This window comes from Amblyomma maculatum, chromosome 1 (genome assembly GCF_055883805.1).
Source record: "Amblyomma maculatum isolate TAMU_Amacu chromosome 1, ASM5588380v1, whole genome shotgun sequence".
NCBI classification, from domain to species: Eukaryota; Metazoa; Arthropoda; class Arachnida; order Ixodida; family Ixodidae; genus Amblyomma; species Amblyomma maculatum.
This window is the reverse complement of record NC_139344.1, coordinates 41,549,741-41,621,829: the sequence shown is the minus strand read 5'-3', so window position 1 is coordinate 41,621,829 and position 72,089 is coordinate 41,549,741. Positions and strand designations below refer to the sequence as shown.

Below are 72,089 nucleotides of genomic sequence, written 5' to 3'. Positions count from 1 at the left end.
GCATATCTAATGTTGTTGATACGTTTTCCAGCAATCTTCACTCCAGCTGAAGACTCGTCCAGACCGGCCTTCCTCATGATACACTCAGCATATAGGTTAAACAGGCAAGGCGACAGTATGCAGCCTTGTCCCACTCCTTTCTCAATCGGAAACCAATCAGTAAGACCATGCCCAGTTCTGACTGTGGCCTCTTGCCCTTCATACAGGTTCCTGAGGAGACGGATGAGGTGAATTGGAACTCCGATCTCTTGGAGAGCTTGCCACGACCTGCTGTGATCTGCGCAGTCAAACGCTTTCGCATAATCAATAAAGCAGAAGTAGATGGGTTTCTGAAACTCTCTTGCTTTTTCCATGATCCAGCGAAGGTTGGCAATCTGGTCTCTAGTTCCTCTGCCCTTGCGAAGCCCAGCTTGCGCGTCCGGAAGCTCCCGATTCATATACTGCTGCAACTTACCTTGGAAGATTTTCAACATCACCTTGCTAGCATGCGAAATAAGCGCGATCTTGAGGTAATTGGAAACATCTTTGGCACTGCCTTTCTTTGGAATGGCGATGTAAACTGACCTCCTCCAATCCTGTGGCCACTGCAGGGTTGTCCAAATTTGCTGACATAATGTATACAGAACGTTAACAGCGTCATGGTTGAGGTTTTGAAGCAACTAAACTGGAATGCCATCAATTCCGCTAACTCTGTTCTTAGCAAGGCTGGCTAAGGCCCATTCAACTTCACTCTTCAGGATGCCCGGCTCGAGATTAGTAATCACAACCGTCTTATGTTGGGTGTGACACATGCGGGTCCTTCTTGTACAGTTCTGCTGTGTATTCCTGCCACCCCTTCTTTATCCCTGAGGCTTCAGTGAGGTCCCTGCCTCGTTTGTCCTTTATCACGCTCAGCTTAGCACAGAAGCTTTCTTTGATATCTTTGATTGTCCTATACAGAGCTCTTGTGTTCCTCAATTGGCTGTTGTCCTCAACTGCTTGGCATTTTCTGTTCAGGAAGTGGGCCTAAACATCAATATGCCGAAAGGTGATGTTCAACATCCTCTGGAAGGACAAGCAGTTAACAATATGCAGTGAAGCACTGGACGTGGTAGGCAAATATTGTATACTTAGGACAAATAGCCACCGCATATCCATGCTATGAAAGAGAAATAACTAGGAAAATAAGATTTGGGTGGAGCGCATTTGGTAAGCATTCTCAGATTATGATTAGCAGCTTACCGGCATTGCTTACCGGCAAGAAGAAAGTATATAACAGGTGTATTTTACCTGTACTCACCTATGTGGCTGAAACGTGGAGGCCAATGAAATGGGTTGTACTTAAGTTTAGAACAACGCAGAGAGATATGGAACAGATAATGGTAGGTGAAACGTTAGGAGATAGGTAGTGCGCCGAGCCCGTCAGCGGAATAACTCAAGTTAATGACGTTCTAGTGGAAATCAAGAAGAAATGGGCATGGACAGGGCATGTAGTGCGAAGAAAAAAATAACCCATGGTCGAAAAGCCTAACAAATAGGATACCAAGGGAAGGAAAGCGTAGCAGATGGCAACAGAAACTCAGGTTCGAGGATGAGGTTAAGAAGTTCGCAAGGATCAAGTGGATGCGGCTAGCACAGGACCAGGTTAATTGGAGGAATATAGGAGAGTCCTTCGCTCTACAGGGGGTATATTCCGGCTGATGATGATGAATACCCTGTTACACGGGCGTTTCAATGGCAGTCCAGGTGATAGTCAGTTGAACTGAACGGCAGTTAGCGATGTTACACGACAGCGCCCAACTCCAGTAAGATCTCAACGACAGTTTACTTCAACTGAGGTCGGAGGTCGCAATTAATTGGTAAAGTGACAAGATGGCTGTCTGCGTACGCGCTGCATCGGCCGAGTCGGCGGCGTATTGAATGGCCATGTGTTTTCAAATCATATGGAAGGTTGCTGTCCTGCGTAGTCTAAGTACCAGCTTTTACATTTAACTGATGAAATGAGTGTTAACTGAAACGCGCGAAGCGGCACCGCGCCCCCCCCCCCCCAAAAAAAAAAAAAAGAGAGAATTTTGGCTATACGGTGAAGCGAGACGTGCCTCAAATGGTTTGTATTAGCTCTGTGAAGGGTTCAACTGTGGCGTACTCGAAAGAGAAAACGTGCGCAGAAATTGCAGTTCAAATGTACACTGCGTGCAACTGTTGTTTAAACTTCATTGTAATAAAAAAAAAGCATGTTTTATTCATGAACTGTTCGCACTTGTCGGAAATCAAGTGATGTGGAGTTCGAACTGAGTTTCGCGAGCAGTTCCGCGTTACAGCAGCCGGCTGCCGTTCAGTTCAACGCAAGTTGAGAAGCTGAACTAGCTCCCCTGCAACTGAACGGTAGTGTGTAACACTGGTATTAGCCGTGCGACGTGCCCGCGACTGTCACCCTCCTGGAGTTATTTCTGCTCAGCTCTGCAACATATGCACACCGTATTTTAAGAAGCTCAGGTACAATTGCAGTGACGCCCTTTACTAGGCGTAATAAGTGGTTACGGGACGCCGTGGTTAAATAAAAAGGCGACGTCATGGCTCTTTAATATAAAATTTGCAAATGCAATCAAGACTCGCCTTTAAAGGAAGGAGGGGGAAAAGGAGAAAGAGAAGAAGGAGGCGGAGGAGGAGAATAAAAAAGGAGGACAGGAAAGAAGAAGAAGGAGAAGAACAAGAAGAAGAAAGACGAAGAAAAAAGAAGAAGGAGAAGAAAGACGAAGAAAGAAGAAGAAGAAGGAAGAAGCTTAAAGGAAGAAGAAGAAGAAAGAAGAGGAAGGAAGAAGAAGAAAGACGAAGAAGAAGAAGGAGAAGAAAGACGAAGAAAGAAGAAGAAGGAAGAAGCTTAAAGAAATAAGAAGAAGAAAGAAGAGGAAGGAAGAAGAAGAAAGAAGGAGACAGCACCTCTTTTGCAAAACAGAGCTCTGTTAAAAAAAAGAGTGAGAATAGAAACGCAGATGTCGTCGTCAAAGCCCATTCTTGCTAGTAGAAAGAAGCGCGATGACAAGCTAGAGATCCCAGAGGCTGTCTAAGGTGGATTACGGTTACGTGTTGGAATTCCGAAGTACGCTTTCTTCCAAAATTCCATGCGTAGCTTTATTGTGCTAAAAAGACGGCAAAACGAACCTAAATGTTGTAAAAAAAAGAAAACTTGGAAACTTGCGCTTAGAGGCTGCACAGGTAGCCAGTTTCTTTTCGGTATGTTGCGGTTTTGGTGCTTCGCAACGGTAAGCACTTAGCATGCCCGCGAGGTTTTTGTTTTTCGTACGCCTCGGTGCACAAGCGCAGAGTAGCAAGGGAAGTCCAAGTCCACGGACGAAGTTCATGCATCGGCAAGAAGTGATCTATCGCAAAATCTGGTATCAAATTTAGACAAGGTTCGATATATCGGTTACTTGGGTAAGACAACCGTGCACGAAACTGGGTGGAGCTGCCGTAGTAGCTGGCTCTCCATTACTCGCTGGTCCTGGTTGGTAAAAGAAAAAATGAAGGCTGCAAAAAGATCTATAATTACTAATATTGTCACCAACACACGTAGCAAGCACCTGAACAACCGAGCTGGCCCTTTTAATCAAGCGAAGCTCGATAGAGAAGAAGACGACGCTCAGCCACGTGCCAAGACATTCGGCCACTTGCTGGTGCCAAAGGATGGACCTCTCCTACACGAGATGTTCATTCTTTATACCAGTTATTGCAAGCCTACTTGAATGCCCTTGAAGTTTAGCTAGGTAAAGTAAAATTAATTCTTAACGTGAAGAAATCCTCAGTACTCGTTTTCCCACCGGCACACCCTCTCTATATCTCCCTTGCGTATTGCGGTTCACAAATCCCACAGGTTGAATCCTTAAAGAACTTGGGTGTATTGTACCACTCCCAATTAGACTGGCGGCCTCATATCAAAAGTAATTGCCTGAAAGTTGAGCGACCCCTTGGTCGCCTGATTCGAATTAGCCATAAGAAATTCGGTACGCGTACAGATACTCTTTCGTTTCTCTGTAAAACTTATGTGAGACCAATTCTGGAGTTCGGCTGTGTTCTTTTCTAGGGCAGTCCTAAATACAAACTACGACCTTTGTTGCTACTGGAGAGGCGCGCTGTACGACTATGTTTGGGGTTGCCAAAATCAGTTTCAAATACAATCCTCTACTTAGAGGCCCGTGTACGTGACTTGAACTCTCGATTTGAGCTCCTCACTGTGCGAACCTTTTTACGAGCACTGGAATCTCCGTTTGGAGTGGCTTCTCCCATTTTTATTACACACCAAGTTCAGTTTCTAGATTATCATTGGCGCAATATAAGCAACCACAATTTGTATTTACTTAGTCCTTGCTGTCCAAAATTGCAGTTTCGCTTATGTCAGTAAGACGTGTTGGCAATGTTCAAGCTACTTCCGCACTGTGCTTTGACCAGTCGTTGCCATCTAATGCAAAACACTTGACTACCACTGTAATAAATGGGCACCTTGAAGATTATCTATTACAGTATTCACGCACGTAGCTATTATCACAAATGCCTCACAACGGAATGAAAAAGCAGCAATAGGTATTTATTTCCAGGCACTTCAGCGGGAGTTTTTCTGTACGGATCCCTGATTACACACCAATATTTACTGCTGAATGGCTTGCAATTGGTTTGGCCCTTCAAAAAGTTCCCGGTAACATTGCTCACGTAATCATACCCTCTGACTGCCTGTCAGTCTTAGCAGCATTAGAAAGCCCGAAAATGCTTCTTTTGAAACAAAGCCTGACGTTTTTCCTTTCGTTACATTTACAGGAAGTACGTTTTCAGTTGGTTTCAGGACACTGCGGCATCGCTTCTAATACAATGGCGGATTATTTAGCAAATTCAGCTCTCAATAGGCCTGTTGCCGATGTTGTACCCAATATTATCTTGCTAATCATATCCCGTTTTGAACGGTTTCAAACGTTTAAACTCCTTGAACCATGAGCCACTCCTTGCGACTACGGATTTTAACCATTAAATTTCCATTGGAATGTCCGATATTGTAACTCGAGGCAATGTGAGGTCACCATGCCCTTACAAAAATGCATGTTGGGTGTCTATAGAAATTCGGATCAGATGTGTCAACATACGTTGTTGAAACTCTATCGATAATCATCGACATCTTTGAATAACAACTGCGTTCTGTGCGACGACATTCTGGGAACTATTGAGGGGCCGGTCGCGTTTAGAACACTGCAAAAGAAGCTGTTTTGGGTCTTTATTTTCTCGTATTCCTCAAGTGTACGGTTACAGAAAGTACTGGATGTAGAGCGGACACTCCCATAGGGCCCAGCGGCCCAATTGAAATTGCGTGTCAAGCGGCCGAAGCTTGATACATCGGCTTTTGGTTTCAAGCGCGCGGTATGAATGAGATTGCACCATATGGCGCGCAGTTTGAATGATATAAAGCGCTGCCGTCCTGCCACGTCCTGTGGGCGCATTATTCGTATTCTGGACTGTCTGCTATTGTCTTTCTATTTATTTTCAGCATTCGAAAATAAAATTAGGTTAGCATTTTCTGGGACTGGCCATCAAAGCAGCTTCGTCACAGCCTTTGCCAAAAGCAGTGTTGCAGAAAAGATGCCGGGTACTTCGTGAAATGAACTTTTATTTCGCTTCATACAAGATCAAAACCGACACAATTTTGTCATCACTTGATGCATAAAAACAGCCTGGAATACAGACAAAACGTAGGATATATCAGCGGACATACACATTACAAAAAAATGACAGAAATATTACACAAGGTAGTAGGTTACGTTTACAAAGTATGCAAATGATTCGAAAGAAAACAGATATTATACGTTATTCATGCGTTGCAGAATTCCTTCCCTCAATCTTTATTTATATCGCTTTGGATTCACCCCGTCGAATCTTTGTGCGTCATGTGATGACGTGTAAACAATTGAACATTACATTCTCTCCTGCCGCAGGTATGCTAATCAGAGCAGAACTTATTTAGAAATACCTCTTTCTCGCCTAGGATTGCAATTTTCAGTTCCTGTCCTTCTCTCCTTTGGTGAAAACGTCAAAGGGTATGCCCTAAAACCGGTGCGTGACTTACTTCATAATTATAATGCTACTGGAAGATTTGTGTGTTAGCGCTGATCTGTCTGAACTGTACTCTTTTTTCCTTTTTATTATCATTTTTATTATGTTACCATTTTAATCCTTTTTTCATTGTTTTCTATTACTATCGCTTCAAATTTCAAATTATTTCAGCAACACCAACTCCTTATTATTAGATTACCTATCATACAGTCAAATCGACATTATCAATTATATTACGTCACCTACAACGAATTCTGGCCAATCCCCCACTTGTGGGTATGTGCCATTATAACGAAGAAGAAGAAGAAGAAGAAGAAGAAGAAGAAGAAGAAGAAGAGAAGAAGAAGAAGAAGAAGAAGAAGAAGAAGAAGAAGAAGAAGAAGAAGAAGAAGAAGAAGAAGAAGAAGAAGAAGAAGAAGAAGAAGAAGAAGAAGAAGAAGAAGAAGAAGAAGAAGAAGAGAAGAAGAAGAAGAAGAAGAAGAAGAAGAAGAAGAAGAAGAAGAAGAAGAAGAAGAAGAAGAGAAGAAGAAGAAGAAGAAGAAGAAGAAGAAGAAGAAGAAGAAGAAGAAGAAGAAGAAGAAGAGAAGAAGAAGAAGAAGAAGAAGAAGAAGAAGAAGAAGAAGAAGAAGAAGAAGAAGAAGAGAAGAGAAGAAGAAGAAGAAGAAGAAGAAGAAGATGGACAGCGGTGTGGCAATATGCTTTAAAAGCCACCAATTTTTAATGCATGCAGTTATGTGTGATTGCGCTGCCTGTGTAGCCTACTGCTTTTCGTTTTCTTCTCCCACAGATTATATTTCGCTTTTTAGGGCTCCCAGCCGCTCTCAAGCAGCTTAACTATAGCATTTCGTCTCAGTTTCATCCCTGCAGTGCGTATCTGAACGGTATATAAAACTAAAAACACTAATATACGTGTACATGTACATGTTTAACATAGCAAAAAAGAAATTGCTGCCTTCAGAAGTTTACATGGGTACTTTAAGCACTGAGCCACGCCGAAAACCGAAACGATACGCGTTGCTATTACTTGTATGAGCATAACTGCGCGTTTTTTACAAATATTTTTTTCCCATGTTTAAGTTGCCATCGCCGGTTTGCCACCTGAATGTGCTGAACCTTCTGGCTGGCTTTTAGGAGGTGTCAGCGATGTACCGCATCCTTAACATGCATCGGAGTTTGCCGAGGCATCTCAGGATATTCTAATTTCTTCATGTTCGATGTTCTGTTGTTTCAGAACAAACGCAACCCCTGCAACACACTTAGCTATTTAGAGCATCAAGTTTTGGCGTAACGCGCACTTACGCTTCACATGCACCCTGCGGAGCAGTGACGCTGACAACTGATAGTGACGCTGGTAAAGGAAGCTTAGAACGAAGGACAGCTCGGGAGTTTTACATCAAGAGATACACAGAGAATCAAATGGAAGAAGCTACGCAAAACCGGCCTTGTGTTCTACATTTTTAGGTCGAAATAAATTTCATCCCTTGACATTATTGAAAAACGCCTGTACGAAGGATGTACTCGACAATCGCTGCGGTGGCTCGGCGATGTCAGCGGCCGCATCCGTAGCATCGCTTGTTGCTTAAACTTGTGCCTCGTAGGCACTCGGATATAATATTTGTCCTGATAGTCGCGCTTGTCGAGTTTAAAATGCGTCCCGTACTCTAGGGTCGAGGTTGCTGAAGTGCACGCTGAGGTTCGCCGCGATAACTACGTTGTCGATCTCGGGAACGAGATCTGTAGCTGATGTAAAAATTTATTGACCCCAGTCCAGGTCGTTGCTTCAAATCGACGAATTGGGGCCTTTATTGCCTGGCACAGATGAACAGAGTTCGTAAGAAGAAATGGCCCAGCTCCCTCAGGAATAGGACATGATAGGGGCCTGTATCGCAGGTAGTGTGGTAACTGCGCGAAACGTGGGCAAATCCAATACGTGTGCGTGTGTTTTCAGGGCAGCAGGCACACACCAGAAAGCTAGGATGACCGCAGCGTTTGAGTAGCATAACGAAATAACTCATTTTACGAGTGCTGCGATAATAACGCATTGGAATGCTGGGCATTGGTAATGCAACTTTATTACCAAGAACGTTGCTTGCAGGCAGTATGCTCTAAACAGAGCACTTTATCCAATGAAGCGCAACTTCGTCCTGCGGAATAGTGCAAAATACGACCGGTGAAATGCGTGCACGCAAACGCCGAACATGTACAAAATTATTAGTGGGTCGATAAGCCATCTCGCACAGAAGCAAATATTGAAGCAAGAAGCACTTCTTTCGTTGAAGAGAGATGCCACTGGTACACATGATTCCTCTTACTTAAAGCTTATGAAAAACACTAGCAACCATCCGCAGCAAAGGGAACAGAATTGTGAACAACCAAGAGCGTGCTTCAATGAATGTTGGTAGTCCATTTCCATTAACGTTCTTTTGATGACAATTTCTCTTAAAGGGCACCTCCGGTGGTTATTTCATCATTTTGTGTTTTTAGTTGAATTGCATTCCTCGGCATGTCCTGACTCCAACATAAAAAACCGTTTTTCGAAATTCTAATTAGAAGCATTTTTAAAAAAGAAAAACAGCAAATCGAAACCGAAACTGCTTTCGCGGCCAGAAACGACGTCCCAGTTGAAGAAATCGTGACGTAACACTCAGTATTAGAAAAACACTCGTACGTGCGTTGGATGGTGAAATTAAAGTATGGAAATCATGACGCATTGCAAAAAGTGTCTGAGGTAGTTCAATAAAGGCTCACTATTTCCTAATCACGCGAGAAGGGGACAGTAACGCCGGTATACTGTTTGTGACGTCAGCAGCTCAGTGTTGCCCGCAGAAATAATCAATTTAAGCCATGAAAACGGCATATTTTAAAGCCGTGTTGCGCGTGAACGGACTATCGTACGGCGCCCACATTTTGTAGAATGCGTCAGGACAGAAAGAAGAACTTATGAAAAACGTTTACTAGAATATTCGAATTTCAAAAAACTTCTGGAGTTGCCTTAATGTAGTCCTTACGATTCTGAGAGCTTAAGTGAAGGTGGACGTGCGAAATGAAGGCTCTAAATATTAACGGGGACGCTGTGTAGCAGCACGAACAGTCTTTGTCGTCGTCCAATATTTCCGTACTCGGCTCGCGCTGCTATGAAAGGTACCGAAAACCAACTATATAGCCCAACAAGCAACCAATCACGGGAATTTTGTAACCACTCCATCAGCCACTTGTTGTTTGACGACGAAAGCTAGGGAAACCGAATATGCCGTGTTTTGTCTGCCATTTGGAATGGCAAGATCAGAAATTGTGAATCAAGCCAATTAATTTACAATTAAACATTTCGAACGGCAAGTAACACTGTTCACTCTTAATTTAAGCTACGGATGCTGTACCGCTGCCTGCGCTCGTTTGCGACGCACTTCACAGCTGGCAGCGGGTTCCTTTAGAGTCATTATTTGCACAACTAAAGCTACAATACTTTACAAAAATCAGACGGCGCGGAAGTGCACGTGGTATGAATAAATAGTCTTTCAGATCATCTAGTCGTCAGGCGTTGCACCAGCAAAAATGAAGTGAAAGGGCTCTTGCTCTCCTGAGGATAGCTCTTCCTTTAACTTACCTGATTCACGAGTTAAACCGTTAGACCTGCAGCAAGTTGTTGTTTTTTTTTCTAGCGGCTGCTTGAATCAATGAACAGTGGAGTCAAAAAAGCTAGCTTTATGGCACCAACTGCTTATAACAGTTTCTTTTCTTTGTTTTTTTTTTTACACAAACGACAAATATTTCGTACAGAGAACTTCGTCCAAGAACGGACCGTATATGCGTGACCCGTTATTGGGTCCACTGCCAAGTAAAACACTAGTGCTATTTCGCAAAAAGCAGTTTTATACAAAAAAAAAATTACTTTGTCATTAAAAATTTTGCTGTGGTTTAGCTTGTGGCTAAACCTGGAGTTACGCGATAGCTATCTGCATGGCTACGCTTAGGTTCGGCTTGAAAGTAAATACGTGGATTTTGTACATATTAGTTTACTCGATGGTTTCAGCTTTATTTATGCCATAGGGGTCAGTTTTGACCACTCAAGTGCAATGAGGCGAAAGCCTCTATCGCGCGGTGGTCTCTCCACTACGGCACCTTTTTCTCTGTTTTCACTCCTATACCTCCGCCGTGACGCCATAGCGTAAGCTACCAGCCGACATATAAAGCCCCGCTTTAACCGAGGCGTATGAACGTGCCTGCGTGGCTTAGGTATGACATGAATGGAATTGTTGTGGAAGGCTGATTGTGATATCGCCCTCCTATATGAAAGGAGAGGCCCAAGTTGGCCGCTCCTGCCAAAGGCAATAACAGGAAGCGCTAGGTGCAGTTAGTGCTGGGCCATGTCAACTGTCAGCTACAGCCCTCCCACAACTTCATCTTTTTTCACACTACGGACGGGCACGAACCAACGTTCTTAGATCTAAAAAGATTGGCACGGACAGCACCGGACAGGCACGGCGAAATGGCGAGACTGGCCAATGTAACATCGTAACATCTCGGGATAAAAACAAGTTATAACAAACAGCTAAATTATGAAATTTGGGGGAATCGAGTTCAAGCACACAAGTAAATGAAAGAACCCCACAATAAATAAACAGAATGCTAAAATATAAGCGCATTTTTTGCCAAATCACATTGAACTCGAGACACAAAAAAAGCACAACTAGCTAAAACATTCACAAGATAAATCCAGCTCTGAAGACTGGCCTAAAATCCAAATGGCCACTATTAAGTTCAGTCAGTCGCTCTACCAGGTCAAATCAAGCAGCTCGCTATGCGAGTGTGCCTCGTGAACTCTATGCGAGTGTGCCTCGTTAGAGGGCGAAGGCCTCTCCCATATTTCTCCAATTAACCCGGCTCTGTGCTAGCTGCATCCACTTGACCCCTGCGAGCTTCTTAACCTCATCTGCCCACCGAACTTTCTGCCACCTCCTGCTACGCTTTCCTTCCCTTGGAATCCAGTTTGTTACTCTAAGCAACCATCGGTTATCCTCTCTTCGCACTACATGTCCTGCCCATGCCCATTTCCTCTTCTTGATTTCCACTAGAATGTCTCTAACTTGAGTTATTTCTCTGACCCACTCTGCACGCTCAATATCTCTTAATGTTACCCTTAGCATTTATCGTTCCATAGCCCTCTGCGTTATCCACAGCTTAAGTTGAACCCTATTGGTTAGCCTCCACGTTTCAGCCCCATAGGTGCGTACAGGTAAGATACAACTATTGTACACTTTCATCTTGAGCGACACCGGTAAGCTGCTAGTCATAATCTGCGAGTGCTTGCCAAATGCTCTCCATCCCAATCTTATTCTCCTTGTTATTTCCTTTTCATGGCTCAGATCTGCGGTTACTACCTGTCCTAAGTAGACATATTCGCCTACTACTTCCAGTGCTTCGCTACCTAACGTAAACTACTGTTCCTAACAGAGGCTGTTGAACATTACCTTAGTTTTCTGCATATTGATTTTCAATCCTACCTTTCTACTTTTCCTGTCTAGGTCACCAATCATTCTTTGCAGTTCATCTCCTGAGTTACTTAGCAAGGCAATGTCATCAGCAAATCGCAGATTAGTGAGGTATTCTCCATCTACCCTTATCCCTAAATGCTCCCATTCCAACTCTGAATACTTGCTCTAAGCAAGCTGTGAATAGTACCGGGGAGATCGTGTCTCCTAGCCTAACACCTTTCTTTATAGGATTATCGGTACTTTCTTTATGCAGAACTATGGTTGCTGTGCAGCCACTATATATATATATATATATATATATATATATATATATATATATATATATATATATATATATATATATATATATATATATATATGTTCCAATACTTTCACGTACGGCTCATCTACCCTCTGATTTCGCAATGCCGGCATCACCACCGAGGTTTCTACTGAGTCAAATGCTTTTTCGTAATCAATGAATGCTATGTCAAAGACCTGGTTATATTCCGAACATTTTTCTATCACCTGGTTGATGGTAGGGATATCGATAGTAGAGTACCGTTTCCGAAAACCTGCTTGATCCTTTGCTTGATCGCAGCGTAAGGTTGTCCTGATTCTATTAGCGATTACCTTAGTAATTACCTTATACGTAACGACTTACGTCCCCCGCCGCTGATAGCTTAAACCTGAAAACATCCTTCATCGTCACACTTCTTTGCACAAGAATTTACAAATGTGTTTGTTCAAAACGGCGGGTATAACGTTCTCATAGTCATTGTTATAACAAAAACGGCATAACGAATGCTTGTAGCTCCTCGTAGAGTATATATTAGGCTGATTTGTTATGTATTGTGGGCCGTTTTATTGCAGCAAAAGAGCTTGGCCAGTTAATACTTGTTGCCTTCTCGGTGGGATTTTCTTTTGTTCAACCCTTGATACCTTTCACATTTTATTTGTCTTTTGAGCGAGAAAAAATGATCGAGGTAAGCCGCACCGTATAAACCAGATTCTAAGCAGGCCATTGCGAAGTGGAACAGTCGTGTGGCTAATACTGGTCTACTGAACAGCAAAGCGTGTTTTGCAGGTATGAGCTGAAGTGTTAATAGGGATTTTCGCTGCCTGCTAAATTAAGAAGGCGCAAAATTAAAGGCAGTTAAACAATGCGCGGGCACGATCCGGTGTACAAGAAGTACAGCATTCTCATGTGCGTTAGAGGAAAATATACTTTAGTAGTTTTTAAGCTCACTGACCCATTATGTACTGGTTTGGTTTGGTTTGGTTAATCACTATATGCGCGTTACGTCCCAAAGCGACTCGGGCTACTAGAGACGCCGTAATAGAGAGCTCTGTAAATTTCGGCCACGTGGGGTTCTTTTAAGCGCACTGACATCGCACAGCACACGGGCATTAATTTCTTTTCGCCTCGATCGAAAAGCGGCCGCCGCATCAGAGATTCAATGCCGCGTTCTTGCGTTCAGCAGTCAAGCGCCCTAACCACCGACTGCAGAGGGGTAATTAATTACAAGTAATCAATTACGTAAAATTTCAAGTGATCGCTTTTTGCACAGTAACAATTTGGCTGCTCAAAAATCTTTTTCGGTAATTGATTGCAAGTTATGAATTCCTCTGCAGAAAAGGTTACAGAGGCGAGGCGTCTGCGACGATGTGATTGCATGAAATGGTTAGGCCGCTCAGCGGCGTACATGGCTGTCTGGCATGTTGAGATTTCCGCGATCTTCATTCTTGCGCCAGCTTCGGATGGCATCTGTTGCAGTTCCGCGATTTAAAGCCAAATGAGTGTCTAGTGAAGAATGACGTCACGAGCTCCACTAGCTTTTGGGTGAACAATTCAACCAGTATGCGCTTCCACACTAGAAGCCGATTTTCACGGCAGACACAATTTTTTTTTTCACCTTTTTCAGCGACCTAGCTACAAAGCGCAGATATTCATAGAGGATGGGGAAACAGGCATGGAAGAAATGCGCAATTACGAGCGGGTGAGCAGGGCGTACCCCAGCTGCGCTTTGCTAGACCATACATACGTTGCATGGAGCAAAACAATCAAACTGCCGCGGCTACATCGGCCAATGACAGCTTTTAGAAAACGACCTAACTGATCGGTAGAGTAATTTGACCTGCAACAATGTTTTGCGTGCCGACGCCGGTATATTGTAAGCGGCGGAAGGAAGATTATATCCGGAAACTGGCGCTTAGGAGTAATATCTATAGGAAAGTTGTTGTGGGGTGGTTTGAAAAAGACTGGTTTTTAGACCTTCATTTAAATCGCAGTACAGTGGCTTCCTGCTCTCCGGCTGAATCGAAATTCAGCCGCCAAGGATGAGACATCTGCCATTTATTGCTTAGCAGCGAGCTTCCACGACGACAAAACCTTTCTGCAGGTCAAGATGTCGCAAACGGATAGCAGTTGCCATCGGTGATCAATGTTGCCTTTGTGAATAACTTAACGACTCGCGTGAATTAACGAGTGCTATGAAATTCGCGTCAGCATTGCCAGCAGTTATACGATCCTTAAATGAAAAACTCGAAGAAGCTGAATTTGTAACCGTGTTGCTCGGCAACTCCGGCGCAAACAACATTGGCCGAGGCACAGATGAGAGTCCCGTTTCCTGAAGAGGAAATTAATAATCAGACTTGCATTGGAATGCAGTACATAAGAGGGTCAGGAGTACGCGATTTAAAAGCTGCTTAAAACTTGCTTCCCTTTAGGACATCTGCATACCTGAGCAGCTGCCCAAGTACTTAGCACAGATCAAATTAACCGATGTGTTCCGCCCATATTCTATGGACCATGGGGTGTGGCACTCCATACGAGAAAAAAGTGGAATGTTATTTTGATATGCTGCCAACCTTTATCGCACTGAGTAATGTACCCATGGACTGGTTTATTGCGGTAGTAACTAACACATATCACAGGACCACTGACAAGGTGCTGTCGGGGTGCAGAAGTAGCTGAGCGATCCCTGAAAGCTCCCGAAGTTTGGTTCGCAATACGGCGTCATCTTTGTAGCAAAGTTTGGTACCAGTTTACTAACTCCAAGGCCAATGACGCCACGTGGCATGCGACAGCCACACAAGCAGCCACTTGTTGCAATGGGTGTTGATACCAAATACCGTAGCAATTAAATAATAAATCTTCGTCCTCGGAGTACCCGCGTAAGGTCTCAAAAAGAGCGCAAGATTTGAAAGTTTTCCCAAATACTCCAGCTAGACTCTGCGTTTTGATACTTGTAGAAATAAACGGTGTTTATCCGACTTGACTGTGCCTGAATAAAGTGTATGCATGAGCTCGTGTGAAGTTAAAGTCGGCACCGACGATGCATGCAAGCCTCAATTAGAGAGCTGCCCACAGCCGCGGACAGTTTGGTCTCAAGGGCAGCCATGTGTATGTATTACTACCTGCACTGCCGAAGAGCTTTTTTATTTGTGCGTAAATTCACCTTCATCGACCGACCGAACGCAATCTCTAGGCAAAGGCCTCCCGGTAAGTAAAACTCACCTCCCAAGCAGGCTCCGAAGTAAACTAAAGGTCCAAGCTTGAGGCCCAAGTCGCTTTCACCAAGGCCGCTCACAACCTTGATCTGGAAATGCAAGGTAAAAACGACGCATTTCTTTCACCTAAGAGGAAAGAAAAGCATATTTTAAAAATGTGCCTAAAACTTTAAATGCTCCCATGACGTGATTTCATCGCTGGAAAAAAAAAATTCCACATAACCATTATGGACTATTAAGCAGCTCGAAACGAACGAGGCTGGCAATGAAGAAACAGACTACGGGGAGGGCGATGAAAGATGAGAGGACAGTGGACGAATTCATGCCGTGTCGTCTGTTTCATCGTAGTCATCCCATCTTTCCACGATGCCTAATATTCCCCGATAATCGACCGGTTAGCCCACATTAAATGAGAAGCTTTTTGCCGAATAGCATCTTGAACAGCACGAAAAGAAAAGAGAAATTGAAAACACTATCTATTCAGCTACCGAATACTTTGAAACCCTTTTAAGTAATATTTCCTCTGCATACAACTTCACTGTGTGTACATATTATCGAATGACTTTAGCAAATAGTTCCTGCCGAAACAATCGTGCTGTGAGACCTTGCGCGGACGAATGAAGAACGCGCGCAAAGGTGTTCGCACCAAGAATCCAGGTAGGACGAATGCTTCCTTTCCCACAACATAATGGGTGCTTTTATTGTTTTATTTTTACAGATTAGTAGTTCGAAAATTTACCTACCTGAGTTTGGTTTTTCCAAGCGAGTTGTACGGGAAGGCAGACATTAGTACAGTCTTTGTGAAGAATATACAGCACAGGGGGTTCTCTTCAAAGCCCTGTGACCAGCCTTCTGTAATCATTACTGGAATATTATACGTAAGCTAGAGAAGAGTGAACGCGAGATTTGTCATTACGAGACTTCAAACACTGGCGATGCTCAACGAGTGCAGCTTAGAAGCAAAACCATCGGTCTATTTTTGATAAAAGCTGTACGGTAGCGATTCATGAATCGATCGGTATCGATCGGTATCGATTCATGATTCATGATTTCATGAACTAATATTCATGATTCATGAATCAACTAATACCCCTTTGCCACGGGCAGGAGCTGCCCGTGGGAGAAAGGAGTAACGTGAATTCAAATGTAATGGTAGGTTTATTTTTTTACGAGGATACCGTAGTTACGCCTCTTCACGGCGTTGCTGCGGCCACCCGAGGTCTCACTTTGGCTGTCGGAGTATTTATTTCACAATAAAAACTTGCCTACGTTGGCACAGAAAAGTAGTGGGCTTTGTTTAGGGAAAAAATGCATAAAGGAACTTCTAATCGAGGATAGTGTGCAACAGACGCTTCGCACAAAATCTGTGGCAGAATGGCAGGCCGAGTTTCAAGTTGTGGCCGCTTCAAGCCACACACAGCGGGGCAGGAAGATTTTTGAAATCCGAGTTGTCACATACCATCACCACGGACGAAGAAACAATGCCTGAGCGCTTTCACCATGACGGTGGTGAAGGGAATGTTGTCCACGAACGAGGACGCTAGCGCTGAGACCCAGGTAATGATGATAATGGAAACAATGAGTCGCGAGTCTTTTTGCACGCTACGGATCCAGTTCTGAGTCAGGTGGCCCACGTACAGGAGCAGCTTGAGTTCGACCAACGCCTGCAAACCCACAAGCAAAGCTGCAGCCCTAGCGTCTATAGGATGAAGAGTTCTCATCAACGCGCAATGATTCTCACATTAACATCTCATACTGAGTGAGAACGCTCGGACACATCGGTGATTACTGGCCGTCTTGAATACCTTACAGAGCTGGGCTACATCGAAGGAGAATGAAAGTGAGCACGCGCACGAGGGTGGGTTGACGGTGTAAGTCTTTGCACGCATTACAATCATATCGTATGTACCGATATTAATCGGTGCCATATGAAGTGAGCCTCCCCGCTCCAACCACGTGACAGCCTTTTAATCACTTGCTTGAAAATACGAGACTGCACGGAGGATAAACAGAGCATAACATATGCAGTTTATTCATGCAAACAATCTGAGCAGCTTGCATACCAAGTAGACTTCTCTAGTTTGAGAAAACATGTTTAAGTGAATAAAAGGAGAAGGAACGGTAATAAAGTCGTGAACATATTTAGTGCTTCTGCATACAGAGCGATATAACCACAAAATTATGAACAGAAAAACAAGAATACAATACAAGTGCAAGGTAGTAAATGTTTGTCGTTATTTGGGGCTTGTTTTTCAGAAAGAACAAAAAAAAAAACCTGGAAAAAGTACACATGCAGCTTATACAATGACAGATGCAATACAGTCTTGCAAATTGGTCTAGCTGTAGATGACTGATGATAACTGTTGTTGCATGATGAAATGATTAACTAGTAGCTCAGTACATGAGAAAGAAGACTGATGTTATACGGAACGATCTTAAGTGATCCCAATTTATGTTAGCTGCGGAGTACTGTATACTCTCTCACATCCATGACGACAGACAGCGCACCGAAGAATATAAGCGTCGTCCATTCCACACGAGCGATGACCGCATCCAGTTCGCGGGTGTCTGCCAGTACCATTAGCATCACGGCGCCGAGAATTGCAATCCAGCCTGCGGGTGCGGAAGACAAAACGTGAGCATATTTTTAGAGAAATATCCACAGTCCTGCAGTTGATGCCCAACAAGTCTTTTCATAGTGCCTAATGTGCTTGCAACCATTTTAAGACCGCAGTCCGCTGATAATTAGATTGAAAAGGTTTGATTCTTACTTATTTCCATAGGCAAAGTTGCAAAGTTGCAAAGTGAGCACTCGTAGTCTACTTCATATATGGGTATAGTTTTCAATAAAATCTGCTAGAACACTGGTTACTGTTTATGAAGGTGCCGAACATCAATGCGATTACCCGAGGACTTGAAAATCTGCAGAAGAACTATTACTTCACATTATGCTTTTTTTTTTTTTTTTGTACGCAAACTTGCCATAAGGCATATTATATAAACTCATGTAAATGGTTTTCCGTGAGGAACCGGAGCAGGCTCCCGCTCTTAGCGTTGTCGGTGAGCCATTTAGAAAAGTCATCTTCCCTTGTTGTGGTTAGACCCACTTCGCGCAGAATCTTTGTCCTTGATTCCCTTGTCCCTGCACAAGTCCATAGCAGGTGGCGAACATCCACTTCTGCAGCTGGTGTGGAACACTTTGGGCATGTGGTTGGTCCGATTTCAGCTTGCGATTCCCATCGGCATTTTACCGAAGGGGTAAGGGCCGCCCCAGCTCTTATCCTTCTAAGGGAAACCTCCTCCAATCTCGTTAAGTTACGAGGGAGTGGGAATGTACACGGGGGAATGAGGGCACGTGTACTTTTCCTTAAAGAGGATGCTAAAATGGAAACAGCGGAACGGGCATCGAAAGGGAGCCTGGTGGGGGGCGCATTAGTGTGTGGAACTTCGTGTGTGAGGTGGTCAACTTTTCTCTGCTCAGCGTTCTCAGCATTGTCTTGTGTCCAATGTATCTGGATGCTTATCTTTGTTTTTTTTATTGAGTGCGTGGATTTCCTGGGTAACAAATAGCGTCTTCGTCACTTTCTTTAGTTGTTTTATGGCGGCTAAGGAGTCTGTATAGATGTGGGCTTCTGTTATCGAATCTATTTTATTTATGGCCTCCATAGCATCGCGGATTGCATAGAGTTCCATCACAAGCGGGTCCGGGTATTCTAAAAGATATTCTTTATGTACCTTTAGTTCGCTGTGTGTTGGACTAGTAGCTGCTGTTCTACCGCCATTTTCTATAATTGATGCGTCCGTATATGCAATTAAGGTACCTGGAAGTGCATCAACCAGAGGTCGAGATGCCAGCTTTTCTTTGCGACGAAGCCGAGTGGTCTTGTTTGTCGTGATAGTAGTGAATTCCCAAGGAGGGGGGTCAGCCATTGCTGGTGTTCGAACTGCCACTTCGTTGTACAAGGATGCTATGGGCGTAACGTACTTTCGCTTCATATCCCTTGTTGCCTCTCGTTGTTCAATTAATTCTGTCAACGTATTTATCTGTGCAAACTCTTGGAGAATAGGGATAGGGGTAAGTTTTGGTAAGGCCGTGATAGTGCGCATTGCGTTTCTATTTATTGTTTCCAATTTTGCCCATTGCCGCCTCGTGAGTCTTTGGAATTGGGCCTGGTATAGTATCCTCGGCTGTAACACTGATTGTACAAGACGTCTTGCCATGTCCGCTCGAGCTCCTCCTCCCCTAGACGAAATGCGTTTTATCAAGTTTAAGGAAGTCGCAGCTACTTTTTTCACCTTATGAAGCCATTGTGTTCCTTTGCCGGATTTGTGAATTTCTAGGCCAAGAACTCTCAACTCGTCCACCTCTTCCAGTGCCTGATTTCCAATCTTTAGGGAGACTCTTTGCGTTGCCAATTGTTTTCTTCCATTCTTGTGGGCAACATGAATGTAACTGGACATTTCAGGTGATAATTCCAGGCCTGCACTTTACACGTACTCATCTATGGTATTTAAAGCCTCTTGCAGATGCCGATTCTGTCTGTCAATTTGTTTATGAACAGACCAAATCGTGACATCATCTGCGTATATCATGAACCCCACTTCTGGTATTTTAGCTAATTTCCACGCCAATGGGATCAGTGCGATATTAAATAATAAAGGTGCTAACACTGACCCTTGTGGCACGCCTCTGTTCGAGGTGTAATTGCCAATTTGTTTTCCGTTCATCCGGATAGAAAACGTCCTGTCCTTAAGCAGATTATGTACTGCTTTTATGACCTGCAAGGGAATGCCCATACATTCCATGTTGCTAAGAATCTTGGCATGTAACACGTTGTCGTATGCCTTCGCCATGTCGGTAGCCACTACAGTGCGCACTAGGTGGCTATAAGGCGACACGTGTATGACCTCTTCAGCGAGCACAGCCAGTCCATTTTCTGTCCCAAGGTTTGTTCGGAACCCAATTTGTCGAGCATGGTATTTTTTATTACTTTCCAACCACCATGACAGGCGGGTGGCTATCATCTTTTCATAGATTTTGCAAATTGTGGGTGTTAGCGAGATAGGCCGCAAAGATTCTAGACTTGTGGGAGGTTTCCCAGCCTTTGGTATTGTTACCACCACCGAGTGTTTCCAGCCGAGTGGAATGTCTCCTCCTTGCCATACCTCATTTACCACATCCAACAAGCCGTCAACTGCGGCTCCTTCTAAATTCTTGAATACTTCATAAGGAATATCGTCATGTCCAGGCGCAGTTTTACCATTCGCTTCTTCTATAGCAGCCAATAACTCCAATTTGGTAAATGGTAATGTTATTCCTGTTTTATCAACCGCATCCACTGTCGGTGAAGGCGCCGGATAATGTGCGCGGTTCGGGAAGAAAAGGGCAGCAGCCTGATCTGCAAACTCTTCTGGTGTAAGCTGTAATGCGAGTCTAATACTTTCTGCATGATCTTTAACCTGCCGCCTCTTTTCCATGCCATGGAAAGTCCTCCAGAGGGCCTTGTTAGTCGTTCCTGAGCCCAAACGACTGCACCACTCATCCCATCTCCTATGAGCCAGCTGTTTTTCATATCGGCGTGCCTGTGCCGTCACTCTGTTTACCTCAATTCTTCTTTGCACGTCTTCAGGATGGCGACCAGCCTGTATCTCGGCCCGCTTTCGGCGTGCCCAAAGTTTTAGTAGGTGCAAGTCGGGAGTTGGCTGATCTTCGTTCACTGTAGTTGTAATGGTGTGATCCTTGAGTACCGTTTGAAGGGTGGTAACGAGAGTATTCGGGCTAACTGAATGCGTTCGAGTATCCTGCCGTACACCATCCCAATGTGTAACAGACGCTTTCTTTCGAATTTTCTTCATATGTCCCAAATTAAGACCAATACCAATGGGGACATGATCACTACCCCACGCATCTAATTCCGCCTGCCATTGCGGTGCACCAGGGCCCTTCCACCACGTCAAGTCTGGTGAGCGTGTTTGTGTTGCAGGTAGTGTTACGACTCCTGGATGATTTAGCAGTGTAAATTCCATTTCTGTGAAGGCAGTATGAACTTGATCACCCCTTTTAGAATCATAATCATATCCCCATACGGTGTGCGGAGCGTTAAAATCTCCACCGATTAGTATCGCAATTCCAGGGTATGAATGGCGAATATGCTTAACCCATCCAAGATTAAGCACTGTGTTTCTTGGCCGAGCGTACATGGACACTAATATAAGGGGCGTTTTGTTCGGACGCGTGAGTACAGCAACTACTTCCTGCTGAGTGTTGCACCACTTGCTCAAGTCAAGTGGCGTTTGGGGAATGTTGGCCCTAATGTAAACGGCAGCTTTTCCTGGTGTTTCGGCCTCTGCTCTTGCTCGTTTATCAGGGATAGAAGGACAATGGTACCCTATATATCCTGTTATTGAATATAACCTATTGTGCTCCTGTATCAAGAACGCCCATGAATGTAGCTTGCCGTACAATAATTTTGTATTTATTTCCCCAACATTATGCTTACTCGGAGCAAAAGTGTACACAATGCAGTGGCCAACACAGTCAGGTTAAAATTAGGCAAACAACGCCATCAGTCCATCTCTCGGCAGCGTCTAGAATCTTGACTGCACCTAAGAAACCTTTTTCTATCTGTGGTAGTGTTACTCCCCTAGTTCCGATGAGTTGCGCTTCTGTCCTGCCAAATGCGAAACAGCTGCGCAGCAGGAATGCTGGAGCCCTCTTCTAATCTAAAAATCATTCTGTACCATTAAAAGCCTTCCTTGCCTAGCTCATCTAGATGGGATAGCAGCATGACTGGTTGGTGAGCTGGTGCACATGCTATGAATAGCTTCAGAACATGGTTTGGTTTGTTTGTGGGGTTTAACGTCCCAAAGCGACTCAGGTTATGAGAGACGCCGTAGTGGACGACTCCGGAAATTTTGACCACCTGGGGTTCTTTAACGTGCACTGACATCGCACAGCACACTGGCGCCTTGCTTTTCGCCCCAAGGGAAAAGCGGCCGCCGAGGCCGGGATTCGATCCCGCGTCCTTGGGAACAGTAGTCGAGCGCCGTAACCACTGCGCCACCCCAAGGCTTCAGAGCATGATACTCATGATAAATATGCTCAGATACGTAGCGTAGAAAATACCAACACAAGGCTCAAAAAGCGCTTGCTCCTTTCGGTAGGCCTAGTTGCAGGTTGCCTATCGCGCCGCGTCGAGCGCTAGCTCTACCCTTAACTCGACCTCATAAACATAACAGCAAAGAAAAGAGACCCCAGATATGCTGCAGCCACGGCTCCATTCGGAATATGAATTAGCAGGTATGCGACGAGTCGAAACGAGATAAATGCCATGGCTATTGATACCCCCCCCCCCCCTCTCCACTAGCTGTGTCAATCGCAGGCATCACCAGGAGATTGTGTCTGCCGGACGCCTTCCTTCGTAAAGCTAATTCTTTTATTACGCTTCACTCCAATATTAGTGATGTGCACGCTTCGGAAGCACATCGCACAATAAGTCACTTTCCTGCAGGACCAAGAACATCGCAATACTTAATTCCGCGTAGTGAGTGGTAATCAGCGGCTACGGTGAAAATAATATATTATGCTTGTACAGTGGTGTCCCGAAAACACTCTATGCGAAAATCCATACAATTAGATTCTTCAATAAGTTCCGGCCGCTCAGCGTTGGATTATGCTGCTATTGGCTCGTTGCGAGCGCGCCACGTACGATAACACTTCATGCATGCAGACTTCGGCTAGGGTTCCGCCGACGCCAATGACACTGACACCACAGAACCAATAAATGCACACTTAACAGTCTTTGCTGTTCAACTCGCCCGCTGAATTGTGTACATAGAGTACGCCAGAATTATTTTAACGAGCGGCTAGACCCACCGCAATGCCTCGGATGCATCTGCATATGTCCATGGACGCCACTGGCCGATTGGAACAACGATTTGGTAGTAAAATGGGACTATAAGGTCATAAGACCTGGGGAGGGCCTCATTTCCCAGAAAACCCGGCATAAGAGTTATTATTGGAAAATAATGGCCATGGATCTCGAAGGTCGTAGCTGGCAACCGACATGGCCGAGCCCCGATTCTTCGATTATCTGTGCGATCTAACGAGACCACATGCTATCATGACGTTTGGAGCAGCTACCAACTCTGTTTACTGATTTGAGGTGGGAACATGGAATAAGAATCAACCTTAGTACTCTAGCTATGATGTCGAGCAGGACACATTAACCCTACGCCACGCAGGCACGTCCATAGGACTTCATATGTCGGATGTTCGCCCCTACGCTATAGCGTCACACTCTTAAAGGCGGTGACTAAGTGTCCTCCATAATTGTTTTTCACGCAAGAGACTACTTCACTTGTCTAGTAGCGGCAAGCGCGCTGAATCTTTACGCATACCTAAGGAGGAAGGCACGTGGTTTCACCCAAAAGACACTCACCAAGGGTAAGATGAATCTCGGGAATACTCTACAGAAAGAAGCGAAGGATGACCGCTGAAAAGACCACGGTCGTCTTGACCAGCAGAGCTGGTTCGTGGATCCTGTACTTCTCGCTCAGAGCCCGTAGATTCTCGTGGAAGTCTGCTTCGGCCTCCCTGCATTGCACGCACACACAGAGGATTGCGTTCTCCGCTTTTCGGCCCCTGATGCGCCTTTGTCGAAAAGTCACATGTTGGGCGTACTTGCGCCAGCATCTGGTGTCTACAACACGTTGCCAGCGTTCGGCGAAATTGTGTTTAACAATAAAATACAGCGAGAGTGCGATAACGACACGAGGATTGTACAGTCCGTAGCCCTAAAACAAAATTACCTGCAGACAGCTGGTACTCAAAAACAACTTACAACCCTTGATATCATTACTAATCAGTACCATGTGGGCAGCTTTGGTGTAGCCGCTCTTTGCCACATGTTGAACAACGCTGATGACAATGTCGTTTGGAGTTTACTATTCCATCCCTCAAGAGAGCAGCAAATCGTCAGGACTACGCACATGTAAGAGGCTGTCTTGCCGTCCTTGGAGGCGGGCGTTCTTCCGGCCGTCGCTGCGGTGAACGTGGTCGAGCCGGCGTGGTGGCTTCGCTTGCTCTGCTGGCGTACCAGCTTGCGCCTCTTCTTGCGCAACACGTGACGTACGTGCGTCTTGTCGCGGGAGTACTCGGCCAGAGAGAACACGGCCTTCTTCCACACCTGGATCTCGTGGGCCATTTTTGCATGGCGAGGGAGGACACCAGCGTAGAGTGTAGCACAGGAAAGTATTTTGTTGCCGTCAGACAAGGTTCTACAACTGCTCCTTCAAAAGCGTTATTCATTTTTTTTCCCAACTTAGAGATCATATAAATCTCAATTATTGCACGACAACGAAATTAGCCCCGTTAGCGTGCTTTTGTGTGTCCGAATAATAACCTCATACACCAAGGGTTGACACATTCAAATTTTCATGTCTTATTCGAACCATGGTTGATTGAAACAGACTCTATTGCAGTGTGTTTACAAGGTGTCGCTTCTCTTAAATGTTTCAACAGCAGCTGTAAATGCTTTTTTTTTTGTAAGTGTATTTCAAAGGTTGTTCCCCCTAACCGCCCGCAAGGGCTTAACAGTATTGGAAATAAGTAAAATAGAAAGCACGAAATGAACAACGCGGGAAAGAAACGACTCCGTCGGTTGGCGATATAGCACACCGTGATCCGCCACCGCGCGTTCCATTGCGCATGCTTAAATCACTGATGCCGATAGATGGCGCCACATACTAGACTTGCCGCATCGGAACCAATCAGCTTGTCCGCCCCGCGCACGAGCGGTAGAGGGTCACGGTGGCGGATCGCAGATCACGGTATGCTAGATCTCTATTATCTGTAATGGAGAACGTTTCTTCTACAGGGTCTGTACATAATAGACAGACTGAAGCTTCCTTATTAACCCGTGCTTGCTTTATGTCGCCTGAGAATCCCACCTTCATTTCTCTACAGTAGTGCGGCTAATAATGAACACTAAAATCATATCTGTATTTGCTGCCCTCTCCATCGATGAGTATTTAAAACAAACAATACACAAGTAGACAGCAGTTGCCTTTGGCAAGTAAGGAAAAAATAAGCACCGAGGTAATCTTAGCATTGCGCCAAGCGGAGCTTGTTCACATCCCGGCAGAAGATTCGCAGGTAGATGTAGGCGCCCACTGCGCAGATCACCACCACAGGAACCATGTGCGCTGTGATCGTGGTGAAGGACACTCCCTGTGGATGGTGCAGAACATATGTAGGATGGTTATCCCTGAAACGTCGGTGCGTTTTCATTTATGCTATTACCAAGTTTAAAAAAAAAAATAGGGCAACGCAGCAACCGTCTAATGTTTAGGCCGTGGGTAACTCGGCAGCGCATTCAGTTTCTGACGTGACTCCACTCGTACTAGAAATTCCACTTACCCCATACAGCGAAGCCTCTTTCGCTCAAGAACAGTTGATCTACTCCTGGTAGTAGTTGTAGCCAGATCTTTTTTATACCTCTTCAGAAGTGTTTTGGTTTGGTTGGGTTGGGTTTAACGTCCCGAAGCAACTCAGGCTACGAGAGACGCCGTAGTGGAGGACTCCGGATATGTCGACCACCTGGGGCTCTTTAACGTGCACTGACATCGCACAGCGCACGGGCACATTACTTTTCGCCCCATCGAAAAGCGGCCGCCGAGGCCGGGATTCAGTCCCTCATTCCTGGGAACAGACGAGCTCCATGACCATTGCGCCACCCTGGCGGGTCTTCAGACATGGTGTCAAAACTATTCAGTAGACTAAAACGTTGCAAATTACCAAATGGATGTTTACCAATTCCCCAACGGGGACAAAAATAAGCTAGTAACTATTCATCGGCATCCAAAGAAGCGCATCTCTACACATTCGTAAATGCTAGTGAGTTGTTACTAACCTGATACGATGTGAAATGCTGTTAGCAGCCGCATGGCTGCATAGAAATCCATGGTCAAAGGCAAAGGCTTCATTGATCATGCAACTTAATCAGCCTATCTATAAGATGGCAGCGATATTGAAGGAGGGGATGAGGTGGGAGGAGACGTGTGATAACAGCGGACAATACAAACACTCGTTTGGAAGCATCAAAGCCTCGCACATCTTCAATTAAAGCAGACATTCTTTTCTCACCCAGATGTAGTTGTCATTGCTCAACGTATGCAAATGGGCAGGTGAATGTTTTACCATAGCTGACAGGCCAAGATCGACTACTGCGGGACAAAGACGCACATATAGCTGCCGCCCTACAACATCTCTAAAGATACACCGGTTGCTATGACTCCATATTTAGAATTTCACGAGTACGTACAGTACAGCTTCGTGGCAATACGTAGACACTGCCTCTTTGTCCGCTCCGTAGATAGTGGGAGCTCAGAATGAGGTGTGCCGATAGTAGTGGGGCAACGTATTTTGTCACAAAGCGTCATACGAAGTGCACTGAGGGGCGCAGAAAGAAGATCATGATATGTGCAGATATGCTCTTATGAAATGTGAACCTCAGAGCACAAGAAATAGGCTTCTTAAATCTAAGCCCAAAGAATTGGCGTCATATTGATCGTCAGAAGCTATGAGGTACTTCCTTACACTCGTTTGAAAGAGCGAACAGTTTGATGAATATATTAATTTCCTCATTGCTCGGAGAGGTCTGAGTTTAAACAAGCCAACAGTGCGAAGTATAGTGTTAAGGAAATGTATTATTTGAAGATGCAAGCGGGATTAGAGATTCGTGCTTAACCGGGTTCTAAATTTTGAGTGCTTGCGCATGGCACGCAGTGTTACTTGCATTTCATATGCACCAAAATGAGCCACCGCAAAACGGGCTGATATACCAAGATTTCGATTTGTTTGGCTTAATACCAGAACCACTGACTTATCACGAAGAGTTGTCCATCAACGTGTAATGCTCGTAACAAAACAGAAGAGGTTCGCTCAGAAGATTAAGCACTTACCAGAGAACGGACGCTTAGATTGGATATGATGATCACATTGGGAGGATCCCCTACGGGTGTGGCAGCTCCGCCAATGTTGGAGAATATCTCAAAGATGATAAGCATATGCTCCGGGTCAAGATCCATTACTTCACATAGCCTATGCCACAGGAACACGAAAGGAGGAGTAATCCGGCCCTGCGCAGCAGACAAGTCTGCCTAGACGTGATCAGTCTAATTATTGCGAAGTTGTGATTTATGAAGCAAATATGAACTTAATTATTAAGCAATCAATTATGAAGCAAATATCTAAAATTATTTATGAAATAATGAAATAATTACAACTCGACCGAGCCCCATCGTCTGCGTACGCATTAACCTGTATCAAAAATAAGGATCTCGTTGTTTCAGTTCTGTTTACGCGCTGCCCGAAGTTGGAGTAGCTTCCAATAAACGGTTATCAATTGCCTCACTGAAACATTTCACCAGGGAGGCTGCTCCTAAATGCCTATTTAGGTACTTCTTATTCCATAACGATTATTCTGACAATGAACTGCTATCTGGTAGCCGACCTGACTAACTTGGTAGTACAGCTGTGCCAGAGAAATGCAACCCTGAGTTCACACAGCGCTAAATGACGACGGTTTCTTCAAGAATGAAGATTACAGTCCAGTGCTATGGCGCACGCGTACGCCGAGTTGAATATAAAGCCTAGATATATGCCTTGAGTTTCAGTGAAGGTTGTGGGGCTCCGCAGCCCCTTTAAGTGTTTTAAACCGCGTGCGCGTCTTTCTATTTGTATTGTGTTTGCACGGGCAGCGCGAGTGCGCATGAGCAAGCAGATAATCTTGGGGGCGTGATGTTAGCGGCGACAGACGACGGTAGATAAGCGCGTCGGAAGCAAGGCGCGGGGCCTTTTTTGCCCCGGCGGAGAGGGCGGCGCGGGGCAGCCGGCGAGCGTCATGAACCAGCAGGGTGTGCACGGACGACTGGAAGATCGCCGACACGAAGATGGAAGCAGTGCCTGCAGGAACGCCTAGGCGTACTCCTGTGAGTTGCTGTCCCGCGAGGAGCAATGTTTCTTGTGCTGCCGTTAGCGCTTTGGCCCTATTGCTCGTTTTATTCGCTCCGCAGTGTGTCTTGTTTCGCCGCGGTAAGGCCCTAAAATTCTTCCCGCTTTCCGTTGGTGTTCTATTGTCGAGAGCATGAACAGCCTGTTCTCAGCGCAGTAGCACCTTATGTTTCTTTGTTTTGCTTTTTTTGTTTATCCGGAATAAACCAGTGTTTTTAAGAGACTGGATTTGTCACTCGTAGGGCGAGAACATGGCTCGCGGACCGCTTTTTTTTCGAAGGCGAGGCCTTCATCTGGCGCCCAACGTGATTTTAGCTTGAGCTTTGGTTTGCTCCGCGAGTGTCGCAACTTTAGTGAGAACATTCCATGTTTTCATGCCTAGCTATGACGGATAATCTCAACTTACCTGGCGCAAGCGCCCAGTTGAAAGCTGAATCTCCACCTCCCACTCATGCGGGTTCTATGCATGAGCACGTAGTAGACCGGAAAAGCGAACCGTCGGATTTTCAAAGCGGAATTATTGGCCTACTGTGCCAGCTACTTGCATCAAAAACACAATTCAGAGAAATGATGGGAAGCGAGCCAGTTTCGTTAACGCCCACTCCCTTGTATCGCAATAACAATCTGCAGCTAAATTTGCCCGTGCCGAGGTTTGAAGGATACGCTGACAAGAAATCGGTTTGCGATTTTCTTCATGAACGCGATGACTATCAGATGGCGATGGCAATTTCGGACAGTGCTCTGGTCACATGTGTGATCCCTGTAGCTTTAGTAGGTTCCGCAGCAATCTGGAGGCGTAGACAGCGGCCATTCACAACAAAACAGGACTTTGTACAGCGTTTTCGGGAAGAGTTTTTGCCGCCTGTCTACGTCATCCGCATAAAAGATGAGCTTTGTGCTAGGACGCAAGGTGAACACGAGGGTTTGCTCGAGTTTTTGCGCAGTTTTCAAGAGCTGCATGAGCGGGCAGATCCTGGGGCTCCGGAACCAAAGAAGGTGGCTCATGCCATATATCGGTGCCATCCGAGGTACCAGCCATACCTCCGGCGCCGCCAGTTCATGGACTTCGAGGACATGGCCAGGGAGGCCTCCCGCATTGAGGCATCTTTTCTGGCGGAGCTCGACTACAAGCCACCTCCCCCAGCGGAGACCTGCCTCGAGCCGTCTTGTGCATGGCTCAGATCATTGGCAGGCCAGACCGGGCCTCCTCCGGTGACTGGCCGAGAGCAAGGAGTGGCAGGCGTGACCGGGCTTCCTCCGGTGACTAGCCGAGAGCAAGGGGTGGCAGGCCGGACCGGGCCTCCTCCGGTGACTGGCCGAGGGCAAGGGGTGGCAGGCCGGACCGGGCCTCCTCCGGTGTCTGGCCGAGAGCAAGGGGTGGCAGGCCGGACCGGGCCTCCTCCGGTGACTGGCCGAGAGCAAGGAGTGGCAGGCCGGATCGGGCCTCCTCCGGTGACTGGCCGAGAGAAAGGGGTGGCAGGCCGGACCGGGCCTCCTCCGGTGACTGGCCGAGTGCAAGGGGTGGCAGGCCGGACCGGGCCTCCTCCGGTGACTGACCGAGTGCAAGGGGTGGCAGGCCGGACCGGGCCTCCTCCGGTGATGGGCTGAGTGCAAGGGGTGGCAGGCAGGACCGGGCCTCCTCCGGTTGCCGCCGGCTACAATGCGGGCGTAGGAACATGGCCAGCACGGAGCCTGGTGTTTTGGTCGTCTCATCACCCGGCATCCAGGGTATGGGGCTGCTGCAGACGTCAGCCTAAGCGACGTAAGGGACGTGGAGAGAAGCCGTCTCCTCTAACCCAGACAGCCCCGGCACCAGAGGTGATTGGCGGGCCCTTAGAGCATGAAACACGGTCCCAGGACATCAAGGACCAGACGGTAAGCGATTTGCCGTCCACGTTCCGCCTCCAGGATGCCCGCCCTGATAAGGCACCGTTGGTGACTGTCAAAATAGCGGGGATAGAAGTTCCCGCTCTACTAGACACAGGTTCCACTGTTTGTTTTTGGCGATAAGGTCAAGCGAGCACGCGATTCAAGACATTTGCAGTTGCGAGAACTGACTACAAAGCTTCGGATGGCGTCGCCACAGATAGCATCAGCAACCTCTGCAGCACATCTAACAGTTACCGTGAATGGTCGCAAAATAAGGCAGAGCTTTCTGCATCTTTGCAGACTCTCTGGTCCGGTAATTTTGGGCCGTAACTATATTTCGAAGGCAGGAATCATTGTCGACCAACATTCAGGCAGCTACCGATACGGCATTAATGCAGAACTACTGAAGTTCATTAGAAAGATAACAGAGCGTCACTCAAATCTTCTGGTCGCGGATCCCCCCTCAGTCGGAGTAGCAGAAAGTGGTGTTCTCACTGTCCTGCAGTCTTTCACAGGGTCTCAAACGAAAAGATCCAGAATCCAGGCGACACTTGAGCCTTTCGCTACCATGTTCACGGAGGCTCCTGGAAAAGCTAACGTGCTGATGCATAGGATTGACACCGGCAACTCCCGCCCGATCCGTTTCAACCCCAGGCCGTTGAGCGTCCACAAGCGAGGACTCCTGGATGCCGCTTTGGATGAAATGGTGGCTACCGGTGCAGTAAGACCCTCAAAGAGCCCTTGGGCTTTTCCCGTTGTTCTCGCGCCTAAGAAAGACGGCACAGCACGCTTATGTGTCGACTGTCGGCTGCTGAATGCTGTAACAGTGAGAGATTCATACCCTTTTCCATCAGACGACTCTGTTATGTATACGCTTGGATCAGCAACATTCTTCACTACTCTAGACTGTAGCAGGGGTTTTCTACAGATACCGATTCACCAGAGCGACATCGAAAAAACTGCATTCACTTGCCATCGGGGATTATTCGAGTTTGTTCGATTGCCTTTTGGTTTATGCAATTCACCTGCTACCTTTCAGCGCGTGATGGATATAGTGCTCGGAGACGCGAAATTCAACTATGCAATGGCATACATGGACGACGTCGTGGTGTTTTCAGAAAGCCTAGATGAGCATCTGATCCATTTAACCACTGTTTTGCAACGAATGAAGGACGCAGGCATCACCATTAACCCCCGCAAGGTGCAGTTGGTTTCACGTACAATCAACCTGCTTGGTTTCACTGTTGAACAGGGCACAGTCCGGCCTGACGAGGAGAAACTGCACGCCATCTTGCAGCTTCCACCACCAACAAACGTCAAGAGCCTGCAACGATTCTTGGGTATGGTGGGTTTTTACCGCCACTTCATCCCAAACTGCGCGAGCTTGGCAAGACCCCTTCATCAGCGTCTCCGGAATGGTGCCCGTTGGTCCTGGACAGACACGGAGCAGGAATCGTTTCGGGCGCTGTCAACAGCTATCGCCGATACTGCTCGTCTGCGGCTCCCGGACCTAAACCGGCCCTTAACAGTGCAGACTGATGCGAGTGAGTATGGAATAGGTACTGTTTTGCTTCAGGATCACAAAGGGAAGCTTTGCCCCTTGGCATTTGCAAGTCGCACTCTCTCATCGCCGGAACGAAACTACACGGTAACAGAGAAAGAGTGCTTGACAATTGTATTTGCGCTAAAAACGTTTTACATGTATTTGGATGAGGCTGAGTTTACAATTCAGACCGATCATCTGGCACTGTCTTGGTTGTCAAAGCTGCAAAACCCAGCCGGCCGTCTAGCCCGCTGGGCGCTCGCTCTTCAGAAATATAATTACAGGGTGGAGTACAAAAAAGGCCCCGCGCCTTGCTTCCGACGCGCTTAATTACCGTCGTCTGTCGCCGCTAACATCACGCCCCCCAAGATTATCTGCTTGCTCATGCGCACTTGTGCTGCCCGGGCAAACACAATACAAATAGAAAGACGCGCGCGCGGTTTAAAACACTTAAAGGGGCTGCGGAGCCCCACAAGGTATGACATCATACAACTAAGATTGTAGTTAACCATGCAATACAGGCAAAAGCACTCCGGGAGTGAAGCTGCTTAGGCACTCCTTGAAACAATCCACTGCCTAAAAGGTATTAGGAGATTAAGCAAACCCTGATCCGCGATCCGCTACCGTGATCCGCCACCGCGCGTTCCACTGCGCATGCCCAGATCAATTTGATGCCGATAGATGGCGCCACACACTGGAAGCAGGTCAGGCGGATCCGAACCGTCAGAGTTATTTAGAAGCAGCTACTAAGAAGCCGGAAAAAAAGGAAGAAGTAAGGAAGAATGAAAATCCCAGAGATAAGGACACAGATAACCGAAAGCAGGAGCCAACAGTTGGAAGAGGGAGAGAGAAGGCCCAGGTACTTATCGCCGGAGATTCTAGCATGAACAGGTGCAAGTGAGATATTTTAGAACGTGTAAAGGGTGATAAGAGAGTGTTAGTTGGAGCCTTCCCAGGGAGCACAATGAGGGCAGTGCTGAAAGAGTAAAAATAGGCTGTTGAAGAATTCCGCAGAGCGCAGTGTGGTAATAGTAGCCGCGGGGCTAAACGATGTCCTAAATGGTGACGCTGCAGGAGTGGTGGAAAGTTTAGCTAAGGGAGTTGACGAGATCAGGGAGATTGCACAGCAAACGCAGATAGTTGTATGCACAGTACCAGAGGTGCTAGGATTGAACGGAAAGCTGGAAAAGGACGTGGTGACAGTTAATCAGGACATAAGAAAGTTAAGCCTGGAGAAGCGTTTCGAAGGGGTTGAGGTAAGCAGGGAAGTGCATAAAGCAGGTTTTATTAGGGCTTTTCAGCGAGATGGCATTCATTTTACCAGAAGGATGGGAGCAGCGATCGGCTGGCATCTGGCAGGCAGGGCTGTAGCTTTTTTAGGGGGTCCGCGAGGACTCCGTACACAGAGGTAGTTAGAAGTGAAGCAGAAGAAAGTGTAACAACGGAGGCTGAGCCCCCAAAAATGGCAAAGAGTAGGCCGAGAAGAAAAAGTACAAAAAAGAAATTTAACACTAGGATCAGCTACATAAACATGCAAGAATGTAGAAAAAGAGCGAAATTGCTAGAGATAGAACAGCAGTTGAAGGATGAAAAAATAGGTGTGTACGCTCTTTGCGAGACTCATCTAAGGGATCTAGAAGATCCGCCGTTTATAGAAGGCTACGTCTGGGAAGGGTGCAACAGAACGAGAACGGAAAAAAGGGTGGAGGGGTAGGTATGTTGACACACCAGGGAACAAATTGGCAAAAAATTAAATCATCTTGTAAATAACATATCTGGGTTTCAGGAACAATTGTCGGCATAAGGACATGGCTAGGGGTAGTTTATTTAGGAACAGGACATCAATACAGGCAAGAAAACAAGAATCTTGTTGAAAGTCTCAGTGACGATATAAGCCAGTTTGGAAATGGGGCCAATATTATTCTACTGGGGGACATGAACGGCCACATCGACGATCTGGATGGATACACGGATTGTAACGGGAAGCTAATGCTAGATTTCTGTCAGCGACACGATCTAGTTATAGTAAATTGAGAAACAAAATGGGTGAAGTCCAAATCACGTGGGAATTCCGCAACAGGCAGACGACCATTGACTGTTGTCTAATGTCGCAGGAAATTTATAGCAAGGTCAGAAAAATGGAAATAGACGAAGAAGGGGAGTGTAGTCTGGGAAGTGATCATAAACGTATTAGTCTGCAGATGGGGCCCTTAATGAAAAGAGAAATGAAACTTCGACAAAACGTAAACGCAAAATTAAACGACGATCAAATAGCGCAGATAGCAACAGACATAGAGGAATCAATTGAGAAAAGCCCCATGGAAGACTGGGATTATAAATAATAATAATAATAATAATAATTTATTCACTTCAATGAAACAATACAGGACGCGGACGCGCCAAAGCCGCAATTGGGCTTGTAGGGCGCCGTCCGGCAGCAGCAACAACCTCTGTTACCAAATCACAGTTATTATTTTTTTTTTTTGTGGACGAAAACAGCATGAACTAGAGCTGCTCAAGCTCGGCAATAGCACCCCGCAACTGCCTGCGAGTGTTCAAGTTGAAAACGTCATCAGGCAGCTCATTGAATATACATGGGATATAAAATGACCTCACAGACATACCAAAATGAGTTCGCACTGTAGGCACGAAATATCTAGGAATGTTCCGTAGTGGAATAGGTTTAACATTAGGCAACCTAAATTCGGTGTTCCAGAAATATCTAAGTACAGTGATTTGTTTGAAAACAGTGTCAAAGGATGGCAGACCTGAAGAAAGGAATACACTTTGCAGTTTATGGGGTGTTGAATAGATTACACTCTTAGCCATATTCTTGAGAATACGGTTTATCCTATTTTTCCATGTTTCAGAACAGTTAAAGAAACAGCACATGCCATATCTCAGCAAAAAATATCCCAAGGATTGTGCAATTAAACGTCTTATGGCAAACGGCAGGTAGGCCCTTAGAGCATAGAGCAAGCATGCGACGCCTCTAAGCTTCCTACTGAGGTGCGCAATGAGTGTGTTCCAGGATAAATCGCTGTCCATGTAAATGCCAAGATATTTCACGGTCGGAACACACGTAATGGGGCAGCAAGAACATGCAGTGCACCTGGAGCTGTGCAAAACAACCGCTGCGTTTTTCGGGATTGGTTTGTGTGCATTGCGAAAGCACACTAGTTGAGTTTTTTGCGGATTTATTTTAATCAAGTTACATTGAAACCAATCATATAGCTTGGTGGCATCCTCTTGAAGTTGTCGGAGTGTGCACGAAAAATCTGCATTAGCTGAGATGAGGAGGGTGTCATCAGCATATTGATAAGTCTGTGATGAAGTTATAACACTGGGAAGGTTATTAACATAGAGATTAAATAAGAGAGGTGATAAGATGCATCCCTGAGGCACACCACTATGTAAGTCTATAATACTGCTTTGCACAGGTCCAAGTTCCACCATTTGGGATCGCTGAGACAAATAATTTCTTAGTAACATTTGAAAAGGACCACGAAACCCATAGCAATACAACTTTTCACATAGGATGTCGTGGTGTACAGAATTAAACGCCTTCTTAACATCAAGAAAAAGACCAAATGCCACTTCATTTCTATCAAAATTAGAATGAATAGAATCCGACATGTTTTCTAATAATGTTTGGGTACCAGAACCAGCAACAAATCCGTATTGATGCGGGCTGAGCAAATTATGCCTCAGCAAAAATGCTGACATAGTAGATGAGATATGTTTTTCTAAGATTTGTGATATACATGACACGATAGAAATTGGGCGATAGTTCGAAATATCATTCGTTTTGCCACCCTTGTAAAGTGGAATAACACGTGCTTGTTTGAGAGAGTGTGGTAGGCAGCCACTTTCAATGATACTATTTAGCATAAAGAGGAGGACACACTTTAAGCTTTGAAATTTTCTGGAAAGGTCGCTGATAAATATCCCATCAATTCCAGCCGATTTGTTGTGCTGTAGGCTGGAAATTATACCGAAAAGATCTGGCTCTGTTATGGGTGGAAGAAATGCCGAGTCAGCCACAGAAGAAGGAAGTAACGGCGGACGTGATGTGGCAAGGGTAATGCGCTGTTCCTTAGAAAAAAAGTTATTAAAATCATTTGCCAAAGATGACGTCAAGTGACCAAAACAATGCTCTATTGCGTCCTTGACAGGCCTACGCTGACGCCCACGTAGTTCGTTCACGATAGCCCACGTTTTGGCCGCGTCATGGTGGCAACTGTGAAACTGGCTAGCGTAGTAACGTCTTTTAGCGGATCGAAGAAGAGCGGTTACTTTGTTCCTAGCAACCCGAAATTCAATTCTTAAGGTTGTATTTTTCGGTGAAGCGCGGCATTTCGACCAAAGGGCTTCTTTCTCTTTGATGGCTGCGAGAATGTCAGGTGTAAGCCAGTAACATTTATTATTTCGTTTTTTGGTAATTATACTTCTTTTGCAGGATTCCTTTAAATTTTTAAAAACCAAAATGAAGTTATCATACGCCGTATCTTTGTTATTTCCTGATAGAAATGAGTTCCAGTCGAAGGATGACACCTTTCTGTCAAACAGTTTTCGGTCTAGGAGAGTAATGACACATTTGCTATCATCGGGTTTCTGTGCAGAATCAACCTTAGCAACGTGGCATAATGTAAAGTAATGATCTGCTGATTTCTGTTGAATGACAGCTGCCATAGGTAGAACAGGTAGAACTACTCATAAGGAGTAAAATTAAGGAGGTTAAAGTAGCGAACCGCTGGAATGGAAAGAGGAAGCCACGGAGCTGGTGGAAAAAGGAAATCAGGGAAGCTATTGAACAACGACGGGCTGCTTCAAGGGAACACCGAATGGCAAAGAAAGCACAGGTATCTCAGGAGGAAATCGACCAAAAATGGGAATCATATCGACAAAAGAAACTTCAAGTGCACGCCCTCGTCCAAAGTAAAATAAGGCAGTCCACCGATCGCTGGATGGCTGGCATACACGATGCCTCTAGAGGCGGAGCAAGAAAATTCTGGAACCATATAAGCTGGCTAGGGAAGAAGAATCAAAGAAAGCAGGATCGAATTCAAGATAACGGGGGAAATTGTTTAAAGGGAGACAACGCATTGAACTACATCAGTTATAGCCGAGTCATTTAAGAGCGACGATAGGGTAATCTCCGCAAATCAGGAAGCAACACAAGGTAGCAAAATACAAAGCAGCTTAGAACTGACTAATCTAAACTGGAAAAAAGGCAGAAAAAAATTTTTCCTAAAAACACATCTACAGGAATAGATGGAATTCCGATCAAGCTGATTATTGAACTCGGTCCAAAAAGTAAGGAAACGTTGTTAAAAGCTCTGGAAACAGTCATAACGAATAAGCAAATTCTGGACAGCTGGCGGCAGAGTAAAATGAATTTGATTTATAAAGGGAAAGGAGACAGGATGCACATAAAATCCTACAGGCCGATTACCATAATATCTGTTATGTACAGGTTAGCCATGCAGGCGGTGAAATTAAAGGTGCAAGCATGGGTAGAAAGTAACAAGATACTCGGAGAACTTCAGAACGGCTTTAGAAATGGTAGGCGCTTAGATGATAGCCTGTTCGTGCTTACCCAATGCATCGAAATATCTAGAGTGGAAAATAGACCTTTGTATTTGGCCTTCCTGGACATAAACGGGACGTACGACAACGTAAGCAGGGAACTCCTGTGGAACATATTAAAAGAAGAAGGTATCGGTTATGAGATAATAGAGTTCCTACAGGAAATACACCGGGATAACGAAGTAGAAATTACGTGGGAAGGAATAAGAACTACGGAAGATGTCAAAGTATGCAAAGGATTAAGACAAGGCTGTCCTCTATCACCGGTGCTGTTCATGCTTTATATGATAACAATGGAACGGAGGATACAAGAGAGTAACCTAGGTTTTAACCTGTCATATAGATTAGGTGGAAAGGCGGTAGAGCAGCGCCTCCCCGGTTTGATGTATGCAGACGATATTGTGCTGCTAGCTGAGAGTCTGGAAGAATTGCAAACTCTAGTTAAGTATTGCGGAGACGAAGGGGACGCTCTAGGGTTCCGTTTCAGTGCAGTTAAGTCAGGTCTGATGATTTTCAACGGTTCAACTGATCAGGGTCTTAAAATACAAGGCCATGAAGTACCTAGAGTAGCAGAATATAAATATCTGGTGGTATGGGTAAACGAAGGATTGGCATACATTGGAAAGCATGAGCAATCACTTAAAGCCAAAGGGCGAAGGAATGCCGGGATAATGAAGCATAAGGCATTGTGGGGTACAATAGGTATGATGCGTTGAGGGGTATTTGGAAAGGAATTATGGTGCCCGGACTTACTTTTGGAAATGCGGTTTTGTGCCTAAAATCAGAGGTACAGTCGACATGAAAAATAAATCAGAGATCCGTTGGACGATTAGCACTAGGTGCCCACGGCAAAACTACAAATGAGGCTGTACAGGGAGATATGGGCTGGGCATCGTTCGAAGTACGGGAAGCTCAGAGTAAAATATTATATGAGGAACGCCTGAGGAAATTGGACAGTAACAGATGGGCAGCTAAAGTATTTAAATACCTGTACTTAAAAAGCGTTGACTCACAATGAAGGAAAATAACTAGGAAACTAACTAGTAAGTATGCTAGTCACAAGGATGGAGAAATAAAGAGCATTAAGCAACAGGTGAAAAACACAGAAGGTAAAAATTGGATAAATTCGATGGAAAAGAAACAGAATGTGGAATTATACCGAAAGTGGAAAATGCAGATCAGGAAGGAAGATTTCTTTGATAACTCAAGAGGCAGTGCCCTACTTTTTGAAGCTAGATCAGGGTGCCTTAGAATACGCAGCTACAAAAAGAAATTTAACAATGGAGATGACGCATGGTGCTGTATGTGGTAACTCCAGTGAAACAATTGAGCATATTATACTCGAATGTAATGGTATCCATCCGGAAGCTGATGCAGGCGCAATCACTATTCCTGAAGCTCTGGGGTTTAGAGATAACAATGGCCGGGTGAATAAACCGGCGGTGGAAACTCCGAATCCGCCAATCGAGAGTGGGAAACTGGCAGTAAATGAACCGCCTAACAACTCAGAAGCAGATGTTGTAAAGCATGGCGGAGATGTAGTCAGGTTAGTAGACAACAAATTGGCGATATCCGAGATCAGCGTTGTCGTAGATCATCACTCGGGGAAAAACGAAGTAGCGCTCATGGAAACTGCGCAGCCCACGAGTGTTGAACAGCGAAAGCAGACCCATGACGCGGACGCTGTCGAGAACCACACCTGTGAAGTTTACAGGAGCCATGAATTTTCGTGTCCTGACACGCTCAGTTGTATTGGCGAAATCAACAACCCTAGTGCGAACATGGACCTCACGCGATCCGAAGCGTCCCAGCTGTCAGACGACCTTGATCGTGCGCCGGTTAGCGCTGACCGATGCGGCACACCGGCGGATCAGTTTAACTTGAGTGGCGAGCCTGCAAAGGATATGCCTAGCTCGGGGGCTGGCGTGAGCGAGCCTTAGACGCGACTGCCAGTGAGTCATGCGCTGCTGGCCACGATGCAGGCGCGGCGCCGCACTCCGACGATGTCGGCGCCATACTAGCTCCGGTTACCGGCAGCTTGAAAGAGCTGGCACCAAAACAATAAAAGCAAAAATGCAAGGGCTGCCGCCGAAAAGAGCGGAAAGGCAGGTGCATGAAAGAGTGCTGTCATCTAAAGGTAAGAAAACGCAAACTATCACGAAAGGAAAAGAAGCGGCGATCCCAGCGGCACAAATGCACCCGTGCTCAGAAAATGCGCGATTGGTGCGCAAAGCGTAAGGAACGAGACACATCGTTCCACAAAGCGAGTTACTTGTCTGTTCTTTCACACACAAAGTAGAAAGAAAGGCCTCGTAGAGAAATGGGCAGCTGAGGCTGTAGCGGAGGGAGGAGAGCCAAACCGCCAGAATAGTGCTACGCGTACGTTCTGCCGCTTGCGGAAGGGAGCAGCACAGTGCGAACTAGCATGCTTTGAGTCATGCATTCGAGACATAGCTACCTTCGACGAGCGTTTCGTCGCCTACGGTAGTGTAGGCAGATCGGGGCAAAGTTGAATGACCTCCTTGCTTCCTCAGTTATGGTCTACGGTCCAAGTGATTTCAAGGAGACTCTTTTCCATTACTGATTATTACTTTCCTTGCTATTTAATGTGTCATTAATGTGCAAAATTGTTGTTTGAACCTTGTGTACTGCATCCTATACACTTGTCTCTTGTTGTAGTGGGAGCAAAAATGGGACAACAATTTAGCTAACTGAATTTGAAATTTTGACTCTGTCTGGTGGTTGACGGGTGACCGAGGGTACTTGCTTGTGTTGGGTGTTGCCTGTTGGTCGGTTTTGCAAGCCGCAGAAAAGTCTACCGTTACCAGTGGCGATTGGCAAGGGCATCGGAGCGACCCGAGCGAAGTTGATCGGCGTGCCCCGGCAACAAGGTTGTCGGTAGAGATCCTGACCTGGCGAGTGGAACCCGAGGCACGTGAGGCTACCTGGCGCCCGGACACTGGACGTGAGCTTGGAGGAACCTGGCGAAAGAGCGCGCCCGGCATCCGAGTCGCATGGGAGGAGCTCGTCTTCCCGGCGCATTGTCTGATGGCGGGGGGGCTGTTGTGTCTGGCCAAAGCCGCCCTGAAATTAAGCCGGACGCCAAACTTCTTCGGCGAATGCCTCCTTCACAAAATCCGGATACTTCTCTGCAAAGCATCAGTGCACTGGAGGCGAGCCGTGCCAAAGGGAGAGAAGCGACGTGTTTCAACATGAGCTGAGCGACCAAACAGCATGGCGCCGTAGCTCTCACGGTGAACCCTTTCTCGCCCCGCGGCATATTTGAAGCAGTCCATCGGGAGCAGTTCGCTCCCTGAGAGAGCGAACGCGGCGGAATCTCCCCGGCCGTCGCTGCGCGAGAACAGTCGCCGCCGACTCGGATTCATCGCTACCGGCCAGCGAGCTGACAGCCCTCGTTCACGAAACGGGTGACGAGCGCTACGCAACCAACTCCTTGGCACAACCCTGTTGACGGTGGGTTAGTGTGTGATAACCCCGCCGGCACAACATGGCACAGCGTCTCCACGTCTAGCCACGATACAATCTGCGTAAGGCTCGGCCGCTGCATGCAGCCAGGCCATGCAGCAAAGGGGAAAATTAATAATTCAGCTAAAATTCTCTTCCCGATCATTTCCGGCCTGTGACAGAGGGCAAAATAATGTTTGCTGTACTGTTTTGTAACACTGAGGGATTATGTCTGAAAAATCGAGGAGTCATGTTTTCAACCGCAACCGGGACGAGCATGTATACAAAGAAAATATCCCAACGCCCGTACTGCAGATTTGCTTTTCGATATGCATTTTCGGCATATTGGGCTCCGAGAAATTTCTCAAACTTCGTTCAAGGTTATAAGAAGCTTCGAGTGCGGACAGACAACGTGCCAGTGCTATGCCAGTGGATTTCAGCAAACGTTTACAGTACGATTTTCTGTATCTTGAAATATTCAGCCGTGCACTGAGATTAATCCCGTGATTGATGTTTCGCAAAAGGCCTAGATATGGCTTTGCCGGATGCCAGTATTCATTCAGCACGATTTTCGGCCATTGTCACTTCATTTTCATCTATGTGTGCTCGTACTAAAGTAGAGTGTCATTTGTTGCACTCAGCTTGCATTCAATGCGTCAAAGCACGCTAGATCCAGGTCCAGAACGTTCGCCACTGAGCAGCGCAAAATTCTAGTTTTTGAGACCACCTCATCATCATCACCATCTTCATCAGGGCGAAGGCCTCTCCCATATTCCTCCAATTAACCCGGTCCTGTGCTAGCTGTATATATCCACATGACCCTTGCGAATTTGTTTTATTGCGAACTCATCCACCCACCTTATTTTCTGCGGCCCCCTGCTAGGCTTTCTTTCTATTGGAATTCAATCGGTTACTCTTAAACTTAGACCATCGGTTATGCTCTCTGCACATTACATGTCCTGCCCATGCCCATTTCTTTTTGATTCCCACTAGAATGTCAGTAATCCCAGTTATTGGTGCGTAGTACTACTAGCCGCAGTCATAGATTTCACCGATATCTGTCCGAAGCCGCTCACTTTCTTTTCGGGAACTAAGGAAGAGAAGGTAGCGACGCGCGCGTCGCGCGGCTCAACATTGCGGAGGCGGAGCGGTCATACAGCTGCAGCAGAAGCTGGACTTTAGCAGAAGCTGCTCTCTCTCTCTCTGTCCATCCGTCTCTCCGTGGACTTGAAGAGGAGGAGGAAGGGAAAGTGGCGACGCCCGCATCACGCGACTTGACACTGAGGGGGCGTAACTGCCGCATAGCAACCAGTGAGGAAGTGAGAGAGAGGCGTGTCTGTTGCGGGCGTGGCGGCCGTCACTGGCTGCGTTGGAAAAGCCTGTGTTACTCCGGAGTGAGCAGTCGCGCATCGCTCGCGCGTCCTCAACTTCCGCATCTCACTTTTCAGATTTCACGGACAGCAGATGTGCATGCACGATGCTTCCTGGACCTCGGCTCCGAGCCGCTCGCTGCATCGTGAAGCTGATTGTGCTTACCTCCGCGCCTTAACTGGCGCTCGCCTTTAAGCGCGTTTCCCCCTCTCTTCTCTCTCCCCTTATAATCATACCTCTGACCTTTCGGCCGGATAGCAGTGCATTGTAGAAAGGTACATTGCGCCAGTTTTCGTTCATTTGTGAAGGTGCTGTGAGGAAAGCTGAGGACGCGGCTGTGCCGCGCGTTTGCTTTACGTCGCAATAGATAAATCCGGACCGTTTGGCACTGCGACGCAGGTTCGCCGCGCTCGACGTGCTGAAATACAACGCTTACGAAGACTGCGGGATTGTGAGTCTACTGATTTTGATATTGCAGCTAAACGGTGTAGTAATCTAGCACGAAGAATGAGGAAACGTGCCGAGCGTGCTCAAGAATCTGCTCAAGACACTGAGCATAGTCGCGAAATGGATGTCGAAGAGAAGAGGATAAACCTACTGTAGAAACTCCAGGGCAATGGGCTGTGCGATTGCAAGCGATAGAAAGGTATAGCAGCGATAAGCAGTGCTACGCACCTACCATTTGCTTAACCTTGCAAATCAACCGTAATTTTTTTCTCTGGCCCACTATACTATTTTCCGTTCCACAGCCCTCTGCGTCGCCCTCAACTTAAAGGGACACTGCAGCGGTTTTCAAATGTACCAATACTATAGGCTTTTGAAGTAGATTATTTGTTGATCATGCCTGTGACGTTATTTTTTCGATTGTAGAGGGTGGTCCACTCTAAGTGCGAACACGGCTCCGCATGGCCGCGCTCCGCGGAGCGCCAGCGGATCCGGCGCGTTCGCGCATCGAAGCAAAGCCGCGCAGGCGCACAGGGGCCCGGGGGAGGACCTTCGTGTCGTCTGCTACAGCGCTGGCGCGCATCTCGCTTGCATTGCTGGCATTGCATTGCATCGCTTGCGCCAGCGCGGTAGCAGATGACACGAAACTCCTCCCCCGGGCCCCTGTGCGCCTGCGCGGCTTTGCACTTCAAATTTCCCGCGCCCCGCGCAACAACTACAGAGGAGGAAAGGGGAGGGAGAAACCTTGCTTCTCCGTCCATCGTGACGTCACCGTGAGGAGCCGGATGCATTGTTCCTCATTTTGCGTGCGTTGCGGACGTACAAAACACGTCAACTTAGTGTTGTGCACCTGATACAACACAGCTCTGCATTTTTTCGGATACACGAACAGCTGCGGACGCGACGATGTAATCTTACATTGTATTAAAAGCTCGTGGCACAATGCGGCGTTGCTGAGAAGAAAGATAAATTCAAGCCGACCAAAGGAAACATTCTACTCGAAGCATTTTCGTAACTGTGACTACATGCAGTTTGTTTCTAATGAGATTTTTATAGGGCTTTGACAAAAAGGCTTGGCTGAACAATGACGCGGTTCCTTCTGTTTCCTTGTACAAAACAGTCGGTACAGTCATCTGCGATCCGTTCATTGACTGCAATCTCATGATGGGACGGTCAGACAGCATCGGCGCATTGTTGTGTTCCTGTGTCTCGTTCCTTTTTTTCTTTTTTTTTTGCGCAAAAGCTTCCAGCAACGGCTTCTGTGCTAAACGTGGACAACTCATCAGTAGCACGCGCTGATGATTTTTGCGAACTAGCAGATAATTAAGAAGAGTTCACTGCTGTGTCGAAGCTAGGTTGTGAAGACTGCGAGATATTTTCCAGCATGGCACGTGCCTTATATGTTCGGTGAACCTTTACGGGAGCATTATTAGAAGATAAGGAGTGTACCGCTCAGCTGGGTATAGGAGCATTAAGGTAAGAAGCGCAAAGAGCGAGATTTTCTTCGGTGCGTCCAAGCAATCAATCATCGAAGTTCTTCATACATGTCCTTGCGATTTTGCACCTGTTGCTGCCTCGTCATTTTACATAGTCCTGTCTTGTTTGGGGATACACATTAAGTTGGAAATGAAAACGACGAAGCTCTTGTAGTCACATTCATATCGGAACACTGTTTTCTCATGAAGGTATGGGTGCGGAAGAGCTGCAGCTTGGCTTTCAACATACGTGAGCCGTCAATTCACTGAACGTCTAGTGTGATAGTAGGATAAAAAGAAAAGGCTTTCAACGTCTGCTAAATATCGTATGACTCAAGCAGCATTCTGCGCGCATTTACTTGGATTCCAGCACAATGGCCTCGTCAATGCCTTGTATGCATTGTAGAGCTCCGCAACCGCGCTTCGCTTATTGTTCATTTGTTTGGTGGTAGCCTTGTACTGCTTCACCCTTTCTATAACATTCTTTGTTCCCCAAGGTACCAGGACTGGCATTCAAAGCAGGATTTGGTACACAAAGCTTTGGGTTCATTTTTCACAACAATCACCTTTCGGGCGGGGCGAGAGGCCTGAGACGGAGGTAGTCAGCTAGGGCATTGTTCGCTGCCCTCCCATCCCAGGAAAATGCGAGCCGAGGATTCGCTAAGGGCCATGTAGTTTCTGCTAATAATGACACACACTACTTTTCAAAATGCCTCACTGTAACCAAAGCAAGTTTTCATGCCAAATCTATGCTCCCCACAACGGAAGTGCCGCATCGTTTGTGGGCGTATCTGGTACGGATACATGCGGTAAAAATCCCGATGGTCATTCCTGTGGAAATGGCATGTCATAATGACATTCACAAAGCCGCAGAGAGCTGCTATCAACCAAGCGCAACGAAGGAGCCGCATCGGCAGCTTCCCCGGTCCTCAGAATGTCGTCACGCGACGTCTTGGCCAATCACTGGTGGCAGCGCTACCCGCAGTGAGCCCCGTCGAGTGGGCTGCGTATTTCTGCTGAAAAAAGACTATTTCTGCTTTCTTTTGACTAATTTTAGTCTGATATTCGAGTTCGCAACATGAAAAATTATGGTTTTCTGCTGAAAGCCCAACTTTTGCAAAAAGTGCTGCAGTGTCCCTTTAAGGCACTCCTAACCTGTTCAGTTATGCTTCAGCCATGACCTAGGCAGATATCGGGGTCCTATGAATCTGCTTGCGGCAACCTTCCTCAGCTTTTTGGCGATTCATGGCGCTCAATTGATCTGTTCATCTGTTATGATAAGACGCCAAGGTGTCTTGAGACAGAAGCTCCACTAAGACATGTTTGGCCAAGCTCATCAGGCAGCATAATTTGACCTCATGTGCAGCACAAGGAGCCGGCGCCACCCGCTGCTTCTTTGCAACGAATACTTTAGTTGGTGTTCCCGTATTCCATCAGTTGTGCACCAGCTCTGATATGCCCCTCCTTCTAACAGTGAAAACATGTATTCGCATGTTGGCATTGAGACGTTAAGTTACTTCTGTTTTCACAACGGTAACACACCCTTGTGGTTGCGTGATGGAGGATGTAAGCCGGTTGAAGGTTTTGGTTCAAGAAGACTGGTCGGAATTGCTGTATGGTTGAGACAACACACAATACTCTCCCAAATCATTCTGTCTAGCCCTTACATATGTAAGCAATACTCTGAAAAACTTGTCAGCGCTGCCATGTAATCATTCATAAACTAGAGATCACAATACACCTCACTTAAATCGGAAACTCTGGGAGGGCAGGCAATTTCGGAGCGTAGTATTTGCCAAGGATGGAGGGGGGGGGGGAAGAATTTTTTTCAGCAACGTCTTCAAGCACCTTGGGCTTGGTAAGTTTCTACAACAACGCGTAGGTCCTTGAGCCTCAGTAATTGAGGAATATGGCCCTTGTCGGCGCAAACATTGTTGGTAATGAATTTTCACATGCCCCACATAAGCGAGCCACTGTTCGCCTTCCGCTACGAACCCTTCTATTCATCTGTGTCTGTGTCACATCTGTGTATGTCTTCTTTCTTCATCCTTGCCTTGGTGCACTATATTTTGTTCCCTTCTATCCCTATGTTCACATTTCTTCGTCCTCGTCACAAGAGGTGGGCAACCTCATGAGGTCAACCTCAACCTCACGGAGTGAGGTGAGGTTGAGGTGAGGTCGGCAACACCTGAAATATTTTTGAGTGAGGTCAGCAAATGAGACCTCAACCTCATGCGTGAGTTTGAGTTTGAGTGAGGTCGTAACTTAGTGAGGTCGGCTTGTGAGGTCGAAATTATTGTTTCCCACAGCGATAAAATAGCCGGCAAAACACATTTCATAATGCCTGTCGTGTACACTCTTTTGGCTACCAACGCGCACGTAACGAACAGTTTGCGTCTATGCGTTTGCGTTCGACACGAAAAAAAAAAGGAGAGGGGAGGGGGGCGTAAAGTGCAGCGCGGCAAACAAGTGGGGTCGGACGACGGCTGCAGACTCGAAAGAAAGTGAAACAAGATCCCGCCACCATTCCGAGCGAGTTTGGGAAGTAAAGAAAGTCTGCGCAAACTCGAAGGGTTTCCAGACCTACGTGGGTGTGTCGGATATTCTCGGGGGAAAAAAAAAGCTAGAATAGTAGAAAAGAGGGAAGTGTAAGATCCAGCAACCAAGGAATTGCTTGGGGAGGATGGAACAAGAGAAGAGGTTCCAGAGAGGCATATGGAAAGAACAAGGATGCAGAAGAGACGAGAGATAAATGGCTTGACGAGAAGTTACTCCACGAAGACTATTTTAGTAAATAAAATCTGCTTTTGCTATTGTATATGGTACGAGTTAAAACGAAAGAAAGCAATAGGATGGTAGTTCGTAGTTGTATCAGTGCAATCCACCCTTTTATTATTATTATTATAATTATTATTATTGTTATTATTCTTATTATTATTATTAGTCGCTAGACATTCAATTAATCCTTACATAAAAACATAAATTTAATGTGCCCTTCTCGAAGAATCATTGAAGAACAGACAGGTGACTGACGACTGCTTGCAGTCATTCCTTTCTCATACCCTACATGAGCTTGCGCCTTTTTCATTTACATGTTTGTTTATCGAGGGCCTCCCCTCCGTTTTACAGCTTGCAGCCAAAGTGGCGGGCGCGTCTTTTGTTCGTAAGCTGGCTTCTGCTCTTTCGGCTCCGCAGCCGGTGTCCGATTTCAACTAGCGGACAAAGCGCGGACCCGGGAACCCCTCGGCATTTCTTGGAAAGTAAGCCTCTGCACATATGCGCGCCTCTGGGAGTTTGTGAGTTTTAGGTATTTTTAAGTGAGTTTCTGTCAACGGGGCCGAGAGTTACAATTACAGTGGCAGTGTGGGCGAGAGAGCGAGATGTGTGCGCGGTGCTCGAGCGTGTGAATGCGCGAGTGAAGATCTGCGTGTCCTCTTCTCTTTAGTTTTTCAGTACACTTGCACCACTCCTATTTTAACTCACTTCTTATTTTCGTTTTGTGTGGTGGTCACTTACCAGTGCCCCCTCTCGTGTTTGTGCACCCGCGTTTGCTGACAACCGGCCGCTTTTCTGCGGTCACCCCCCCCCCCCCCCCTCCGCCTAAGAAAAAAAAGACAAAGAAATCAGAAGATACAATTCTCAGATTCTTCCTCTCGCAAAATTCTTTTTTTTTTTGCTTCTTTAGCTTTTGGTTGTGCGCTATATACCTCCGACTGGCGTATTCCTGTTGGTCTAAAGAATATAAAGACAGGCCCTTCTCGCTTCTCGGAACACCGCGGCGGCTGCGCGGACTTCTGTCGCTTGTCGACCATGTAGGCATCTCATCGTTTCGCAGGAGGGACACGCTAGTCAGTGTTCAAACTCTGGTCTTCCTCCGTGTAGACGCGTTGCCACCCTGCTCACCACCCGCTAGTCTTCCTCTCTTACGGATATTGTGCAGTCGAAGAAAAACTAAACAACTCCCGTAGCATGGGTTAAGTGTTCGCGCTTCATTCTCCCAGTGGGCGTGGCTCTCGTCGCGACTAGAAGCTGGTGTCTCAGCCCCACGTTCTCATCGACACCAATCGTTACTGGAACGTCTGCTTGGAAGTCGCCCTTAAACGGCATCGGTGAGCCGCCCGAAATCAACAAAAAAAAAAGGCAGCATCTAAACAACATACTGTGTTCTTCGCCATTTACCGTGGCCGTCTTTTTGAAGCGAAGACGCGCAGCCATGCCGTGGTCGGCGACTTGCTGTAATTTAAGACGGAAGTTTCCGCCCTTTCCAGCTGAGGTCTGCCCTTCTTCTTCGAGCTAGGTCTATCGCATTGTTGCGTTCGGCTTCGAGGGTGCATGAAATGGTTGCGGTTATGGCAGATATAGCGAAAAAAATCTAAATTTACCAACGATGATGTGCGCGCGCGCAGTTGTCGAATTAACAAAGACATCGAAGGCCATTTCCGTTACAATAGCCACGCAAAAGAAACGAAAAGCATTGTAAACTTGGAATGCATTCACTGCGACAAGAAACTGTGTGAGAAGGAAACCAGCTTTTGAGCTTCTCTCGGCATCTCAAGGTAATGTGCGAATTATCCTTAATCCAATGTATTATTTCTTTAACTTACATCAATGATAAAAGGAATGTTTTGGGGCTGCAAATTCACCGTTAGTTATAAGCAGAAGGGAGGGTAATCTTGCCAATAATTTGTCACGGCGATTGTTCTATACAGCACAACCCACTCGTCAGGATTATCGAAAGTAGCACAATGTTAAAAGTCAAGCACGCTTTACCTTTTTGTAACTAAGCGTCTCTGCATATCGCAACATTTTGTTCTGTCCACATCTTGTGATAAGTCCCACGTCAGAAGTCAATTTAATAAAAGAATGTTATGGTACTACAACTTCTATATATACAAGTGGTCGATCTACTTTTTTTTTTTTTGTAACAGAGACGTAACACTGAAGAAACATTAGATTGCTTGTGATTTTCTCATCCGATTCGATTTCAAATCGCAGGAAAATGTCTTCACAAAGAAATTTTGACTTGCTTGTCATGAGGAAACACTATTTGACGGTCACAGATATGTGCGACGTTTCACTGCAGACCTTCGGGGGTTCGCATCCAGCAGTGCCAAGGACACACAAGCATTACAGCGGGAATTAGGTCAAAAGTCACCATATAAAAACAACTAAAAATAAAATTTGAAGAGTTGAAACTGACCAATTTGAACTGCCGTCATTAGGTCAGCTTGCTATGAATCAGTAGCCCCGCTGGCAAATGTTTATTTCAATTTTTTTACTTTACAAGTAAGCCTCATCATATTTAATGTTGTTTAAAATTTATGTCATCATTCTGGCGTGTCACCGCACAGGACTTGTGCCATGACGTTTTATAGTTAGTGCTCTCAAGTGAAAAACCTTTCCTTTTTTTTCTGAGGTCGAGCGACCGACCTCAAACTCACAGTTTGAGTTTGAGGTGAGGTTGAGTGAGGTCGGTGGTGGCATCAGAAAAATTGAGGTGAGGTCACCTGGTCAAACCTCAACCTCAAAGTGTGAGGTTGAGGTTGAGGTGAGGTTGCACTTTTTGAGGTCAAATGCCCACCTCTGCTCGTCCCCAATTCCTTAGTTGTAGGTAAGACAAAGCAGATATGCAACTATATGGAAAGGCTGCTCACAACCAACTGCGTTTATTTCTTCCATCAAAATATTCTGGCATTATAATCAAAACCAAGGTACTCCTACAGGCTGTTCACTCACAGACATACAAGTTTGCTTGTATGGGTGCTAGAGAGTTGTTAACACGTACATGGGTCTAACAGGCTGCGGCTTCAGGCTTTCTCGAATCGGCATGGAGACTAACCACGCAGATCATTTGCGATGTCTGGCACAAAGTATCGCCAAGCTCAGCGAGGACTTGACACAAAGGGCACACTAGTGCGAAACTTGACACCTGCGTGGTGTCAAGTTTCACCTACGAACGCCAGCGACAACTTGACCGAAGACAGGCAAGAATTCGTGTGAAGCATTCCATAGTGCTGCTTCACGATGTTGCTCGCTTAGCTATTCTAAACCACTTAACCATTTTTTATATTAAAATTTCATTATCCTTCATGTTTCAGCTCACATGTGAGTAGTGTTTGGCATGCTCTGTGCTTAAACAGGTGATATGATTTTCTTTTTAATTTTCGAACAATTCTTAATCCAAACTGGCAGGTTTTACCTGTTCGAAGTGGCAGAAAGACTTCGGAAAACAAAGCGTTCAATTAGAGGACCTTTATCCTATTCTCCAATACGTTCTCGGCATGATTTACACCCCTCCTCTAAGGGCTGCAGGCTGTCTTATAGGATATATGCGAGTATCACACGGAAGGTTTAGTGTATTTACATTGTCGATAAATATTGATCATTTTGGGAAACAGAGGCAACTGCCACATCACAGGGATATTATGCCATGCATGTGCTTGGGTAACTGTTTGCTAAGGGCTGATACGTCAACACAGCTGAAAGTGTGTAATAAGGCATGCACTTTAATATCTTCATCACAAGTCATGGCAGTGTAAAGCGAGACACTAAAGTCAAACAACACAACACATCAAAAGTTTAGCAAAACCACTACAACGGCTACACAGAAGTGAAAGAAAACAAGCACACAAATACAAGGCTTCTGTTCCGACAAAATGTAAAATCTAGAGATTTTAACCAAAGACCAAGTTCCGGTGTTTCTGCGTCTCTGCATGTCTGCATACTCCAATCGTCACAACATCCGCAGAAGCTTTTCAAGTTCTTGTAGCCCGTTCCACGAACATTCGCACTTCACAAAAGCCCTAAAAACTTTGTGTGTCTCAGCAGAACTGTCCTCCCTTGTATTGAATCCTGTACGTCCTTTACATAGTACAGCGAAAGAGTTCAGTTTTTCACATCTTAAGTCGTCATGAAAGTCAATGCCAGAACTGCTGTTCTAACAGTACTAACACTATCTTTGGTCTCCCCTGACTGCGGTTCTGGGACAGGTGGTTGCCAGTGGTGAAATTTTGTTCCTTGCGACGCTTCTAGCAGCAGAAAAAAATTATGAAGTACTAGCCAGTGTCTCGGCACGACAGTAATTTTGGCAGATTCCGCAGCCTGTATAAAAGCTATAATTTAGTACAGTGGTGTCTTCCTCATCACTTTCAGGTGACGTCAACTTGATGGACTCCGTTTCTTTGTACCAATCTGAGTATGGAGTCAAACATGCAACAATCCAGTAGTCACCATCCTCGGACATGAAAGCCTAATCTTATTCAGAGATGCCATCTTCCTGATTACATTTTTTGGTGCATGTAGTCAAGTGGGCAGATTTTACAACCACCATGAGACATCAGTTCCATATTAGGCATAGTTACTTGTCACAGCTTAACTTCGACCCTTGAGAGCTCTAACACACGTTGAATCACGCAGCCTTGGTAGTGGTGTCTGATGCTTCTCTACTCAATGAATGCTCTGTAGATTCCTCCTCATCTGACTTGAAATGGCAAAGGTAGTTCAGGGGTTTCATTGCAAGGAATCATTTAATTTTGCCAAGTCCAGCTAGCTTCACCTGATTTCAGTCTTATTTATAGTGAACTTTGATTCTAGTGCCCTAGCTGGATGCCTGATTTTGCTGATGTGGTACCAGATTATTTTTTCTTTGACCACTACTTGATGCATATCTTCAACTGGCCGTCCTTGCGGGTTCTTGTGGCTCACGCTCGCTGTCCTGATATGAAGCCAGCTTTCTCCAGGACTTCACTGCCGCGTCGATGGCTGCATACACTGCCTCGTCTCTCTTCTTGGAACTTTCAATGTCTTTATCACTTCCGCCAACCCTCAAATCACTACCTCCAGAGCTGTTCTCCCAGCTGCGTCCTAAATCACAGGTGCCCCTTGCACTTTCTTCTGGTATCACTTTTCGTGTCTCTTGTGGTAGCGAGTTAAAGCGGCTGCGCCCCCTCGACGTCTGATGAAATAATATTCTTTGAGGAGCCTCAGACATATGATGACTTACTTGCGTCTCCACGCCTTGGTTGCCTTGTGGAAAGCGGGAGTCATGTAGTCTCCCGCGCTGGTAATACGGCCTAAACCTCATGCCCCCACGGAAGGCTCGTTCATTTGGAAGAGCTGGCGGCATAAGAGGTAGGGGCTGGCGCCAATAAGCTCCAGGCGATGACGTTGGTAAACCAGCCCGAGGTTGCGGAAGCCATTCCGAGGCTGTCCAGGTGCAAGGTCCATAACGGCTGAATGGCTCACCGTGTTCAGCGCTTGCCCTTGGAGTAGGCGTTCCTCTGAATGCGTCGAATGGGCTGCGTGGCTGGCCCCAGATGGGCGACGCAGCTGTGGGGTGGCCCGAGTTGAAGCCCGCGGTGTTGCGGCTGCTGTCGAGGCTGGCTTCACCCTGTTGCACACCGTAGAGAAAAAAGGTGCTTGTGGCAGGCAGTTGTGTGCCGTCGCAGACTGATTGAACCCATATTGCAGGGTCCAGTCCAAAAGTCTCCTCCTTCGACATCGTACAGGTCGCTTTAAAATGAACGGTTCCTCGTGGTTGGTTCCTTTTCTTTCTCTTCGTCGCAGCCTACAGCACACCTCTCGCACTTCGTCTTCTAGCTTCGAATGGCACGGGCTGCAGACACGATATTTTCGCGCGTTCTTTCTTTGAAATGGTATGGCATATGCGCAAGACATTAGTAATCATCGACTCCGACCGCGCAGGTGACAACCTTGTCTAATTGTTTTAAGGGAACTATTCTCAGCTATTTGATGCCAGTTGGTTCCCTGATTAATTCCTACTGGCTCCAACTGGAACTGCAATTGTTTTCTTTCACCACATTTGTGTTTCATTCTAAGATGCAGTTAAATATCAGGTTAACAAGCGTTGAGGTGCCGGCTAGTTGGTAATACATTTTGGAATGACAGCGCGAAGGACGAGGACGAAGATAGCAGCGCTGTGTTTATGTCCTTCTATCTTCGTCCTCGTCCTTCGCGCTGTTATTCCAAAATATCAGGTTCTTTTCTTCTTCTTCTCTTCTTCAAATTTTCATTCCTCTCCCGATTAACCTGGATCAGAATTCACTCTAATTGCAGAATACAGAATTTATTCACACTATATACACATTGCAGCACAACTTCAGTCAGGGTGCGGCCTCTCGTCACGGCACCCGAAACGAGTCTACCTTTTGCCGCGTCGATCGGACTCCTCGGAGCTTCTCCCCCTCTCCGGGTTCTCCTCTTCCCTCGTCTTCCGGCGTCATCGTATCAGCAAGCTCCCACCGAATTCCTGGAAAACAACTCGCAGGCACGGCTGGGGGTGGTTGAGGGAGGATCGGGTGTCCTCTCGGGAGCGACGCTTTTCTTCAGCCGACATCGCTGGCCGTCCGTGCGGCGCCAGCCCGCAGACTTCCTTCCAAGTTCGGACCTTTCACAGGGAGGCGTTAGCCACGGCCGCTCCGTTTGCACGCACACACATACACACAGAATGTAAGATGGAGTCCAAAGACAGACTCCGCCCGCACCACACACAAACGTTAACACACACACGTCGCAGTCTTTCCATTCGTTCGCTTTTTTTTTCTGTCCACGATCAGGGCGCGCACTTAACACCTCCACCGCCACTGTGATGCGTGACTTCTTGGAACGCATCACATCTCACACACACCAGTGCGCGGCTGGTGTCCTTGGTCCCCCTCCGGCGCCCCATGGCAACAAAAACAAACTTAAAAATTTAAACAAAAGGGCCCTCGCTCCCTCTGGGCAACGGAGCTAGTGCCCAAGCATCGTCAGCGCGTCAGGCCAGGCGCGGGATGCCTCCGACCCCCTGCGGCGGAGGGCGGTCAGTCGGTTCAGCGTCGCCCATACAAATGATCTTCAAGGTTGCGTCCCTTTTGGTAATTTGGTGTTTCCCCGCCCTGCTGTTTGTCCACGTACTGCTGTACTTCATCCGTCGCTCGCAAAAGGTTTGATCGAAGCGCTTCTTTCTTTCATTTCTCTCTGTCGAGCGGGATGCGTGCTTCTTCCTTTGACAAAAATCTCTGTCACCCTTGTGGCCAGTCCGCACGCAATCATTTGAGGCCCGCCCGATTTTCGCCCGGCGCAACTGCCGTGGTGCCCGCGGCCCACGCGATTGACCTGTGACTTGATCTCACTGGTCAAGCAAAACTTCTGCAGCAGCCTCATCGTGAACGGACGCACTCGAGCTGTCCTTTGTTTCGTTCGACATACCGCTGCCAGTTAGCTTACGCATGAATCCGTTGATTTCTGCAGCCCTGCCATGTGCGCAGTGCCCGTTTTCTGCACTGTCGATACCGTCTGGCTCTGCTGCGATTTCCGTTACAGCCACATCTGCCTCAGCACATATCTCACCGTCGTCACAATCCTCATCCCGCGCCGTCACCTCTACGTGCACTACAGGTGTCGCTTCTAACCGCTCCGGATTTGTGACGTCTTCCAAAATCGCATCTCCCTCAGATGCTAGCATGCTCTTCGGAGCACCGAGAAGCGCAGTGTCAACTGCGTCGACGCCTGTTTCCGTTGCATCTTCAGAACGCACTTCAGACACATTAACAATTGCCTCCTCCTCCTCAACCTCGGCCTCATTGCCGCCTCCCGAATCAGCCAGTCTGCGGTCCGAAATTTCCGCTCTCTGACCTCCTTCGAGACTCTCCGCGATGCCCGTCCCTTTGTCTGGACTCGCCGCTTGTTTCTTGCCGGCCGCTGCTGCCCTGACAGCTTCCTCGTACTGCAAATTCGCTGCCGCCAATTCCATTTCTGCAATTTTCAGTTTTAATTTCAACCGCGCCATCTCGTCGGCAAATGACAACCCCGAGCCTCCGCTGACGCCCCCAACCTTTGTGCCCGTCACCAGCTCCATCTGCCGATCTCCTGCCCCCCGGCCCCATCCTTCCCCACTAGGGCCTCGCAAACTATGCTCCACAGTTGTCATAGCGCGCCGCGGAAGAGGGACCTACTAGACACCAACCTGTGCCGTGCTCCAGAGATGGCTTGGCTCGCTGGTCAGCGCTCGAGGTTCATGGCTCAGCCCTGGCTCCTTTGTTGTTCCGCCTCCGTCGAGTCCGATGGCCGACCCGCTTCAAATCGGGAGATCCTTACCGACTGCGCCAGTTAAATATCAGGTTCTTTTCCTCTTCTTCTCTTCTTCAAATTTTCATTCCTCTCCCGATTAACCTGGACCGGAATTCACTCTAATTGCAGAATACATAATTTATTCACACTATATACACATTGCAGCACAACTTCAGTCAGGGTGTGGCCGCTCGTCACGGCACCCGAAACGAGTCTCCCTTTTGCCGCGTCGATCGGACTCCTTGGAGCTTCTCCCCCTCTCCGGGTTCTCCTCTTCCCTCGTCTTCCGGCGTCATCGTATCAGCAAGCTCCCGCCGAATTCCTGGAAAACAACTCGTAGGCACGGCTGGGGGTGGTTGAGGGAGGATCGGGTGTCTTCTTGGGAGCCACACTTTTCTTCAGCCGACATCGCTGGCCGTCTGTGCGGCGCCAGCCCGCAGACTTCCTCCCAAGCTCGGACCTTTCACAGGGAGGCGTAAGCCACGGCCGCTCCGTTTGCACGCACACACATACACATAGAATGTAAGCTGGAGTCCAAAGACAGACTCCGCCCGCACCACACACAAACGTAAACACACACACGTCGCAGTCTTTCCATTCGTTCGCTTTTTTTTTTTCTGTCCACGATCAGGGCGCGCACTTAACAGATGCCTTAGCGTAAGTCATCATGGGCAGGGTTTAAATCGCGTGACGTCTTAGAAAAAAAAAAAGTGGTCTAATCCATACTCTTGGGTTATTCCACTGCAGGAATGCATGTGTGCTGGCCCATGCCCTGTTGCCATAAACAAAGCTGCGGTCGCGTTCTCAGCGACCAGCAGCAGTATTCGTTGAAGGTACGCCTATAATTACGCTATTAGGTGAGGTAGCGTCTCAGCAAGGCAGTTGGCAGTTGACGAGTGAGATATCCGAAACTAAAATAGTTGTTCAAGCATAAGCACCGGGCTAGCTGTGCACAGAATCCGACTTTTTTACAAAATGTAGCGCCCTTTGACGAGAGGCGAAACTTTGTCTGCTAGTTGAAGGCGGAGAGCCAAAGCAACCGCGAAGCGCTTCTGCGCCTGCGAAGTGACGATTTGTGTGCTTGACAGCTACCGCCAGCTGTCTTCAGTACCTGTCACGATATCAACAACTATGCGTAGTCTCCGCGGCAATCTCCGGCTACGCCTATTCACACTTGCCGAGTCACGAAGGGCGTGCGACCGGCTGTCACATGCGACTAGAGAACCGCGCAGCGCGACCGATGTTCACACTTGCAAATGCGCCCTGCGGATCGCTTTCCACAACTTGACTGTTTGCTGTTGTGCCGGTGGGGTTATCACACAGTAGCCCACCGTCAACAGGGTTGTGCCAAGGAGTTGGTTGTGCAGCGCTCGTCACCCGTTTCGTGAACGAGGGCTATCAGCTCCCTGGGCGGTAGCGATGGATCCGAGTCGGTGTTGGTGAGATGAAGAAAAGGCTTTATACACTATTTACAGGTATTTAAACAACGAGTTCGGCTATGGGGCCGAAAGCTAACATAGCCATACGCGACTGTTCTCGCGCAGCGACGGCCGGGGAGATTCCGCCGCGTCCGCACTGTCAGGGGGCGAACTGCTCCCGATGGACGCTAGTGCCGAACTCACACCCGGAGGCTCGAACGGAAGCACTTGAGACTCCGTCGCTCAGAGCCGTTGACGCTCAAAACGGTCCAATCCGACGGCAGCACTTTCGCAGGGCTAATGGAAGAGCTTGCTGCGCTCTCGCTTCAAATATGCCGTGGGGCGAGAAGGGGTTCACCGTCAGAGCTACGGCGCCGTGCTGTTTGGTCGCTCAGCTCATGTTGAAACACGTCGCTTCTCTCCCTTTGGCACGGCTCGCCTCCAGTGAACTGATGCTTTGCAGAGAAGTATCCGGATTTTGTGAAGGAGGCAGAAGTTTGGCGTCCGGCTGAATTTCTGGGCGGCTTTGGCCAGGCACAACAGCACCCCCGCCACCAGACAATGCGTCGGGAAGACGAGCTGCTCGCATGTGGCTCGGATGCCGGGCGCGCTCGTTCGCCAGGTTCCTCCAAGCTCACGTCCACTGTCCGGGCGCCAGGTAGCCTCACGTGCCTCGGGTTCCGCTCGCCAGGTCAGGATCTCTGCCGACAGCCTTGTTGCCGGGGCACGCCGATCAACTTCGCTCGGGTCACTCCGATGCCCTTGCCACTCGCCACTGGTAACGGTAGACTTTTCTGCGGCTTGCAAAACCGACCGACAACAGGCAACACCCAACACAAGCAAGTACCCTCGGTCACACGTCAAGCACCAGACAGAGTCAAAATTTCAAATTCAGTTAGCTAAATTGTTGTCCCATTTTTGCTCCCACTACAACAAGAGACAAGTGTATAGGATGCAGTACACAAGGTTCAAACAACAATTTTGCACATTAATGATACATTAAATAGCAAGGAAAGTAATAATCAGTAATGGAAAAGAGTCTCCTTGAAATCACTTGGACCGTAGACCATAACTGAGGAAGCAAGGAGGTCATTCAATTTTGCCCCGATCTGCCTACAAAGTTACAGTTAGCGACGAAACGCTCCTCGAAGGTAGCTATGTCTTGAATGTATGATTCAAAGCATCCGAGTTCGCACTGTGCTGCTCTCTTCGGCAAGCGGCAGAATGCGTAGCAGTATTCGGGCGGTTTGGCTCTCCTCCCTCCGCTACAGCCTCGGCTGTCCATTTCCCTACGAGACCTTTCCTTCCACTTTGTGCGTGAAAGAAGAGACGAGCACAAGTTACTCGCTTTGTTGAACGATCTGTCTCGTTCCTTACGCTTTGCGCACCAATGCCGCATTTTCAGAGCACGGGTGCATTTGTGCCGCTGAGATCGCCGCTTCTTTTCCTTTCGCGATCGTTTGCGTTTTCTCACCTTTCGATGAGATAATTCTTTCATGCACCTGCCTTTCCGCTCTTTTCGGCGGCAGCACTTTAATTTTTGCTTTCTTTCTTTTGGTGCCAGCTCTTTCTAGCTGCCGGTAACCGGAGCTAGTATGGCGCCGACATCGTCGGAGTGCGGCGCCGCGCCTGCATCGTGGCCAGCAGCGCATGACTCACTGGCAGTCGCGTCTAAGGCTCGCTCACGCCAGCCCCCGAGCTAGGCATATCCTTTGCAGGCTCGCCACTCAAGTTAAACTGATCCGCCGGTGTGCCGCATCGGTCAGCGCTAACCGGCGCACGATCAAGGTCGTCTGACAGCTGGGACGCTTCTGATCGCGTGAGGTCCATGTTCGCACCAGGGTTGTTTTCGCCAACACAATTGAGCGCGTCAGGACAGGAATATTCATGGCTCCTATCTAGTCGCTCGCTGTCGACTTCACAGGTGTGATTCTCGACAGCGTCCGCGTCATGGGTTTGCCTTCGCTGTTCACCAGTCGTGGGCTGCGCAGTTTCTATGAGCGCCACTTCGTTTTTCAGCGAGTGATGATCTACGACAACGCTGATCTCGGAAATCGCCAGTTTGTCGTCTCCTAGCCTGACTACATCTCCGTCACGCTTGACAACTTCTGCTTCTGAGTTGTCAGGCGGTTGATTTGCTGCCAGTTCCCCACTCTCGATTGGCGAATTCGGATTGCTTACAGCTGCGTGAGGCAGCGTGCAGGACGGTGTCCCTGCGGATTTCTCGCCGATGGAGTCGGCTCCAACCGTCTCAGCTGCCAGTGGCTCGACCAAGGTAACCCTAGACACTTCTGTTCGAGACTCGATCAGCTCGCTGCTGCTATCGCGTTGCTCGGCCGCTTCCCCAAGCTGTGTCTCTTTCTCTGGTGCAAGTACAATTTGCTCCGAGACTTCCTGACTGTCTAGCCAATCGGTTACATCGGCTTTCAATTGATACGCCAATACCGGTCCCCAAGCTCCATTGGTGACAGCCGATGTCTTTTCAGCAAATACTCTTTCAAGTAATCGTAGTTTTTCAAGTCGACGTCTAACACGCGCTTGATTTCTTCCGACACCTTAGCGGAGAGAAGAGCTACCAATTTTTGTGCCCAGGTATCTCGCTCGAAGCGCTTACTTTTGCAGACACGCTCGAAATCTGCCAAATACTCTGCCATATCCTCGGCAATGAGGAATGGTTGCAGACACTCTCGCGGCTTCGAACTGTTACCTTGAATGGCAATTAAAGCTTCATGCCTTTCAACACTTTTTTCATATGCCGAAAGATCGAGCTGCAAAAGCTTCTTTAAGCGGGAAAACCGCTTTTCGCGTTCTAACCTACGCTCATCGCGCTCTTGGCGTTCTAGCCTTTCACACTCATCGCGCTTTTGGAGTTCTAGCCTTTTGGCTTCCTCCTTCCCTTTTCTTTCTTGAATATCATCCCAGGCCTCTGCGGCTTCCTCAACCGTCACTTCCTCTGCCTGCATGATCTCAAGAATTTCCTTTTTTCTTTTTGTTGAGCCCAAATCGATGCCGAACTCATCACAAATTTGGAGAAGTTCTCTGACCTTGTAACTCTCCATCTTTTACACCGGCCTCTTGTTGTTTGCCTTTTTAGAATAGTGTACTATACGTTCGCTATCTCGCTCCTAGCAAGAGATGCGCAAGCCTTTCTCACACTGATTCCCCTCTCAGCATCCCTTGGTTTTTAAATTGAAACACGCAAGGTTAACACAATGCTACGCTCAGCCTTTCTCTAAGCTACCCTGTGTGTCAGAGAAAATCTGGCGTTTGAGGGAAACTTCAGGTACTCACCGCGCCGAGGTGCCTGACACCGGTCAATCCCGCAGCTGCCATCCAATGTTGAGCCGGTGGGGTTATCACACAGTAGCCCACCGTCAACCGGGTTGTGCCAAGGAGTTGGTAACGCAGCGCTCGTCACCCGTTTCGTGAACGAGGGCTGTCAGCTCCCTGGGCGGTAGCGATGAATCCGAGTCGGCGATGGTGAGATCAAGAAAAGGCTTTATACACTATTTACAGGCATTTAAACAACGAGTTCGGCTCTGGGGCCGAAAGCTAACATAGCCATACGCGACTGTTCTCGCGCAGCGGCGGCCGGGGAGATTCCGCCGCGTGCGCACTGTCGTGGGGCGAACTGCTCCTGATGGACGCTAGTAACGAACTCACACTCGGAGTCTCGAACGGAAGCACTTGAGACTCCGTCGCTGAGAACCGTTGACGCTCAAAATGGTCCAATCCGACGGCAGCACTTTCGCAGGGCCAATGGGAGAGCTTGCTGCGCTGTCGCTTCAAATATGCCGCCGGGCGAGAAGGGGTTCACCGTCAGGGCCACGGCGCCGTGCTGTCTGGATGCTCAGCTCATGTTGAAACACGTCGCTTCTCTCCCTTTGGTACGGCTCGCCTCCAGTGCACTGAAGCTTTGCAGAGAAGTATCCAGATTTTGTGAAGGAGGCGTTCGCCGAAGAAGTTTGGCGTCCGCCTTAATTTCAGGGCGGCTTTGGCCAGACACAACATTACCTAACAGTAAAGCTAATTTACGTTCACTTCAGCTGAGCCGCTGATTGGTTATCGGTTTGCGACCAGCAGTCGCAAAGCTGGAACACCGTCTAACGGCCTGCGACCGTCGCTTTTCGACCAATGCGACCATATGCAACAGTCGCTTTTCGACCTATACGGTCACACGACCTCCACAAGTCGTAAGTGTAAACGGGCCTTATCGCTGAGGCCGAAAACTAGGGCGGGGTGTTCGTTTTCAACCAGGGTAACAATAATAACTAATAATTGGTTCACAGGTAAGGCACAGTATCTGTCGCGTTTGTTTCTGTGGGCACCCGAACCGCGTTGTAAGAGAAGGGAGGAAGGTGAGAGTGAAAGTGGAAAGAGTGAAAGATCCGAGGGTTACGGAGTAATTTGGACCACCAGTTGGGGATCTTTAACACGCACTGACATCGCACAGCGCACGGTGGCCTCTTCGCTTCGCCCTCATCGAAACTCACCCGCCTGCGGTTAGGTTCGAGCCCGAGTACTCCGGCATAGTAGTCGGGCATCTTAATCCCTGCACCACCGCGGCAGGGCTTTAACCAGGGTACAATGAGGGAATATTATTGCAGATCTTCGGTGCGCAATTACGTGACACATTGATGAGGTTTTTTTTTGTTTAGTTTTTTCTTGAGAGATGGGCGCTGTTTAGCCAAAGGGGTTAAAAAAAAAAGCCATGATGCGGGGAAATCTAGAGTGAGCGTCGATTCTGTGCGTTCGCGATCTTTGTTTTCGTTCTTTTTTCGATGGCTTGCGCAATGGCTGGTATTCGAAGTGACGCAGTGCCTCGGATCGAGTAAGTCTGCTTCTTTGCAGCGCGATGCAGCGATTGTGCGTTTGCTTTCCTCGTTGTAATGGAAATGTGAGAGTACAGACCGTATGCGGGCCGCAAATGTAGTTAGTACCTGCGCGTAAGTTATTTGCACGCGCGCGCGCCCACACACATGCACTTTCGTAGTGGTGGAAAATAAATAACTGTTTAGACTGAAAGCATGTTCTAAGGGCGCGTAAACGCTGACGTTTGGAATTAAGCTCTGAAATTATTACAATTCGTTTATAAACGGACAATTTTTTTGTCACTATAGTTGTTTCACACTAACGGGCGAAACTTAACGTATACAAGAGCGGCATATTGAACCAATTCTAAAGTTTCGCCCATATAGCTTCTGAGCGATGAGCTACGTGGATCCGAGAGTCCAGGGCGTGCGTCTCAGCATCGCGGGATGTAACCTGTAAACACCCACAGCGCGCATTCTCCACTGTAAAGTCGGCGGCGTGGTGCGTTTACCTTCCATTTGTGATGTTTTTGTATTTAATTAATTGTGCGAGCGAGCTCGATAAAAGGACTCAGTGCGTCCTCAACAAGAGCGGACGCTTTACTAAGAAATGCGCGATGAAGAAAGAGCGAAATTGTAACCAGTTAAATTTTCAAAATATAACCTTATACGTTTTTATCTATAATTCGTGCAAATTGATCGTATCAATTTTCCGTTTCCATTTCTTTTTTAACAGATGTTATTCATAATAAAAAATGTAATTCAAATATGAGTTGCAATGAATAGCATGCACTCGGTCAGTTATTTTGGACTATATACTTTCGATCTGAACATTTTTTCTGACATGCCAAATTGCTTCAATATATTTTAATAGCTGTGTATGAGTGGTATAACCAGAAATAATTTTCGAGGGCGTTATACGGCATCGATCCAAAAAATTGCAAAAAAGGCCGAAAGAAGGAGTTCAAAAACTTTCGGAAGGGTTTCTGACATCGAAACAGAGCCCTGGCTACGCCCCTGCTGTATATTGATAGGAGTATATACAGAGAAGTATATTCACCTAACAACTTGCTATGTACAAACTTTATATGAACTGATTTAAATACACAAAAGTAACCGTGTATGAACTTCGTATTTACGCATGTTCATACAGATTAAAAGTACGTACAATATTGATAGCGTCAATAAGGTGTTAATACAGATTCTAAAGACTGTTCACGACCATTTTTGTAAGGGCTGTGCCCTAACGCGCTGCGCACATAAACAGTCAGATCTTTAGCGCTAGCTCCGCTTTCGCGCAGGCCAAGTAGCGACCATACCTCACTGATAGAAAAGAAAAAAAGAAACAAGCGTTCATGCTGCTCTGTGTTTTGCCGAGGGGAGCTCCAAACCGTCACTGGTTTGAAACCGCGCTGTGGCTAGCCTGCCCGCCCCTCCTACCCGCGCGGTTAAAAAACATTGACTGTGGTTTAGCTTCGGTTAAACCTACTGTGAAGCACGGTGCAAGATATATTCTTGCACCGTGCTGTGAAGCGATAGCTGAGCGGCCATATCTGTGTTCGTCGCTCACTCCTGGCAGCATCGTCGCCGCGGCGTTTTGCAAGACGCTCCTCGCGCTCCGGGGTTACCGTCGCTTTTTTTTTATTTTAGCCCCTTAATTCTCTTCTCCTCCTCGAACTTTTTGCTCGCAACGCAATGTGTTCCGGATCGTCAGGTGCAGCCAACCGACGATCATCACGAGCGCGGCTGCTCAGTTACTCTTCCTCCGAGTCCATGGCACGGCTGCAGACGAAACGTAGCACCGAGCATCACGAAGCTGCTCTTCAGGTAATGTTTCGAGAAGCTTTGCGCTCTTTAACCGGCCTCCCCGCCACACCCCTCTAAGGCCCTCGAAGCATCCACTCCATTACATCACTCTCAGGTATTCTCCGCGTAGGCACGCCAACGACGTAACTATCTCGCTAAACAAGGCATTGTACTCGAACAATGGGATCGTCGTGTTCTTGTTGGCACCGATTTCACAGGGACGCCTCTACCCCAAGGCAACACCCGTACTATAGTTCCCCCAAAATAAAACAGAACACACGAATGAACAAAACTTCGTTTCGCGGCGCGCCCTGTAAGCGGGTGCGTATGTGTATAGCTTGGATGCGTGTGGGTCACCCGGACGTTCAGCTTCACAACTTTAGTGTTCGCCTCATCAGCAGCCCGGGTGATTAAGACGAAAGCTATTAATGGTTCATGCTGTCGTGGACAAAGTGTGTTCCACTTTTTCGGCGTTCTGATTGGCCGAGGCGGGATGCGTTCCTGCCATCTGCAATGCCACACTTGAACGTGCGCCAAGGAACGCCACGCCCCAGGAGGGATGGTGTACTGTCCAAATGCACGCTTGCCGGAAGAAGTGTGATAGAAACTGCACCTTTCCTTTCCTGTAAACCAATATAATTATATTATATGTAGCACTGCAACGAATGCCGACAAGAGGCTAACGACGGGAGGCAAATGATAGGAGATTAATGGTAGGCTTTCGCCGTTCTTCTCTTAAGAGACATCAAAGAGACCATCTAATTTTTTCCCAAAGCCCGTGCTCCGCATTATTTTGTGGGCCCTAGTACATGCGTTCACCTCACTGCCGAGCAGTTGCATGTGATTTCCCTATACAACTCCGCATTTCAGTACAACGAGTAACGTCAGCTGAATCTGATGACACAATGGACGTTTATGTAGAGGCATCCCTAAAAGACAACGTGCTAGAACAGCCCGGGTTTGGCCAGAGTACTCGTATTTCAACGGTTCTCGCACTTATCTATCCACTGCGGCCGATTGTGCACATAACATATCTTCCGTTTCGTGCACGATCGGCCGCAGCGGCCAGGCGTTTGATGTTGACCTTGACCCTTGGTGGGAACATAGCTTCCCAAGGTGGCCGTGGCTTAAGCTCGTACTTGACCTCGAAGCTGTTTGAAGGTCATCGAAAGCCCACGGTGATCTTGGCTTTACCTCGCGTAGGAAAGGCTTGAAAATAAAAAAACATGCGTGCTGCTGCGTGCTTTTCTGACGGGCTGGCTAGACGCTTTCCCTCCTCCAGCTCGAAGCCGCTCTCCGACGGCCAAGAGCCTCCTTTAATGCTTTCCGCGCATTGAACTTCAGACACCTTGCAACTAGAGTTACTGCATAGGCTTTGCCAGAGTTGCGCGAAGGTACCGCATAAGCAACAAAGTTATGCAACGAAGCCGTACGTCTTACTTGCAGGAGCCGACCAGCCAGACTCGAAATCAATCGAAAAGGAATTACTTTGGCTGTCCTCTATTGCATCCATGACGCGTGGAAAACTGGCGACCGCGTAGAAATCTCGTACATCTCGCAGCTCGTTCTGCGACGGCCAACTGGAAAAAAAAAAGGCGTAGTGATGTTTAGTTCCCCGGCGATGTCATGCGCAGGCTTGCACACCATCGCGCGCGCACATGTGAAAAACACGTCGGCCGAACTAAGTCGCGAAATGCGCACGGTGAGTGATGCCTTTGCGTTACTCTGCGCGTCCAGTATATAGGTTCAAAAAGCAGGTACTACATACACGCTTGAGAGATCCTACGTACAGCACGCATGCTCAGCTGCTCCAACCGCGCGGCTGGTTAGGCCGCGTAAGCTAACGCGCCGAGTCAAGATAAGCAAGCGGCAATGAAACAAGCGAGGGAAGCAGATAAGAGGCTTATCGGATCCAGTCTTTGCTGCGATGGATGAGGGCAAGAGCAACTCGACGTACTGTGCGGCTTGCTGTCGATTCGTGGGCCCCGATAATTTCTCCGGCAGTAATCAAGAAACATCCGGAGGCAAAAACTTTGAGCGCCGGCATCACCTCAGCTCGGCGCTTAAAGCACCGCTCCGGCGCGTCGGGCGCTCGATTTCGCGGCGAAGCAGGTCGGCAATAAAGACTATGCCGCCCCGCCCGAAGCGTAGACGTCGCTGCAGCTGCTCCTCGCTAACGCATCGAGAGGATTCGCCCTGTCACGGAACACACGTTCGCGGCGCAACAAGAGTTGGCGGGCATCTCGAGGCAGACCAAGCGCAGGGAAGCCATGTTGGACTGACTTTAAGATTGGGATAAGACTGCTCGAGGCAGCCTAGGTTCCAGTCTTATTCCAGTCTTAAGTTTCTGTCTTATTCCAGTCTAGTTTGTTTCAGACCCGGTTCCATCAATGAGAGTGGGGAGCTGGCAGTAACTGAACCGCCTCTCGAGTCAAAAGCAGAAGCTTGTGTAGAGCGTGGCGGAGGGAAATGACAGAATTGCGGTGTCCGAAATCGGCTGTGTTAGAGCAGGGCACACATAAAAGCTAATTGCCGATCAGGGAAACTGCGCAGCCCGCAGGTTGTGATCAGCCAGGGCAGACCCACGGTCAGTGCGCGTCCGCTGCAGACAGCCACACTTGCGAAGGCGACAGCGAGCGACCAGAGCAGAGTCAGCATCGTTCGTACCAATTGACACCACTCCAGGTTGTATCCACGAGAGCAACAACCCCAGCGCGAACGCGGACGTGCCGCACATGGTTCTCACGTAATCCGAAGCGCCCCAGATGTCGAAAGAGCTTGATCGTGCGCCGGTTAGAGCTGAGCGAGGCGACTCACCGGAGGACCAGGGTAAACTGAGTGGCGAGCCGCCAGAGCAAATGCCTAGCTTGGGGGCTGGCCTGAGCGGTTGTTGTTCGAACTTGACTGAAAGTGAGTCACGCGCTGCAGACGCGGCACCGCATATTGACCACTCAGGCGACGCCGGTGCCCTACTAGCTCCGGTTACCGCTAGCTTGCCAGAGATCGCGCCGAAAGAAAGTAGAAAAGGAGTATTCAAGTGCTGCCGCCGAAAAAAGTGGAAAGGCAGGCGCGAGAAAGAATGCTGCTATCATTAGGGGAGGAAGATGAAATTATCGCGGAAGAAAAAACGACTCTTCAACAGCACAAATGCGACCGTGCAAAGAAAATGTGTGACTGACATGACTTAGTGAAGTTTGTGGTGTGTTTGCTGGCTGACCAGTTGAGTTTTCCGGGTAGTTGTGACGTTGCGGGTGCGACTAAAAACTCTCCCGAAAACATTTTGCAGAGTGCTTTGGGAACCAGAACATGCGAAGGAAGCCTGGCCGACTAAGCTCAACAGAAGCAGACTGGGACGGCCCCGAGAAGCAGCATCATCGCAACAATCCCTCCGGACAGCGGATGCAGTCCCCTGCCCTTCGGGAACTCCCTCCCCCGGCGGGGCAGTCTGTTACCATTCGCCATCGATATGTGCAACAACCGACGCGGCCACAGCGCAGCATCAGGCAAAGCAGCGAGCATTTATTTGAAATACCCTAAAGGCCCAATAGGGCCTTACATAGGGGGGATGTGGAAGCAAATCAGGGTAGAACAAAAACAGGATAACAGATGATGTTATGGTGGCATGTGAGGGAAGTGTATAACTAGTCATAGTAATCTTTATACAAAACTAAGAAAAAATAGTCGGGCAAGCAACATTTCAACATAATCAAAGAACTGTAAAAAGAGAAAAATGTGCAGCGATTTCAGCAAAAGGGAAAAGCATGCACATCGCGCATGACAGACACTACATAGCTGACCATGAATACAGAAACTAAAACCAGAAAAAAGATGATGAAAGAAACATTTGAGATCTCACTGACTCAGAAACACAGACGACATCGAAAGAATCAAGGAAAGGGAACTCTACACAGGTAACGACCAAACCGCACAAATTGACTACGATGCGTCTCAAGAAGCTAGCAATGCTCCTTAAAACTGATAAATCCGTCAAAACAGCGATATTTGACGGCAACTGACTCCATTCATTTATTGCCATTTCAGCGCCGTGCAATCGGCCGCCCAACGCTTCCTCCCGCGGGCATGCTCCGGCACGTCAGAAACAAAAGTGCCGTAATGTGTGTGCGTGTGTGTGCAACCGCCGACCAGCCCGGCGCTCAAGCGAGAGAGCGTTGCCCTCACCCATCTGCAAGAGGTGGAGATTTCTGTCAGGACACCGAGACTGAGTCACCACAGCTTGCTCGGACATGAATTTCCCCCTTTCCCTCTGAACTGACGGATTCTGCTATGAGAGACACACTTCAAAGAGACTACTACAGAGTGACTTCAGAGACGTTGTAGCGGCGACACGTGTCAGTTTTCTCTCCGGGCCTGCTTCTCTGCCCGTTCCTACGTGATGTTGAATTCAACGTTTGTTTTGTTAGTTGATGCCTCGTCTTTGCCGGGACCACTGATGCCGTGCGCCGAGCCACGGAGCCGCAGGACAACGCTACCGATGGGGACATGACTCACATGTAACACCGTGTGTAGTACGTAAGCATACCAAGGAACGAACGCAGCTCGCTCACGTTACTTGGGCGCGAGGCTTGCATAGTGGCGTCTACGTTCTGTTCGATAGGGTATAGGCCTTGCCGATCGATACGATGCCCAACTTAAGTCACTGAAGGCTGCCGGAACTTGCATTTGTCGGCCCTAAGCTTGACACCATGCTCCCGGAATCGTTCCAAAATTTTCTTGAGCCACGTTCCGTTGTCCCCTTTGCCTTCTGACAGTAACACGTCGTCAATGTAGGCTTGGACGCCTGGTAGCCCTCTGAGTACAGCATCCATCTTCCTTTGAAATATTGCTGGTGGAGAAGCTATAACAAACGGAAGTCTGTTGTAACGAAAAAGTCTGTGATGCGTGTTAATGACACGAAGTCAGCGTGACGCTTCTTCAAGAGGCACTTGATTGTACCCGTCCTTCAAATCCAATATGCTGAAGTATTTACCTCCATTTAAGTTCGCGAATATGTCCTCAACCACTGGAAGTGGGTAATGCTCTATATCAAGCCGAGTTAAGCGTGACTTTAAAGTCTCCGCATATTCTTACGGTGCCATCCTTTTTTCAGGAGAACTACGATGGGCGTAGCCCATTCTGAATATTGCACAGGTGAAAGACCCCAAGGGCTGATAACCGATCAATGCCACGAGAGAGCTTATCACGGAGGGCGTAAGTAAGTGATCTGGCTTTACAGAATTTCGGCGTCGCCGTCTCCTTGAGCTTTAGGCTGGCTGGCGGTCCCTTGATGAACCCCTGGTCCGTCGAAAAGACATCTTTATGCTCAGCAAGCAGTCTGTTCACCATGTGGTCGCTTGGCGCGTTTCTTGTCGAATTCGGCGCAGTGAGTTCCGTCATTGGAACGCCCGTCTTGCCAAGTGCCGCAATCAGATCGCCGCACAGGTTCGGTCCTGAGCCATAGAGAAAGGGATTGGATAAAGAGCGGACACTTCCATAGGGCCCAGCGGCCCCATTGACTGTAGCGCACCAAGCAGCTGGGGCTCAACGCACATCCGCTTTCGTTAAAGACGCGCAGTTTTATTGCTGAAATGCGCTGCGCCATGGCGCGCACTTTGAATGCTAGCAAGCGCTTGCTACACTGCCGCACCCTGTTGGCACATTATTTGTGTTCTGTACGGCGTGGTATTATTTTTCTATTTATTCTCAGTAATGAAGTATAAGAATAGGTCAATTACTGCTGACTGGCCATCAACGCAGCTGCGTCAAATCTTTTGCCAAACAGAGTATTGCAGGAGAGATGCCAGGGGCTCTGTGAAGTAAACATTTATTTTGCTTCATACAAAAAGAAAACAGGTAAATTTCGGTCAGTTTGGTGCACGAAAGCAACCAGGAAGACAGACATAGCGTAGGGTACGTCAGCCCCTGTTTACATTAAAAAAAGCGAAAACAAAATTGCACAAGGCAAGAGGCAATACATAGGGAGACCAATTTAGCATTACATGCAGATATACAAAGTATGAAAAATGATACACAAGAAAATAGACATACACTATACACAAAATACATTCGCGGTTCCCTCAAAATGCCCTGTATTTTATTTTAACTACAGATTTAAAGCCAATATACTTGTAGTCGTCTTGGGTAATATGCCACAGACACATTCCGTGCAGCTTAAATGCGCACCCTTCCCCATACCATCATGAGTTTTTGGATACAGCCTTGGCCGCGAAATTTCAGCAGACAGTCACGTCTTTCATTCTCAGCATTACCTTTTCCTGAAAGTTTGACGGGTTTCTAAATACAAATATTCTGTAAGCCCGAAAAAAGCTGAAAAACATTGACTCATGTTACAAAACGCCTTGTATTCATTTTACAATGACAGTGTAACTTGCACTCGTTAAATTCATAGCCAGAATGCACAACAGTGTCTGTATAAGAATGATTCCTCTAGTATGCGCGTCGTTATAGTCTGGGTCTGTTTGGGACGCTAAATAGAAACCAGTCAAGCTTAGCTTGCAGTGTTCTCAGATGGTCAATTTGTTGGAATGTCAAAATATGTACTGATATTAATATTTCAGGAAACATTTGGGACATTTATTTCATGCCTAATAACACATTTTTCATGTTGAATAACAATTATATCGTTGTAGAAATACCTGATGTGCACATTAAGCCACGTGAAATGGCAAGCCGAAAGTGAAAGCTCGAACTCACTCGTGGAATGCGGGATATTGATCCGGACCTCTTGCACGCATGCTGCAATTGTTCCACCAGAGCACGCAGCAGACTGCCGAATCCTGGCATCAGCTGGAAAATTTACAGTAGAAATATATGTCATCGTTACACACCGTTTACCGAAACTGTGTGAACAGATTAAACGCGAGAAATCTGCAAATGAATAAAGTTACGAACATGGTCAATGATTTATCGAACCTCGCGTGCGTACCCAAGTAAAATATACAAATCAAGCTACACGGCGAAGATCCCTACCAGTTTTTTCTGAGCATTGCTCCATTTTCCGATGTTATAACATCGGAAACCGAAGACTATATATAGTTTTTGGGTTTAAAATCTGCATTGACAACCAACTACCGCATTTCATTCGATAAAAATATCTGATCAGCGGGCAGCAACAAAATAGGGGCTACCAGCCAGACGTCCACAGTGTGAGTTAGGAGCAGTGAAAATAAATGCGTGGCCGGAATGCATGTTTTCAGAAACGGATGGGGACGGAATTATCGGCACGCCACTTTTTTGCGCAACCCTTTTTTTTACTGCAGTCTTAAAATAATGGTCCCGTGCATACCTCGCGAGAACGGTCGTGTTTAATACGTTAGCCTACTCTCAATTTTCAGATTTCACCCGGTGTTGTGACCGGGGTTCCAGCCGAAGTATGCGCAGACTCCAGCAGCTGAAAATGGAGGCGTATTGTACCTAGCAAACGCCGGCGAGCGACCGCCGCCAAAAGCAGCGAAGCAGCGGCGGCAGCAGCGGAGTGACGCTTGTTTACGGCTGCGGCGGACAACCCTTCCCCCCCTTTGGGATGGAGACGGGCTACCTATCGGGCGTTAACCCCCTTGGCACCCACGGCGGCAACAACGAGAAACCTGGACGCCGGCAAGCGACCCCCGTCAAGGGCAGCGAGGCGGTGGCGACGGCGGTGGAGTGCCCTTTGCTTCCGGCTGCGGCAACCAACCCTTCCCGCCTCCCCTCCTTCAGGATAAAGACGAGTTGCCTTTCGGGCCTTAATCCCCTTTGCGCTACGGCGGCGACAACAGGGAACATATCCTTGTGCTGAATGGGCAAAAAGCGCGTCGTCGAGCAGCATTGACCCCGCTCGCCGAATTCTCGAGGCAAGCGGGTGACCTCCTTGGAATTACGCGGGGGAAATGACCGCTGCGAGCGGGCGACTTTGCGGGATTTTTTGGCTTGGTGCAGAATATCCACCCCCAGCACAAGATAGTCATCGACATCGGAGAAGTTTGCCCTCGCCACCGAAAGATGTGAGAGGAGTTTCGAGCACCACCCTCGGCAGTGGACGACACCTCCAGTGATCTCTTGTGCCCCAGTGATTGGACTGCACCGATTAAACTTTGTTTCCCCAGCTAGGGAAGTGGGGACAACCGACTGTATTTAAGCGGTGAAAATTGTCTCCACAGAGAGCTCCGTTTTCCTCTCTTGACCTGCAAATATCCCATCAGCTTGATGTTAAAGCTGGTTCACACTGGCGACTCGCGGAGGTCGCGCGGTTCGATTCTTCACGGAGGGGGTGACCAGCAACAAGCGCCGATCGACAAGGAGTGTTCACACTGGCGTGCGATTCGCTTCACGACAACCCTGCCTCCGAACGAGGTTTGAACGAAGAGCCCACTTTCGCGCCTTTACGGCCTCTGCTACCGCGCTCGGGGTAGATCAATTCGGACTCATTTCGGGTATGAATATATGAAATTATCAGCGAGGAAGAACATCTTATGGTTATGCCCATGTTTATAGCTGTTGCGACAACCAAAGCGCTATAGTTCTACGAAGTCGGAAGCGGCGGTGGTGTGTGCGCTGTTGTTTGCGATCTCGCGAAATAGCAGGTCACGAAATCGCCTCCTGCCTGAGCATCGAACACGTGACCAAGGATACGAGTACAAACGTGAATTAGTACGCTTCACTCTCGCAGTGCTAACCGCGGGCGCAGTAAGCCGATCGTGCAAACGCGCGCATGCACTCCTAAATTTTCCCGTCTTGGAAGGAGGCAGAAGCGCTGCGGATTGGCTAAGTAGTTTTGCGACTTCAACTCGCGTCGCAAGAAATCGGTCAGCGAGCGACTCCCTCAAACGGGTCGCTGGCGGCTCGGTCGGGTCGTCCCTCCGTGACTAATCGCCCCCTCCGTGACGAATCGTGTCGCGCGATCTCCGCGAGTCGCCAGTGTGAACCAGCGATTTGTCACGGAGGGGGCGACCGAAACAAGTCGCCAGAGGCAGGTTTGAGGGAGTCGCTCGCTGACCGATTTCTTGCAACTCGACTTCAAGTCGCGGAGCTCCTCAGCCAATGCGCAGCGCTGTATGACATGACGTTTCCGACTTCCTTCGTTCTTCTATCTTTCTTCCGCCTTCTTTCTTCGGCGAAAGAAAAACAGGCGCACGTGTTCGCGTGTGTACGGTGCGTGCTACTA

At 47.5% G+C, this 72,089-nt stretch overlaps 1 pseudogene; it reads right to left on the bottom strand.

Annotated features, from left to right (window-relative positions):
* Positions 1-14,072: 14,072 nt before the first annotated feature.
* Positions 14,073-54,682, bottom strand: LOC146202195 (P protein-like; annotated as a pseudogene).
* Between the last annotated feature and the right edge of the window lie 17,407 nt (positions 54,683-72,089).